This window comes from Nicotiana tomentosiformis, chromosome 3, assembly GCF_000390325.3.
Source record: "Nicotiana tomentosiformis chromosome 3, ASM39032v3, whole genome shotgun sequence".
Lineage (NCBI taxonomy): Eukaryota > Viridiplantae > Streptophyta > Magnoliopsida > Solanales > Solanaceae > Nicotiana > Nicotiana tomentosiformis.
The window spans coordinates 13,153,036-13,225,124 of NC_090814.1; the positions used below are offsets into that span (position 1 = coordinate 13,153,036).

Consider the following 72,089-nt stretch of genomic DNA (forward strand, 5'->3'; position numbering starts at 1 on the left):
GTTGCTCAAAACAAACCAAATACCGGTAATAAACCTCATATCAAATAAAATCTCATCACAAACCTTCGTACACTGCCAACGGTGAATAAAACACCCAAATTCTCTTGACCACTCATCAGATCAACAAGCCATGGAGTTTCTCTCTCTCGTCCGACAAGAACCAACGCCAAATTCTAAGTTGACTTCTGATATTATTCTTAAAAAATATACCGTAATCAAATCTGATCGCACCTATACTAGGTCCAATGACCTAATCTCATCAAACACAGTTATTCCACTAATATGCCACACTGATACAACCTAAAGCCACAAGCCGTGTAATCCGTGCACCAACAAGCAACAATTGAAATGTATCCAACATGGAAAATGACTCAAATGAGAGAACCGTCCCGCAAGCTCAACAAGTACCACCACAACCGCAATGTATAAACCCATCGCACATGATAGAACCAAGACACACGAATCAATCACCAAGGATCATATCCCAACATAGCTCTACTGCAATGTGTGACCCCATCCAGCACTGGTCCTATGAAAAACCTCAAGCCACAATGCTCAAAATTATCAACCACACTCAATTCGATAACAAGTACACAAAGTGCATGACCATAACCATGGAGAAGAATATAACACAATATACCACAGCCCGGAAAGACCATAACCAAAGCGCAATCAACCATTCAACACCGCAATAACCATTTCACTCGAATTCCGCTACAAGGCCCAAATAGAATCGCATCACGTGTGAATATAACCAACAAATCACAACTCGTCGTAGCACAGAAGAGTAACACATAGAATATATCAGAACACACTCAAGCTCAACTCTAATAGAATGACACACCTTCCAACAATAACGGTGTTGAGTCAATAACTCTGACCCGGTGTGGAATACACATCCTCCTCGGGCCTACCAATGGGACCTCAAATCAATTCTGATCATCCCCAAATGGATAAATAGCCCTCCAAAAGTCCACAATTATCTAACCATAACACGTACTACCATCTAACCAACTTTGGCCATATCTTCACAGTACGCAACCCTGAAACAATCTGCTTCTCAGGACTCCCAGTCTCCAAATCCATAAAACACATGAATCACCATAGTCGATCCCAACTCCATCACTCGAAAGACTAACACATCTCTCATACATAATCATCCACACGAGAAATATTTCTATAATTCTTCCATGCCACATAGAAAAATCTGAATATCAACAGTCGATCAACCAGGCGAGTACTGCAATACCAATGAAGCATCTGTAAGTCAAAACACAGTGCGCCTTCTGAAATGCGCACACTCTCAGGCATTACCAAGTAATTATAGCATTCATCGAAACATCAAAAAACCGTCCATGTTGTCTAAGAATTCATGATCTTCCCTCCAAAATTGAATCGTGACCTTGCACATGCAAATTTCAATCCCACACGACGCGCCACTTCTATCATGCCATCATGTGAAAAGCACGAGAATCTCATTAATAACTCTAAGTCACAAGCAGAAAACATACCCGATCAGTTAGAAACCTTCCACTTGATCCCATCCAGGAGAAAATTACAACATGCAACATACCCCGCATACTTGTAGATAATATCCATCTCAAGTTATTGTAGAAATCATCGAGAACACTTCTAAGCCCATTTGCACATAACCAAGCGTTCAGAACTGAACCTCTCTAACTCTACCAAGTCACGCAGGTCACCCGACCCAGGAGTATTGCCATTAAACACATGTAAAGCCTCATCACATCATAAGAACCAAAAGAACCGAGCATACCATTACTATACTGATCCAACCTACTACCAAGTTGTCTTATTTCTTCCGAGTTTCTTCTGAATTGCCTTTAAGTTAACACTTCGCTTTGCTAGCACACTTCAACCCTTAACTCAACGCTCACCACAAGAGATCCTGGCATAAAACCACATCTCTCTAAGGCCCATAAGCCACTGCATTCCCATTTAAACACCTAGAATACCGCATCCGAGATACCCACTCTAAAGAGACCTTATGTGAATCTAAAGTCATTTTCCTAATCTCTATGCTACTAAATATAGAATCCATAATGATATAGAAATACTGCGAGTCTCGACACCATCCGATACAAATCCCAGATCTTAGCCATATACAAATCCGGAAAATTCTCAATTGCTACATATAAATCTTAAATCCATTAGAACTTTCACGAGAGTCACCCACTCTGCTCAAATCTTAACTGCACTACCCAAATGGGCCAAACAGCCTGTGCCCTGTTAGCACAACCACACCCAAAGAACTAACCTCGCCTTAACGCAATCGAGTAAATTCCTACTCCATGCGCACTACATCCGTCACGAATAATAACTCAAATTATTCCATGATTTCCATATATCCATAAAGTGTAATATAACCCGTATACAGAAATTCCCTTACTCGAGTCATCCTTGATCTCAACCTATGCAAGTTAGAACTGATCCGCAAGTATGCCTCAGACCAAAACTAATATTCAACACATAACCATGCAATCAAATCGCCGATAGCAGGCTCCCCCACTTGGCTCAAAGCCAAAGATCAAAACATTCGATAACTCACAATACCCATACTCTATTACTGCCATAATATCGCAGTGAGATTAAACTAAATTCTTCACAAACTCATGCAACACCAATCATAAAATACCTCAAATCATCCCTTAAGCTCTCATTCATCCTCGTGACAGTCAGGTCAACTTTCACCAACCGATCGAAACTCAAATTGCAACACATATAACCCACTCGTAGGAAGAAACTTTCCACACAACATCATAAGGATCACACCTCCGTAGATTAACCCGCAAGTGATAACCCACCTGCTTAGCCTCAAATTGACATCTCCTTATACCCTTTCACAACCACAATTACTACGCAATCACTTAATCTTCCTGGGTCTAAACTTACCCACAATACATGCAAATCTACTTCGTTCCACAAATAAATGACATGAAAGTTCCCTCAACACGATTATGACTCGAGACTGTACAACACATCAAGACAGAATTCAAGCATCCAATAGTCTTTTCCACAACCCAAGCAAACTCTTCCTGTCATATCCAAACCATCTGAACGCATACCGCAGTCACGTCATACTCATCACATAGCCATCCAACCACTCACCGAGCCATAAATTCCAATCATAGTGATACTACCGGACATAAAAGTCCCTAAGCACATGCTCACACAACTGAAACTACCGAGCCTAAGCCGCGGTCTAAACCTGGCCTCAAGTCCTCTAGACTGGCCCATCACCAAAACACAGAAAATGCATCTCGTACCTCATCCATGGAATCGCAAGCCATTGATGCACAGCTGATACCGAGCTCTCACAAGCGCATGCGAGTGAGCGGAAGAAATTCAAAGAGGTAAGCTTCAAGCTGAATCAATGTCGCATGATAAGAAAAGAAATATGGGAAGTTTATCCTAAATGCCCTGTAGCCTCTCGAAGATAGGTATGGACGTCATCATACTGATCCGCAAGACTCTACTAGACACTTGCTCATGACTTGTAGAACCTAAGAACCTAGAGCTTTAATATCAACTTGTCGACCCAAAATCCAACTAGTCGTTATGGGGTGCTAACACAACCTACTAGGTAAGCTAATTAACAATAATCCAATTCCAATGCGATTTACTGAAAAAATAAGTTATGAAATAACTGAACTTTAATACACTTCTCAAGGGCTGGTAGTACAAATCATGAGCTTCTAAGTTTAAGAGTTTACAAAGCCGGTATGAAATAAATACATCATATATTTGAAATATACATGAACAGATTAATAATTCTAAAGCTACTAAGAATAAGAGGCAGCTATGACTGGAACGCAGGTACATCTTCAATGCCAGCTCCCACCATACATAGCAATATCAACATCCAAAATCTGCACGCAAGGTGCAGAAGTGTAGTATGAGTACAACCGACCCCATGTACTCAATAAGTAACAAACGTAACCTTAGGTTGAAAGTAGTAACGAGCTTGGACAATGGTCAAAGTCCAACACCAACAGCCAAGAACAACTCGTAACAATATAAATAAAGCAGTATAAGTAATAAATCAAAGATATGATGCTCAGCTCGTTCACAGTTCCGGAAAATAGGCATGCTTTTTAAGTATAATAGTAAAACCTAAATCTTTCACCGAAATCGCCAAAATATGAGTAAATATGAAAACTGTGATTTTTTCCAAAACTTTCAACAATAGATAAGAAGTTTCGTCAACAGATGGCATGAGGAAGTACATCTCTATGCCTACATGTCAATGTGCATGTGAATTCATGAATGTCACAATGTCGTACAACATGAGGAAATGTGTCTCAATGCTTGCATGCCAATTGTAATGCAACGCAATGATAAAACCATGTGCATACACTCGGAGTATCAATTCACTCAGTCCTCCCAGTAACTCAATCCTCACAATCACTCGACACTCGTACTCGCACTTAGAAGGTACCTGCGCTCACTGCTGGTAAGTCAAATTTTAGAGGGGCGGATCTTGCCCAAGTGCTAGTATAAGCCAATCATAGCATGAATCAATAAAGCTTGTTGTGGCATGCAGCCCGATTCCATAAACATCCTTACAATAAGGCCATTGGCCTCACTTAGTCACTAATCTCTCCAGTCTCTCGACCTCACAAATCTCATGCCAATCAGCCCAAACAATGATAATATGATGTGAGACAAATGATAACAGAGAGTGAGATATGATATGCAATGAATGAGTATGACTGAGTATGTAATTGCAATTTAAGCAGATAACTCAACAACGGGAATGACCTTAGTGGGTCCCACCAGGATAAGCATATAGCATAAACATGGTTTCAAACATGGATCACAGCTCAATTACCCTAGCACGTAGAAATTTCATGGATAGAAACAAGATTAGGTCACTACACAGTACCACAGAATCAATCGAGTCATAATTCACACGATGCATGCCTACACGTCTGTCACCTAGCATATGCGTCACCTCAATAACAAACACATAACAAGTATATTCAGGAGTCCATACCCTCATCACCAAGTTTAGAAGTGTTACTTACCTCGAACAAGTCGAATCCAATACCGATCAAGCCAAACGATACTCCAAAAAATGCCATCCTGCACGTACACACCTCCGAATTGCTCAAAACTAGCCAAAAGAAATTCAAATACATCAAATAATGCCTAACGGAACAAATCTAATCGATAAAGGTCAAATCTTTAATTAAAATCCCAATGTCAATCAAAAAAGTCAAACTCGGGCTCGTACCTCGGAATCCGACAAGACTCACAAAATCCAACAACCCATCAATTGCGAGTCCAACCATACTAGTTTTACTCAAATCCGACTACGAATCGATGCTCAAAACTCAAAAATTATCTTTATGAATTTTTAGACAAAAAACCCAATTTGTCCTTTGAAATCATCAATCAAATGCCAACAACGAAGATAGATTCATGAAATGTAACCAAAACCGAGTATAGAATACTTACCATGATCCTGAAAAGATAATAGTCACTTCTACGGCATCGCTTCTATGACAAGACATCCACTTATGCGAAAACAACACAAAAATCCACTCTCACACATGTGGGCAGAATATTCGCTTCTGCGATATCGCAGGTGCGAGCCATCCTCCGCTCCTGCGCAAGATCGCAGTTGTGCCCCCAACTTTTGTATCTGCGAAGACTCCAAACCCAGCCACTTTTTGCAAGTGCGACCACACACTGCTTCTGCGATAACCACACCTGAACAAAACCAATCACAGGTGCGCAACACCAGAACCAGCATTCCTTCAGCAATGCAACATGAAACAAAATGATCTGAACCACATCCGAAACTCACCCGAGCCACTCGGGACCCCGTCCAAATATATTAACAAGTCTCATAACATGATACAAACTTACTCAAGGCCTTAAATCATGCATAATAATATCAAAACACCAAATCGCACCTCAAATCTAACTTAATAAACTTTGAATCTTTCAACTTCCAAAACTCGTATCGAACCTTATCAAATCAACTCGGAATGAACTCAAATTTTGCACACAAGTCCCAAATGACATAACGAAGCTATTCCAATTCTCAAAACCATAATCCGAACCCGATATCATCAAAGTCAACTCCAAGTCAAACTTATGAACATTCAAACCTTCGAATTTTTAACTTTCGCCAAATAGTGTTGATACCTTCTAGAAATATTCAAATGCAAATCCGGGCATACTCTCAAGTCCAAAATCACCATCCGGATCTAACAGAACCATCAAAACTCTGATATGAGGTTAAGTACTAAAAAGTCAAATTTGGTCAACTCTTCCAACTTCAAGCTTCCTAGTTGAGAATCATTCTTCTAAATCAATTTTGAATAACCTGAAAACCAAAATCGATAATATACACAAGTCATAATACATCATACGAAGCTAATCAAGACTTCAAATAGCTGAACAGAATACACATGCTCAAAATGGCCAGTCGGATTGTTACATTTATAATGCCATTTTAGACTCTATGGTTTCAAAAGATTCAAAATGATAGTAGAAAATGAAGTTCAGGTAGTGATGTAAGCTTAGTTGGGTAAACATTTGAGAGACAGAGGGAAAATTGTTTAGGGATTTACCTGAGAAGAGGGAAGCTAATCGATGAGGTGCGAGAGTCCGCAGGTCAGAACCCAAATACCCAGAGGTCATTGCATTTGACCTCGGGGTGTTAAATATCAATATTGAGGCCAGCTAGTATCCCAGACTCACCTTGATTTGAAAAGATGGAGGAGGTGATCTGGCGAGTTGAAGTTTCACCATTTGGTATGACTTCTTCAAATAGGGCTATTGAGATTGAATGGTGAAAAAGGAAAGAAATGATGAGCTTCATAGTACAAAGGCAGAATGAATGGCCATGCATGCCATGGATTTGAAAACCTCAGATGATTTGAAGTTTCACCTTTGGGTTAGGTTTTATGGATTTGGGGCTTTGAGTTTCAAAGGTAAAATGAGTAAGGATTCAATGAGAATCATGGGTAATGAAGGCAGAAGGAATGTTTTCTAGTCATGATTCACTAATTAGTGCAATACTTTGGGTGATTGATGGGTCTGAGAGTTTGAGAGAGAGAAGAAGGGAAAAAGGTGGTGGCCATGTCTTTCGAGTAAATGATTAGGTTTGGGGAATAGGGGTTGGTCTCGTGGGTTTAAACGGGGAGATAAGATCCGGTACGTTGGATCATTTGATCAACGACCCTGATAATTCAGATGTTAAAAGGTTTGAATGAGGAAAACATGGAGACCACTGGATCCTCATAATCCAACGGTTAAGATAAAATTTGGTGGTGGTTTTAAAATAATAAAAAAATAAAGATTAAACCTGATCCGTTGATGGTGGGGATCGATGGTCGGGATTGTTTGTGTTTGTTTTGTGAGTGATCGAGATGGGTGACGTAGTGCAATTTGATTGGTTCAAATAGGTTAGGGCGGATTGCTAACTTGGAGAGAAGGGGTTGCTTGGACTGGACTACATCCGGAATTAGGCATGATATTTGGTCTGGTTTTAATTTAAGAAATTGGGGGTAATAATATAGCAAAGGAAAAAGTAAGAGGAAAAAGAAAAAAGAAATAGGAGTCAGTTTCTTCATTTATACAAGCAGAAAATCACACAGAGCAATTAATTTGTGCATTAAGGCTAAAGCGTTTCCTAGAATTCGTGGGGGCCTATCATTGCCGGAGGTAGGCCTAGATCGCAGATATTTGACAGACCATTAGACCTGGAACATTTAGATTCGAAACAATTTTGTTTTTATTGATAATTTGGAATGATATAGGTGGGAACAAAGATTACATCACTATTTCATAGAACTGGGTGGGCTTGGACAACTTGCCCTTTTGGAAAGTAAAAAAACTAGGGATAAGGATACAAAGTGGGAAAGAGAGGGAAATCAACCAACTTTAATAACCATCCCCTGAGTCATTTCCCATTTCTTCTTCTTCTTCTTCTTCTTCTTCTTCTTCTTCTTCTTCTTCTTCTTCTTCTTCTTCTGGTTCCTCTTCTGGATCCTCCTCCGGGTCTTCTTCAAACTCCTCCTCATCATCGTTGAACCCTGACTCCTCCTCCAGACCTTCTTCTGGCTTTGTGATAGACTCTATTTAGATTCACTCCACTACCCGGTGATCGTCCTCAACAAGTGATAAAGAAAAGCAGAAAATTGACTAAGAATTCAATTTAATCGAAATCTTCCTAAATATTGTATTGCGTATTAACTTTTTAGTTGTTAGGTGTCGCTAGTAGGTGTATCTTGTTGTGTTTTTGTCTAGTTGGTGGTGGTAGATAAGAACATTAAAGGCCCTATTTAAAGTGTCAATTAAGTCTCTAGGGTTTCAAAGGATTCAAAATGATGGTGAAAAATGACGTTGAGGTAGTGATGTGAGCATAGTCGGGTAAAAATCAAAGAGACAGAGGGAAATCATTTAGGGATTTACCTGAGAAGAGGGAATCTAATCGATGAGGAGAGACTGCTGGTCAGAACCCTAATACCCAGAGGTCATTGCATTTGACCTCTTAGTGTTGAATATCAACATTGAGGCCAGCTAGTGTCCTGGACTCGCCTTGATTTGAAAAGTCGGAGGAAGAGATCTGGTGAGTTGAAGTTTCACCATTTGGGATGACTTCTTAGAATAGGGCTATTGAGATTGAATAGCGAAAAAAGGAAAGAAATGATAAGCTTCTTAGTACAGAAGCAGAATGAATTTCCATGAATGCCATGAATTTGAAAACCTCATATGATTTGAAGTTTCACCTTTGGGTTAGGGTTTTCGGATTTGGGGCTTTTAGTTTCAAAGGAAAAATGAGTAAGGATTCAGCGAGAATCATGGGTAATGAAGGCAAAATGAAAGTTTTTTTGTCATGATTCATGACCTCGCACTAATAAGTGCAAGGTTTTGGGTGATTGACGGGTCTGAGAGTTTGAGAGAGATGAGAGAAGAAGGGCAAAGGTGGCGTCCAAGTCTTTGGAGTGAATGATTAGGGTTTAGGGGAATAGGGGTTGGTCTCGTGGGTTTAAACGGGGAGATGGGATCTTGACCGTTGATCATTTGATCAACGACCCTGATAATTTAGGTGTTAAAAGGTTTGAATGAGGAAAAATGGAGACCGTTGGATCCTCGTAATCCAACGGTTATGATAAAATCTGGTGATGGTTTTAAAATAATAAGTAAAGAATGATTAAGCCTGGTTCGTTGATGGTGGGGATCGACGGTCAAGATTGTTTGTGTTTGCTTTGTGAGTGATAGAGACAGTGATGTGGTGCAATTTTATTGGTTCAAATGGGTTGGGGCGGATTTCCAACTTGGAGAGAAGGGGATGCTTGGACTAGACTACATCCGAATTTGGGCCTGGTATTTGGGCTGATTTTAATTTATAAAATGGCCCTTGTGTGGCCCTTGTGTAATACTGGGTATGTTGTTGTTGTAAATGGCCCTTGTGTAATTAATCAAGGTATTGCAATTGTAGTCATTTAGTCTTTAACCTCTTCAAAATTAATTTAATTAAAATTAATTAATTCCCAGTAAAATTATAATTATATACTACTAATTATTGTAATTAATTATTTATAAAATACATGTTTACTAAATTATGACAATAATTAAAATAGTAGCCTATTTAACTAAAATTGAGAAATAATTTGTTAAATTAATTATAAAGCATATGTGATGTATATAAAAGTTATTTTAATAATCTTAAAATAGTAAGTATATTTGTATTTACATAATACTAATACCAAGTTATTAATTTCAAAACTAAACTTAATTAATTTGTAGAAATAGGTATTTATTGATAGAAAATACTTTCAAAATATTTATTGTAAATTATTAAGTATAAATAAATTAATTTTAAAAGGGAGGGTCAAAATTGGCTATCAACAATGAGTCATCGATACCATTGTCTTTTTTTGTTGCCGAGAAGGTTACACAGTTGATCTCGTTTTCCCCGAAAATCATGTTGATGGTTAGTCGGGGAAGGTCTTCACCTATATTCGAGGGCTCTGTGTTATCCCGGTTACGGCCGTAATTGTTCTTAGCCCGATTACTTAAGAACTCTATAAGATGGATGTTTTTCAACAACGTTGCCACCTCCTCGCACAGATGTCGGCAGTCCCCAGTCCAGTGGTCGTTAGTCCCATGATACTCAAACCATAGATTAGGATCCCTCTGGCTGGTATCTGATCTCATCGGCCTCGGGAATTGTGCTTCCTTGATATTTCTCATTGCCGATACCAGCTTTACTACGCTAACATTGAAACTGTACTCGGATTGCCTGGGATAGGTGGAATCCCAAGAACTTGGTACCTCTTTGTCTTACAATGACCTGTTGTTCCGGCCGCGGTTAGTTCTTCTATCGGGGGTGAACCTATCCGTAGACCGGAACCCTCTGTCGTGTCCTTCGACCCTTTTGGAGGGCAAAAACTACCCCTTAGAAGATCGTCGATCCGCTTCAAAATCATCCTTCGATTTATCCATATTATTTTCTCGATCCCGACCCTTAGTTCATGTCGGGAACCCTAGGTGATCGTCTTTTATTCTTATCTTTAATTCATAGAGGTTATGGACATCCGCCTATGTAGTTTCCTGGAACTCAAGCAGTCTTTCTTTCAGTTTACGGGAGGCGTCGGAGCTCCTCTATTTCAGCCCTTTAGTAAATGCCTCAGTTTCCCATTCATCTGGCACGACCGGTAGCAGCATCCTTTCTTTCTGAAACTTGGTCACGAACTCACGCAGCAACTCAGACTCCCCTTGTGAAATTTTGAATATGTCCGCCTTTTGGGCCTGGACCTTCCTTTGCCCCGGTATGGGCCTTGATGAAAGAGTCTGCGAGCATCTCAAAGGAATCTATTGAGTGTTCGGGTAAGAGTGAGTACCATGTCAGGGCCCCCTTCGTGAGGGTTTCTCCGAATTTCTTCACTAGGACCGACTCAATTTCGTGTGGAGCCAAGTCGTTTCATTTCACTGTCATTGTATAGGTGGTGATGTTCTCTTGAGGGTCCGAAGTCCCATCATATTTTGGTACATCTGGCATTTTGAACTGCTTTGGAATTAACTCTGGTGTTGCGCTCGGTTTGAACATTAATTGGGTGTATTTCTTTGAGTCTGGGCCCTTCAGTACGGGTGGTGCGCCCAAAATTTTATCCATTCGGGGGTTTATTACCCTCACAAATCGCATGAGCTTGATTTTGAAAGGATCGTTATTATTGTTATTACCAGGTCCGCTGTCAACCCCCCCCCATCGAAGCCGACCTCGCCCCTAAGGGTGTTGTTATCAACCCTTTGCGTTGTTTGATTTGCAAGAACATCGGAAGGAACTGGGCCTCCTCCATTTGCATTGTTGGAAGCACTCGACAATGCTTGCCTTAGTTCCGTCATGGCTTGATCTTGCCGTGAGAGATGGACCATGATGGCCTTTTGATATTCTCTCAAGATCCTCACCGTTTTTGCAACGTGCTTGTCTTCGACATCATCAGGAGTCGCCCTCTTGTATGTGTCGGGGAAATCTCCCGCCATGAACCGGCATGGCTACGTCCTCCTCATTGCAGGTGTCGCTAATCGAATCCTCGTGTTGAGGCAGATTTTCTTGTGCCTCAACGTTGTGTGCGTTATTGATATCGTTAGCTGCCATCTTTTACTATTTTTGCTAAGAAACAAGGAATCAAACATATTAGTAATAGATATAAGGATCAACCCAATTATGCAATTGTCTAAGCTTCACGGTGAGCGCCAAACTGTTTACCCGAAAAACGATATAATTGAATTTATAGTGTGGTTTATAGACAAGCGAATCGATTAGATCCCAAAATGATAAATGAATTAAATAAAATAAAAGAATTAGCGTTGAATTCGAGATAAATAGCAAAAAGCTTGATTCCGGGAGCAAGGCCTCCAAAGGTAGCAATAAGAATAATGTTAGACAGAAAATAAAGTATTATTTAGCTTGGGAATAATATATAGCATAAGTTTATCAGAGATTTTCGTGTCCTTACAATGGTCGTTGAAGCCACTATTTATAGCTATACCTAGAGAACAAGAACCTAGGATCAAGCCCCTCTTAAGTGACAATAATGGGAGCCATTGATAAATATGTAACGGCAGGCCATTAATGCCAAAATTCTCTGTAACGGCTGCGTATTTAATACTGAGAAATATTCTTCATTGAATGTCATCTGGTGACAAGTATTTATTTGCTCTCGTTGACAATGTTCCCTTGGGATTTTACCCGATGCCAACCGAAGTTGTTGTCCTCGATCTCAATTTTCACTCGTTTTATCTTCCGTCCCCCCCCCCCCCCCCATTGAATATGTAACGGCAGCCATTGAACAATAATGGGAGCCATTGATAAATATGTAACGGCAGGCCATTAATGCCAAAATTCTCTGTAACGGCTGCGTATTTAATACTGAGAAATATTCTTCATTGAATGTCATCTGGTGACAAGTATTTATTTGCTCTCGTTGACAATGTTCCCTTGGGGTTTTACCCGATGCCAACCGAAGTTGTTGTCCTCGATCTCAATTTTCACTCGTTTTATCTTCCGTCCCCCCCCCCCCCCCCCAATTTCAAGTGTCACTTTATCATTGAAACATTTTATATGAACCAATTTTACCCTATACAGGCATAAAATTACTAAAAAATTTATTGTAACTATAAAGTGATTCAATCCTACTTAAGTATCACATAAAGTAGAGAAAGCGGATTGATGATGACAGTGAACGTAATATTACCTCGATGATGCTTTGGCAAATTTGAGTTATTTTTGTTACAAAATACAGTTAAGTCACTTTCTGTAATAATTAGACAAAATTATAAAAAATAATTTAGTGATTTTGGTATAGTAAAGTAAAAGTTGAGTGATCTTCCCGTGAAATTAACACAAAATTCATCCCCGCGGCCCACCCCAAAAAAACAAAATAATCAAATAGGCCGGCGTCTTTCTGGTAAAGAGGTTTTCAAATTGTCTGTTTTGTCTAGCTTTAATTTCTTCAAATATATCCTGATGGAGAAATGTCAGGTATTTTTTAAAAGAAAAAAAAAATTCTGCCACTCATAAAAACACACAAAATTTCGAAAAGAACCTCATGTAAGTACCACCATTGAAATTGGCTGCATGGTGTCACTTCTACAACCAACCAGTGGTGTTATTAGGCCCTGTAATATTTAGCCCAAAACTTGCATTTTCTGGGATACAGGCTTGATCCATTCGAGAGTCGAAATGTTAATAGAAACAAGGCTAAATTGGAAATGTTACATTTAAATAATTTTAATGGACAAACATAAAATAAAAATTCATCTATTCTCAACTTAGTCTCTCAGAGGCCAGCTCGTTGTAACCCTAAAATACGGCGTTAGCGGGGTTGGGCTCCCCCTGTAGAAATACAACAAACATGGGACAGCCGAGAACGATGACCCTTCTCAAGCCTGAGGCCTAAGTTGGACTTTCTCTTTCTGCTACTTGCCACTCCGAAGTTTAGCATTTAGTTTCGAACCGATGGAATTTTTCGAATGGTAATGAAGCTGCCATTCTGTTTATTTGGCCGATAATAAATGAGCTATATATATACAGCTCCTTTTAACTTGGCAACGGTTGCCAAATTATTTCTGACAAAGAATGTATAACCTTTTGCACATATTGTGTCCCCCCCCCCCCCCCAATAGATCCAATGACTCGATTAATGTGAACTTTAGCCTTTTGCAGTTTGAAAAATTACTAAATATAAGTTGTTAAATAGTTAAACCAAAAAATAAAATGAGTGGAACAGCAAATAGGCATGTCGACCTTGTGTTTTTTGGGGCTTTTGTATCTATACCCGATTTTTGGGGTCACAATTGAGTCTATATCCACTTTGCAAAATAATTTGCAAGTCTACCCACTTTACGATCAACTTCAGACTTATCGAGTCTGAAATTAAAAAAAAAAAATAGTCTGAAGTGAAAAAATTACACTTCAGATGCACTTAAAGTCAAATAGGTCTAAAGTGCAACCAATAGTTTCATGCACTTAAGGCCAATAAGTCTGAAGTGAAAAATTGCACTTTAGATGCACTTAAGGCCAAAAGGTCTGAAGTGCAACAAATGTTTTTCTACAATTAATACCGATAAGTGTGAAGTGAAAAATTGCACTTCAGATACACTTAAGGTCGAATAGGTCTAAAGTGTAACCAATTATTTCATACACTTAAGGCCAATAAGTCTGAAGTAAAAAATTACACTTCAGATTCACTTAAGGCCAAAAGGTCTGAAGTGCAAGAAACGTTTTCCTACACTTAAGGCCAATAAGTCTGAAATGAAAAATTACACTTCAGATGCACTTAAGGCCAAAAGGTCTGAAGTGCAACCAACGTTCATGCACTTAAGGCCAAATAGGCCTGAAGTGTAAATTGCCTAGAAACATAAATTTGTTCTTCGAATTTTAACAATCGAATATACGATTTAATACCTAAATCTACTTCAAATGAGCTCAAATTAGAAATATAACCTCCAAATATCGTCAAGAACAAACCCCAATCATCAATTTGTCAAAACAATAATAAATCTAACGAACCTATTTTGCAATTAAGAAAAAGAAGAAGAAGAAATCCTAAGTAATAATAAAAAATAAAGCACCACAACAGCTCACTACTGTAAATATCATAAACTACCTTAAAATATGATCACAAACACCATATAAAATCACTGTCACCCGAAAAAGAAGAAGAAGGAGGAGGAGAAAATGCCTGAAATTATTTAAAAAGTGGGTACAAGTTAAAAAAATAAAAAATGGGTACAGTTTAAATGGGGGCGACAGAATAGCGCCTTAGTGCAATTTTTACGGTTTTTTCGCTTAAAGGACCACTTGATTGGGCGGCCCATGCACTTCTTTAGTAAAGCCTTATATAGTTTAGACTCTGTTTATTTTGATTGGCTTTGCCTTGCGACCTTCTATTTTTTATTTTTTATTTGTATATTTTTTTTGTTTCTATTTTATTTTCTTATTATTTGTATTATGTACTCCGTTTGACATGAATATAAATGTGTAATATGATTATTAAGGATCCATGTATAATAGATGACAACTTGTTTGAAATGAAAAAGATTGAAAATGAAAACAAAAGACAGAGAATATGAATGTATTTTAAACACAGAACTAGTATTACCAATGAATCTTCTTCTTCTCCCTTCTTTTAAATCTTTTCCATCCGTTGATAATCTTAGTAAAGTGTGTGTCAATTAAGAATTTCAACAACCAAAAGAATAAAACGAGTTGATTTACAAGAATACATAAATTGCATAAGAAATCAAGTGAGAATTGAGTAATATAGAGCTATTATCAAGTTCGATTCTCATCACATATTTCCTTTCCATTTCCCAAACGAATCGTGCTCTTCTTTAATAGTAAAAAAATTAAAACCCTTTTGAACGTTTTGAAAGATTTCTTGTAATTCCTTTTAAGGTTTGAATTGCTAATCAACGTCACCAAATGAAAGATCATTAGAAGAGGATTCACTTTGAAGAAATTATTCTCTAGATACATATTTTATATTATATCGTTACAATAAATACTAGTAATATGCATCAATTCCCAATCAAAGGACTGATTGTCGTACCAATCAGAAGTCAATCGTTATTATTGGACAGCAAAATGGACTAAGTATACACAACCCACCAAAAGGAAAAGCCTATTTCTTTTTCTTTTTTTTAAACATAATTATCCAAGTTAATTGTTCCCTTGACTTTTTAGTCGAGCAACTTAACCCTATTTATGTTGACACTTGACTAGGCGTCGCTCTTATTGGCTGAATAATTGAATTCCTTGTTTATGTCTAAACGAATAAGGTAACATTGCAAACAACCATGATTTCAAATTGCAAAAGAAAAAAAATTTCACAATATTATTAAATGAAAAAAATAAAATGACCAAAATCATTTGCTTAAAATTAAATAGAGTAACAAAGCGTCAAAGCCTCTCCCCACCTCCTAACCTGTAGGTTTTGAAGACTTTCGGATGTGGAAATATAAGAAAAGCTATGGAATGACAAAGCATGCAACATGAAATGCATCGCATAAAGTAGCTTAATTAATTGAAAGGGTCCCCTTTGCTCCTGTGTGTGTGGGGTGGGGTATATATATATATATATATATATATATATATATATATATATATATATATATAAAATTTTCAGCTACCTCTTAATATATACATAATGTAATTTTGATGAATAAAGCCTTGCCCATTCTCCAATTTAGTTCCACAATGTTGGATCCATCTTGTGTTAAACCGATAGATTAATGATCTGCTTAATTATATCTTGGTAGCAAAAAGTTTTATGTCAAGAAGACAAGTAGATGTTTGTATAGAACTAATATGTCCTTTTGTTGAAAATCAGATTTATATTATCATCCCATAGAATGTGAACTCATTTTTCAATTTGTTTCATCATTAATGCCTAGAAGATGTTAGTTCCCTTATAAGCGAAGAGATATACTTGGTCACCATATATCCTTAATCCTTGAGTTACATTTTAGAGAACAAAATAATAATCTAGCTCCTCCTGCTTTAAATCAGTGGAGCGGGTCAGTAAACGGTTATAATTGGTGATTTTTTTATTTTTTAAATGTTTGTCTTAAAAACATATTAGCACCTTAGTGTTGTGAGTGGCCTTTTGTGTGAGATGATAAAAGTCAGAATGATTTTACTATTACAAACTAAAGAAAAATGAACTTCTTGCATAATTTTTTTTAGTTAAGTGATCATCTAAGAGTTAAAAAAAATGACCATATGAGAAATCAATACGCCCAAATTCCATAAAAGACCTGTATTTTTGCTCTCGAAATTTACTTCATATTTGCAACTTGGAACCAATTGAAGCATCAATACCAACAATATAAACAATGACTGCAATGTTACATAAACTATTGAAATAGAATAATCTTGAATACGTTTAATAGAAGCTCCCATAAATTAAACAATAACACCCTTTTCAGTACATGGTAGTACAACCTAGAAATAGTTTTATGGGCAGTTTCAATGAATGGTAATTTTAAAATCACCTTTTTCATCACGATGAAAGAAACAACAAAAATTGTGGGTACAAATTCGATCAATCGGGTTAGTAAATCTTGAAAACCCAAAATTCTCTTTTGGAAGTAGGGCTATACAATGAGTTTTGCTTGAGTACATTGTCATTTTCAGGGGCGGAACTAGCGTATCATATGTGAATTCACGAATCTAATAACTTTTCTTTAAACTCTATATTTTTACTAAAAAATTTATTAAATATATATAAATATTAAATTCAATTACAAATTCAAAACTCACAAATTTAGCCTCCTCTACTTTTTGTCATTTTCATAGTACTAAAGAGGGGCACCAAAAGGTCCAAAACCATCCATGACCGCACACATGGCAACAGTTGGTTGTTTAGGTGGCTTCTATCACTAAAGATCAATTTTACATAAATAAATCCATCCAAAAGTCCATATAAACCCATCCAAAAGTCCATTAGCCAAGTGTTTTTTGGATTTCTGGGGCCCACAATATTTGGAAAAGTACTAGGTGGAATTTTCACCAATTGGGATAATCTCGGCCGTTAGGTTTATGATCGTGCTTGTGTTAACTTCATAACCTAATTTTTTGTTTTCTTTTTTGGAAAACCCCTTATATATGGGATTAGAAATAGGTGATCCCTTGGAGTTTGAAAAAAGACGACTTACACCCCAAACTATGTGTCAATGCTCAAATCAAATGACTAGAAGCCGATAAAGATATTAGACGTTCTAATTTTGAGAAGTAAGAAAACCGATAAAACAAGACATATTTCTGTAAAGTTCCCTAACTTTGCTCTATTTATAATTTGCACACTGCCAAAACACGCAAGCATGCGGCGGACTGTGCGGAATAGAAAGCTTGTCTTCTTTCTATCGATTAACAAGAATATATATACAAGTCAAGTAATAATCCTTAGTCCTAACAAATATAGAAAAGGAAAATTCTCCTAGTCCTAAATATGAAAAACATACACACGCTTTCTTTAACCCCTCCCCCTCCCCCCCCCCCCCAACCGCAAGTTTGCTTATGCGGATTACAAATGCCAAACTTGCACAAGAGAAATGCTTTCGTAAATATATCTGTCAATTGCTCACGTTAAGGCATGATGGTAGGCTAGAAATCCGTATTTTAGCTATAGTTTGCACTCTAATTACTGGATTTTACGTGTGTTTGAGCTTAAATGATAGTGAATTGCACTTATTACGTATTTCATGCCTTGCAGGAAGTGAGTTCGAATTAAAAAAAATTTGGAGTTAAATCGAATAATTTGGAGTTTGAAATCTGAGTAAAAGCTCAAAAAATTAAACCTGAACCTCGTTCGGGGGTGAGAACCAAGTCTGGATGCTAAAAAGTAGAAGAAAAAATTACTCTGAAAAATATACACTACTGCGCCGCATGGGGAGCCGCTAGGCGCGACGTGACAGTGTAAATTGGGGATGACAGACGATTTGACACGGTGTATGATAATTCCCACAAGCGCGCCGCATGGTGCGACGCTAGGCGCATCTAGAGGTGTTCATCGGTCGGTACGGTATAATATTTAGACATTTCGGTTCGGTATTTTCGGTATTCGATTTCTTAAAATGCAATACCAATACCGTACCTAATTAAATTCGATATGGTTCGCTTTTTCTCCTTTAGATTTCGGTTTATTCGGTTTAGTAACTTCGGTTTATTTGATTTGAATACTAACTAGTGCATAAAGTCATAGACTGTAATATTCTAAATTAAAGTACTCAAAAGTACAAAACTAAAAATATTTGTTGATAAAAGTTTTGTCCAAAACTAGCAAGTATCAACCTAGAGAGAGAAAACTGTACATAAAAGAATAAATTTGATCATTAGAAATATTTTGTTACTTGCTTAGAGTTAATTGGTGAACTTAGAGAATAAAAAAAAGTTAAATTTTAGATTTTTATATTTATGTTATAATTAATAATATGTGTATTGTGTAATATAATATATATTTCGGTACGATATCGGTATTTCGGTATTTTATTTTAAAATAAAAAATACCATACCTAATACCAATATTTATTAAAACTTAAACCACATACCATACCGAATACCAACATATCGAATACCAAATACCAAAATTTTCAATTTCGGTACGGTAATTCGGTATTTATCAAATTATGCACAGCAATAAGCGCAGCACGTCTGTGCATTTTTCCCAGAGTATTTTTCTGTTTCAGCTTGGAAATGGTAGTTTCGTCCGGACTCACTTCTACACAGTATAAATATACCAAAAATATATTTTTGAAGGGACTTTTGACCTACGAAAGATTTGAGAAGCAACTAAGACAAGAAGACACATGAATTCATCAAGATTTCAACCAACAATCGGTGCAATACGAGAGTTTGTATCGAATCATTAGCATGATTTTTTTTTTTTTTTTATGTTTTTAACCCTTTTTTAGATGAATTTTTCCATTGCTATGGAGTAATTTCCCTTAGGGTGTTGACAGATATGGTGTATCGATAATTTGATTAGGGATTCGATTTGTGATAATTGTTTGAATTAATTGATGGAGTTTTAAATCGTATTGTGAAGTTATTTATTATTTTGCTTAATCGAAAGAGGAGCTTTATATTGAATTTCTTTACCTCTTATGCTCTAGTTTTAATTCGTGATTCAACTGGGTAATTGAAAGAGCCTCTTGAATTATTAATCGAACTAGAAAATAGGAAAATATTCGTGAAAAGTTACCTTTTAGACTAAAATCGTGAATTTCTTCTTTGCAATTTTCACCGTGTTTCAATTGGATTAATTACTGAAATTAATGTTTAATCGAAAGAGGAACATTAACTACAAGTTTAATCTAATTAGTTGTTGAATTCGTGAGAAACTACAGTATTATAGAGTGAACTAATTCAAGAATTGGATTCCGACTCAATTGTCTTGCATCTGTCTAGTCAATTACCATTATTTCTCTCACTGATATCTCTTTGTTGCTCAAATATTATCTTTCATGATTAATTGATAATTGCTTAATTTTAGTAGTTAATTGTAGTTGATAATCATTCAATCAAGTGTGAATTTTCTTGGATAGTAATTAACTAAAGATTATTCGAATATTATTTATATCCAATCCCTGTGGAGACGATAATTTAACTATACTATCTTTGACTAGCGAGCATAAATTTTGTGTTGTGTTTTGCGCTTGTCAAATTTTGGCGTCGTTGCCGGGGATGAAAAATTAATAGTGTTTAAAATAGTTTTTGGTACTAATTCAAGAACCAATTTTACTTTGTTATATTCACGTTTTCTCACGTGTGTGCATGATAAAGGTCTAACTTATTTGGTGCATGACTCGATCTTCTTCAAAGGAAGTGATACTCTACGAACCGCAGTTCGAGAAACACTTGCGAAAACTGAAAAAAGAAAGAGGATTCATTGAAAATTTCTTGGGGCAACCTTCAACCCAAGAACACATGGCAAAGAACGGTGATGATGGAGTGGACTTAGCTGCAAGAGAGGCAACGTAACATAGAGAACAAGTTGCACGGTTAGCAGCATCACCAGCCCTTAGAGCTGCTGATGAGACTGTTGAAGAGGATAGAGGTCGAAGATTCAATCTAAACCGACCCCTGGTTGAAGACTAGTTTGAAAATGTGGCGCCCAGGCTTAGGAAATCATTAGCTGACTATGCTAGACCTGTCTACAATCAGGGGTTGTCAGTGTCAGACCTCCACCCATAGCAGAAAATAGTTTTTAGTAGAAGCAAGGCTTGCTTCAGACCATTCAGCACAACTGTGTTTAGAGGGAAGGTGAATGAAGATTTGAACACTCACTTGGTAGACTTTGAGGAAATTACGAACACCTTTCAGTACAATGGAGTATCAAAAGATGCAGTCTACTTAAGGGAATTTCCCTTTTTAATAAAGGATGAAGCGAAGCACTGGCTTCGAAGCTTACCAACTGGATCGATCAGGACATGGGAAGATATGACGAAAATATTTCTTGACAAGTACTTCTCAGCTGCAAAAACAGGGAAATTCAGAAGGGAAATCTACAATTTCTGCCAGAAGGATACTGAAATGGTCTATGAATCTTAGGAAAGATTCAAGGAGATAATGAGAAGGTGTCAGCATAATGAAGTCGAATTGTAGATGCAACTCCAGGACTTTCGGGATGGACTGACACCCTCCTTACGACGAACTCTGAGTACTACATGTGGAGATCTATTAATGAAGAAAACTTCGGAGGAGGTTGTCTCAATCCTTGATGAATTGTCTGAGGATGCTAACCAGTTGCCTGCTGAGAGTAATGATAGAAGAAAATCCGTTGGGGTTCACCAGGTGGACTCTAACATATCAGTGCAAGCCGCAAATAACATGTGACTTTAGCCAAGGTACAAAGTGAGCCGCAAACAGCATGTGACTTTTATTGAATGAGATACCGTACACATAAGTGTCAAGCTTCAGCTGAGGAAGTTAACGTTGTGGGGAACTATAATATAGGAAACTACCAAGGTGGGAACAACTATAATACTATCGTACAAAGATATCCAGGTTTTTCTTGGAGTTCACCTAATGGGAGTTTGAACTCGTGGCAGCAAAATAATCCTGAACCCCAGGGTCAAAGACCACCAGGTTTTCAGAACCAGTTGAGGCAGCAGTACCAGCACTACCAGCCACAATAGTCAAATCAATCTAGTATGGAAGATCTCATGATTGCGTTTATTAGCAAATCATATGAGAAATTTGAGACTCGGGAGGCAGCCATCCGAAATTTAAAAAGACATATGGGACATATTGCAAACTTGTAATCTGAGAGGGCTCTTAGGACTCTACCCTATGACACAGAAAGGAACCCAAAGAAAATAATCAAAGTTGTATCTCTGAGAAGTAGCAAAACATTAGCTGACCCAGCTATAAAAACTAGACCCGAGATGGTGAACAAGCAGATTGAGACACTGGAAGAGCAAAAGAATGAAGAACAGAAAATCTGGGGTAGTGGGGTGCAAAAGAAGATTGAAGAATGTAGATACATGCCAGCTATGTCATTCCCTCAAAAGATAAAGCGGGAAAAATTAGATAAGTGCTTTGGGTGGTTCTTGGAAATGCTCAAGCAATTTTTTGTGAACATTCCCTTCACAGAGGTGCTCACTCATATGCCTGATTATGCTCTGTTCTTGAAGGAAATCTTGTCCAGCAAGAGAAAATTAGAGGAGACAACAGTGGTCAAGCTGAATGTCCACTGCAGTGCTATATTGCAAAATAAAATTCATTAAAAGTGTGGGGACCCAGGAAGATTTACCATACCTTATTCGTTGGGGAGTGAGAAATTCAACAAGGCTCTTTGTGATTCTGGAGCTTTTATAAATCTAGTGCCTTTGTCTGTGTTCAGGAAACTTAAAGGTGAGCTTGGAGTGATCAAATCCATACTAGTGTCCCTACAACTGGTTGACCAGACCACCATTCTTCCTGAAGGAATTATCGAGGATATTCTAGTAGGGGTGGACGAGTTTGTGTTTCCCGTGGACTTTATTGTATTGGACATAGAGGTGAACAGGGAGGTGCCTCTAATTCTAGGGAGGCCTTTTCTATATACAAATAGAGCAATTCTTGTTATCTATGAGGGACAACTTATGCTCGGAGTAGGTAACGAGAAAGTGGTGTTCCAGATGAAGAGAATGATAAAATACCCTAGGGAGGAGGAATATGTATAATCGTGTTTCAAGCTTGATATTGTCGGCAAGTTAGCTGAAAAATATAAGTTTGACAAGCTTGTGGGGGATACTCTAAAGAGGTGTATTACTCAGTCTAGCATAGTGGAGGATGAAGATACTGACATAAAGAAAGAGGCTGAAGCTCTTGAGACTGAAGATCAAGTGGTTGACGAGGAAGAACTAAAAAATGAGGCTTCTAAGCCTAGTGTGGAATTGAAAATCCTCTCTACTCACTTGAAATATGATTTCCTTGAAACTATCAATTTTCTTGTGATTATTTATGCTTACTTGACAGGTACACAAGAATAAAAGCTGGTGGAGTTGCTGAGAAAGTACAAGAAGGCCATTGGCTGGACCATAGCTGATATTCAAGGAATCAGTCCAGCCATTTGCATGCACAAGATTTTGCTGGAAGAAAATAGTAAGCCAGTGGTGCAGCCCCAACGCAAGCTGGATAAAAATCTGGAGGAGGTAGTGCACAATGAGATCATCAAATCGCTAGATGCGAGAGTGATTTTCCACATCTCTGATAGCCAACGGATCAGTCCAGTGCAAGTTGTACCTAAGAAGGGGGCATCCCGGTGGTAAAGAATGCAGATAATGAATTAATCCCAACAAGGACAATCACTGGGTGGCGGATGTGCATTGATTATAGAATGATGAATGATGCAACAAGGAAAGACTACTTCCCACTTCCATTTATTGATCAGATGCTCGAGAAAGTGGCTAGACATGGTTGTTACTGTTTCTTGGATGGGTACTCAGGCTACAATCAAATACCCATTTCCTCATAAGATGTTGAGAAGACTACACTCACTTGCATGTCAAGTATTTTGCTTATATGAGGATGCCATCTAGGTTGTGTAATGCACAGACCACTTTTCAAAGGTGCATGATTTCTATATTCTCTTATCTAAACAGAAAGTGTCGAGAGGTATTCATGGATGATTTTACTCTGTTTGGTGATGATTTTGATGATTGTTTGAAAATTTTGGAGCTTGTGCTTGAACATTGCGAAGCCACTCACCTGGTTTTTAACTGGTAGAAGTGCCACTTCATGGTGAAAGAGAGAATTGTTCTGGGCCATAAAGTGATTGCATATGGCATTGAATAGAGCAAAGGTTGATGTAATTGCTAGACTTTCTCCACCAACTTTTGTGAAGAGCATAAGGAGTTTCTTGGGATATGCTTGGTTCTATAGAAGGTTCATCAAAACCTTTTCCAACATTATCAAGCCACAAACTGCATTGCTAGCGAAGGATGTCAAGTTTGTGTTCACTATGGAGTGCTTAAGAGCATTCAAATTGATAAAGGAAATACTTGTGAGTGCTCCTATTATGGTGACACCTGATTGGTAATAATGTATGATGCTAGTGATGTAGTTGTGGGGGCAGTTCTGGGCAAAGAAAAGATAAGATGTTTAGGCACATCTACTGTGCAAGCAGGATGTTGAATGATGCTCAAGTCAACTATGCCACTATTGAGAAAGAGTTCTTTGCTGTGGTTTTTGCTTTTGACAAGTTTAGATCATATCTTGAGGGGAGTAAAGTTATTGTGTATACTAATCACTCAGCCTTGAAATATTTGCTGAGTAAGAAGGAGTCCAAGCCGTATCTGATGCGGTGGGTGTTGTTGGTCCAGGAGTTTGACTTAGAGATCAAAGATATAAAGGGCACAGAAAATCAAGTCATAGATCATCTATCTCGACATGAGAGACCTCTGGTTGAGATAGTGAAAATAAGGAAAGAGTTCCCTAATGAGCAGATTTTCTCCAGTGCTGCGGTCTCTGAAAGACCGCCTTGGTATGCTGATGTAGCCAACTTTTTGGATAGTGTATGGTTTTCACATGACCTCTCTCGTGATCAAAGAAGGAAGCTTCAAGGTGAGGTAAAAAGTTATTTTTGGAATGACCCTTTCTTGTTTAAACAGTGTGCAGATGGTGCGATTCGAAGATGTGTACCTGAAGGAGAGATTCCAAGCATTATGTCTCATTGTCATGATGAAGCAACTGGAGAACACTATGGTGGAAACCGCACTGTATCAAAGGTTATAAAGTTGTTTTCTATTGGCCTGCTTTGTGTAAAGACGCACGGGTGTATGTAGCTGCATGTAACAAGGGTCAAAGGTCAGGTAACATTAGCAAGAGGGATGAAATACCTCTAAACTCCATTCTGGTATGTGAAAATTTTGATGTGTGGGGCATTAACTTAATGGGCATGTTCCTGTCGTCTCATTCTTATGAGTATATCCTAGTAGCTGTTGAATACGTCTCTAAATGGGTTGAAGCAATCCCTACTAGGACCAATAATGCTCGGGTGGTGTGTGAGTTCTTACGGAAGAACATCTTTACCTGCTTTGGGACACCTCGAGTGATTATCAGTGATAATGGGTCACACTTTGTGAATAAGCAGTTTGCTGCATGGCTGTTCAAGTATGGGGTCATACATAAACCATGAACCCCGTACCATGCCCAAACTAGCGGGCAAGTTGAAGTGGCTAATCGTGAGCTTAAGAGAATTCTTGAAAAGATGTTTAGTGCTTCTCGTAAAGTTTGGTCTGTAAATTGGATGAAGCTCTATGGGCGTACAAAACTGCGTTCAAAACAACTATAAAGACTTTACCATTCTAATTAGTGTATTAAAAATCGTGTCACCTACCTGTTGTGATAGAACATAAAGCTTATTAGGAAATTAAGTTACTTAATCTTAAATTGCAGGTGAACACAGGTTAGAGTAGAGGAATGAATTGGAGGAGTTTAGACTGGATGCGTATGAAAGTGCGTAATTTTTTAAAGAGAAGACAAAGAGGTGGGATGATCGGCTGATTAAGCTAAATGAGTTTCATAAAGGGACAATGTATTTCTATACAATAGTAGACTTAAGTTGTTCCCTGAAAAATTCAAGTCAAGATGGACAGGTCTGTATGTGGTGAAACATGTCTCACCGTGTGGCGCAATTGAGATCCAAGACGAAGAAGGGAATGAAAGCTTTAAAGTGAATGGGCACAAGTTGAAACCATACCTTATTGGAGGATTTGATAAGCAACCCTCTAGCATTGTGATCAAATGAGCCTAAGTGACTGAGTCAAGCTAACGACTATAACTCAGAACTACTTCTAACTATGTTTCTTGCTTTGTAGCGTAGTGTAATTTTAGTGTGGAGTAGGACTACTAATGTTTAGGAGTTTTGATATTTATTTGGACAGGTATGAGCATGAATTAGATACAAAGTAAGTACATAATAGAGGAGGGGTGCAACCCGTGAGTTAAAAAAAGCAAAAAAGAGTCGAACTCTGAGAAAAACACACTAGCACGCCGCATGGAGCGCCGTGAGGCACAACAAGTACTGATGCATAAACCTGACAAAAATCAGGCTCTCTGATAAACCTCACTACCACGCCGCGTGGGGCTCCGTACCCTGCGACACGGTAGTGCAAATTTTTGGCCAGAATAATTTTAAAAACAATAAAAAAGAAATGCCCAGTTTTTCTGCTTAACCCGACCCCGTCCCTCTTTTCCCCTATTCCCTTCTTTTTTTTCTCTCATTCCTCTCTCACCCATTCCCTAATTCCTCACTTCTCTTTCAAATTCTTCTCCACTCAAATCCTACCATCTTCCTCAAGCATTTAAGGTAAGTTCTTATCTCTCTTTTCCACCACATTTTGTGTATTTATTTGTAGTATTTAGATAGTTTTATTTTAATTTAACCTAACCCTAGGTTTTTGTTTTGGCAATCCACTAGGCAAATGCCTAGGGATAGTTTATATATATATATATATATATATATATATATATATATATATATATATATATATATATATATATATATATATATCCAAAATATGGAGTTATAAAAACTAGCCTTGCTAAGTCACTACAATTAAGGTCCAAATGCAATCTTCTTTTGTTGGAAATCTGTCCATCTTTACTTTGCTGTAAAAAATACGAACATAGTGCATGTAAAAACTCTACTGCCTTGTCATTTCTTTGGTGTCTCTTTTATATGTCATGTACGTTGTTCCATTTCCCAATCCGATCACATCCCATTGCTCCTTCCTCTTGATGTCTAGCAACTATAGTTGTACCTGCCTTTTCATAGAGCCACATAAAATCAGTCGCATCCTCAACCAAGTTTGTTGAGTAGCATTGTTTGCTCCAAATTTCGTGTTTGTTCCAGCTATTAGTCACTGAATTTGCTTCATGGGGCCAATACTGGTAGTTGAGTTAGTGTAATGCATGTGGTTTTGTTTCCACAATGCATCCTTTGTACCTAACTTTTGGCTCTCAAAGTCAGTACCTCGTGAAATATTCCAGTTCAAAAATATGGACAGCCAATTCCTCCGTTTGTTTGTCACTTGTACTACTGTTGCTGGGCATTTAGTTTGTGCCATGATCAACAAAATATAATGAACCTCCAGCATTCCATTCTTGTATGTGCAGTCCAAGATAAGGCTGTCCATTTCCAGTTCCTTCTTATGCAATGTTGATTCCAAGCTTGTTTCCATGCTTGTGCCTATCATTGACACTCCCTCAAGGGAATGAGCACTTAGTGCTAATACCACCCATTGAGTTTGTATCAAATGATAGGGCATGAATACAGTAACATCTCCTGCAAAAAAGAATACTAGGTTAGCATAAAGAAAGACCCCCATGCTCTCCTCCAAAAGGATTCGAACATGGTAGTCAAAAATGTGAGCTCCAGCGAGCTCCTTCCCCTTTGCTGACCTCTCCTTTCCCCCTTCTAGTTTCTTACAACTCCTACTCGTAGATATGGACATTGCATCTTATCATTATTGACCAATATTCTTCCTTGAACATCCAGATCTCCACAGCAATGGCATTTTATAGGGCCAATGTCTAATGCGTAGTTCGCAAGGTGATCTGCTAGGCTATTACCCTCTCTAAGGGTGTGTGCTACTGTCACATTACACGTTGATCAATCGATGACAATCGAAACGTACTGAGTTTAGCCTCATGTTTGCGGCATTACTTGCACGAGGCCTCACCATTCTATTGCCAAAAGCCATCAGCTCCTTGATCTCCTCCACATAAATAGTAATCGCCCATGGAGAATTTCATTCTCTAGTTATTACTTTTTTAAGCATCATTGAATCCGTGTGAAGATCGATCAGCATATAGTCATGCTCAATACAATACCTTAAAGCTTCCAACATTGCTTTTACTTCAGCTTTAGAGTTTTTCCCCTCCTGTATCTCTTTACCACATACAAATATTACATCCCCATCTTCATTTCTCAATACAAACCTAATAGATCTTCTATCTGGATTACCCCTGCAAGCTCCATCTGTATTTATCTTAGCCCATCTTGGGCTTGGACACTCCCACATCACCTTAGTGACTCTCAATTTAGGCGTATGCTTCTCCATCATATCAATGAGTTCAGGCCATTTATGAGGTACATGATGAAGCCCAAGTTTTTTGTATCTGACAAGAGACTGAAGCGTAGAAGAAACTTGATAAATGACCCTGCTCACCGTCACAGTATCCCCATATTTATAATTGTTCCTTTGCTTCCAAAGTTCCCAGATTATGATAGCTGGCAATGCTTGCATTATAGGCTACAATCGAGGAATGACATTGGCAGTCCAACACTTCATAATAGCCTGATGGAATGTGATCCCATTTAATGATATACCTGCATGAGATAGAAAATATGACCACACTCTATTAGTAGCATAGGAGGTGAAGAATAGATGTTACCTTGTCTCCTCTATTGGGTTAGCACAACACTAGTATCTAGAGGCCATTAGATACCCCAATCTTCTCATAAACTCATCAAGAGGCAGTTTGTTTCTCCACACCTTCCACATAAAAAAGGATATCTTAAAGGGCAACCCCTTTATCCACATTTTCTTATATGAATTCATTGGTTCTTTTCTTCTCCTAACATACTCCCAAGCAGATCTCACGCTAAACTCACCCTTAGTTTTCAGCATCCAGTAAGGCTTGTCAATCTCACCTTGGACTCCTGGAGGTTTAACATTGTTAAGGATATGCACAGCAATATACTCGGGTAGTATCTCCAGCAACTTCTCAACATCCCATGCACCATCCTCAACCACATCATACACATTATGAATTGGTTCATCACAGACAAAATGAGGTAGGGTAATGAAGTATAGATCTCCCAATCCCATCCAATTCTCAAACCAAAATAAAGCAGATCCCATTGTTGTATGCCAAAGAATCTGATGTTCAATTCTGTCTCTACATTCTAATTTTTTCCTCCATATATGAGAGCCATATCTCCAAGGAACTATTATTGGGTTTAGCTTTTTGCACTACTTCTGGCTCGTGAAGGAACTCCATAGTTTAGGCTTTGTTCGAAAATTCCACCACACTTACAAAATAATTCCTTCGACACATCATGCAAAGATCTAAATTCTACCCCTCCTTCTTCATATGGCATACACAAATTGTCCCAAGATGCCCAGTGCCTGATTGTACCACCTATAGAGCTGCTCCAAAAAATTTGTGCAAACATCTTATGAAGACTGTTTATGACACAAGCTGGGGGTTAACTACCGAGAGAAGATGTATGGGCATGCTCTGGAGAACATTGGAAATCAATACAGCCCTTCCCCCCTATTAAAAGCATCCTACATTTCCACGACTGTAATTTATCCATTACCTTGTTCAAAAGACCTTGATAATAATCCTTCCTTCTTCTAGCATAGAAGATAGGACAACTAAGATATGTGAATGGGAACTCTTGTTTACCAATCTCAGTAATCCTTTGAACTTTTGCAGCCACCTCTATGGTTGTAGAGTGATGTATATACACAATAGATTTAGCCTTATTAATCAGTTACCCTGATGCAGCTTCATATGTACTAAGTACTTCCATCACCACCTGTAAAGATGTAGCATCAGATGATGAGAATATTATAGTGTCATCTGCATAAGCTAGATGATTGATTTTAGGACTCCACATTAGGTAATCCAAAATCACAGAAATAGAGATTCATATGCAGATCACTTAGGCACCTCGACAAAGCCTCAGCAGCAAGAATAAATAACGTAGGTGAAAATGTATCACCTTGCTTAACACCCCTAGATGATTTGAAAAAATAATATGGTTGGCCATTAATGAGCACAAAATACCAGTTATTTGAAACAATTCCAAACACCAGTCCAATGAGTCTTTCGCAGAATCCCATTTTCCTCAAAACCTTAGCCAAAAATAACCATGAAAGTCTAACGTAGGCTTTAGTCATATCTAGCTTGATCACTACATTAGGACCAGCTTTAGTTCTAAGCCTTATATCAGTGATGATTTCTTAAGTTAATAGGATATTTTCAACAATACTCCTTCCTTTCACGAAACCTGCTTGTTCATCTGATATAAGACTAGGTAACAATCCTACCAATCTCTCATGTATCACCCTAAAAAACACCTTGTTGATGAAGTTACTAAGGCTTATAGGCCTCATATTAGAAAATGTGTTCACTTCTTTCTTCTTGGGCAGTAGAACTAGATTTGTATGGGTCACACACTTTGTTAAATCATGTCCATTAAAGAAGGCCTTTACCATGTCAAAAATATCATCTCCAATTATATGCCATCCTGAGTGAAAGAAGGCACCCATAAAGCCATCTGGACCACCTGCACTCTCACCATTTAAGCCAAAGATAACCTGTTTAACCTCCTCCTTCGTAGGCTGCCTCACTAGATCATCGTTTTGTTCTGTACCTATCATAGTAGGAACATGATCAATAATACCAAATGAATCTGGCACCTTGTCTTCATGAAACTGTGCTCTAAAAAGGTTGTCTACCTCTTTAGCTATTGCTTTATTGTCTTTAACCCAATTACCAACATTGTTTTGAATCCTTTTTAGTTGTAATCTCTTTCTTCTTCCATTAACTTGAACATGAAAAAATTTAGTATTCATGTCTCCATCATTATACCATAGCATACCTGATTTTTGTTTCCAAAATTCCTCTTCCAAAGCTAGGTATCATATCAATTCTGCAATCTTTCTCTATTCTGCTGGGTAAGATTTATTTCAAACTAAGCTTCATGTACCATAACCACTTCCTCTAAACTTGCTATCTTCTAAAAGATATCACCATAAGTTTCCTTGCTCCAAGACGACAATGCCTTTTCAACTTATTTAGCTTGCAGTTGAAGAGAATAAATGAATTAGCACTGAAATCAGCATGCTAATTCTCCCTCACCACATTCTTAAATGTTTCTGCTCAACCGAAAAATTAAGAAACCTAAAAGATTTCTTCACTGGGGCAGATTTAATATCACACTTCAATAGCATAGGACTATGGTCTGAGCCAATCTTGGATAGATGTGTGACTTCCAATCCTGGAAAAGTTTGCTAAAATTCCATATTAGCTAGACAACGATCCAACCTTTTGAAAATATAGTAATCCTCTGCCCTTCCATTCCACCAAGTGAAAATACTCCCCTTAATGGCCAAGATCAGATAAGTTGTAAGTATTGATGCAATGCCTAAAATCATCTACCTCATATGAGACTGGCAGTCCTCCAAACCTTTTTTCCTCATCCCCACCAACAAGCCATGGGATAGTTATATCTCTAGCCATAGCATACAAAGAATCTCACAATTTTATTCTTTCAACGGCATCACATTTAGCATACACCAATATGAGAATGAGTTCAACATGTGTTTCCGTGTGAAATAGATTCAATGTCAGTTGTTGTACCATGTCATACAGAATAGTAACCTCAAAAACTTCATCAATGAATGCCCAGATCTTATTTGAAACATTTACCATTGCTTGTGCAAAACCAATCCTCCTTATATACCTCTCCAATTTTTTAGCATGTTGCATTAGTTCCATAATTCCAGTGAATTGAAAGTGATGTTGTCTATGCATTGTGATAAGTCTTTCAAAAGCTTTTTTCATATTCACTGACCTAACATTCTAAATAATTACATCCATTATAAATTATTGGATTTAGTTAGAGTCCTTCTCGTTTGTACTCCAGCTGTTGGAACACTGAGTTGTCCTTGATTTGTTTCTTCTTTCCTTTAGCACCTAACCTGGCCTTGTCAATATGCCTTGGAGAAAGATCCCCTTGTCTATCCACCTTAAGAAAATTCTGGGCAGTCGATTCTTCATCTAGATCTTTGCTTTATCGTTCAGTAGGATCTTCAATATCCTTATCACCTATTGTAGCTATTACATTAGACTTGCGAGGCTTAGGTATCATAGCATGCTCCTCAATTTTCTTCTGTTGCTTCAACTGACTGATTTCCAATGGAACAGTGTTTCCAGTCCCAACAGATAGTTGAGCAGTGAACATGTGTTTGTTCCCAGACTTTGCACTCTTCCCTTTGTTGATATTGACATTCTCATTCAGTGTAGCAATATTTCCAGTTCCTCCTGGATCAATATCATTCGCATAAGCCTTTTTAGGGATCACTGACACTGAATTAGGAATTTCTTGTAACTCCCTAGCTCTCCTTGATATTTTCCTTTTCTTTGGGTTCGACATCTACATTGTTTAAATTCTCCTCTTAATTGATCTTTGCACCAATTGCATCTCCATTTACACTTTGTTCCTCCTCTTCTATATCATCATCAGCAGATTCCTCCTCACCTTGCATTCTATCCGGTATTTCTCCTTCTTCAGAATCCTCTTCAATTTGATCAGCCCACAGCCTTCGTCCACTCTACTGAATCTTCTCATTGTCTTTAAACATCTCACTTCCAGTATTAGTAGCCACCACATTACCAGTTAACCCTAGGTAGTTGTAATTTTGACAAATTTTGTTAGTTATTTCACTTAATATGGCCGAAATTATGCTTGGATTTGTTGGGAGTTTCGTTGTTATTATGCTTGTGGATAAGTTTTGGTGTGTTTTGATGGTGTTGGAATTATTTTGTGATGAAGCTTGGTGGGGGTGCCTATATGGCCGAATTTTGGTGAGTTTTGTGTAATTCTTGTGCACGTGGTGCTATTATGGAGATGTGGCGGTGTTGTGGTTGTGTTGAGTGGTGTAATAGATTGATATGTGTGGTGATTTTCACCTATTGCGAATTGAAGTGATGAGTTGAAACTAGTGTCTAACATGTGCTTGATAAAATACTCCAATGACATAAAGTGTATATTTTGTTGCAAATATGGAGGATAATTGCTTTGTAATGAGGAGATGACAAATGATGAGTGTGGGGTGGGCGGTTATGTGCTAAATTTGTGAAATTGTAATGAGTTAGCCTCGAGTGCTACTCGATTGACCACCCTATGCTATTCTATTACTAGTTGCTAATTGGAATGGCCGATCCATGCTTAGCATTGGTGTAGTATGGTAGTATAAATTCTTTTTTTTCTTTTCTTAGTTACTAGTTTAGTTTCTTGGTTTTGTGCTTTATAATAGTGTAGTGTAACCGTTGGTTGTATTGTTGTAATGTTATGTTGGTGGTTGGGCGGTTTGTTGATTACTTATGGCGTGCTTTTAATGGGGTAGTCTAAGTCCCCAATATACATTGTACTTGTAAACATGCCAATGACATAAGTATAGGGTGGTACCCCGTTTGGCTTGCTTGTTGTTCTATATATTGTGGCTAATTCTGTTCATCTTGTGCAGGTACAATGTCTCTCCATACCAGTAAATGTGCTAGCACTGGTGCCTCTGGGTTGCATCTACTAGTCGGAGAGGAGGTAGGCGGGCGCCACCCCCAGTAGAGGAGGAGATGGAGCGTATTGACCCGGATGCTGATAAGGTCCTAGAGTGCATGTTTGGTATTAGGGCTATCCTAGCCCACGCTAGACATTGGTTCAAGACGTTGCTGTGAACCCAGAGCCTGAGGTTGCTATAGATGATGGAAAGTTGTCCAGGAAATACAATGCGATCTACAACAACATTCAAGCATTGGGCTTTGAGAGTTTGTTCTGTTCCGATGATGCGGTGAACGTGAACTTAGTGAAAGCATTTTATGCTAACTGGAAACATAAAGATAGTTTGGATGATGTGTACGAGGTGCAGATACGAGGTAAAGTGATCCCCTTCTCCTCCCAAGTGATCAATCAGATTATGGGTTTCACATAGCACTCCCACAAGCTATTTCAGAGGTTTCTTCGTCGGCCAGACTATCCTGATATCTGGAGAAAGCTATGTGGAGCTGACTCTTCTATCGCATGGACGCGGGATGCCAATGAGTACCACAAGAACATGAAGAAGAGCACATTTCAGCATCCAGCCAGGGTTCTTCTACGGCTGATTAATGCCAAGATTATGCCTACCTAGAGCGATATTGATGTCTCAAGGGTGATGGTGTGTCTGATCTACGCCTTCTTGACTAGGATGAGATTCGATCTTGGAAAAATCATGCTGGAGCAAATAGCGAGAGTGCGACCATTTGGGGCCCACCGCGTATATTATCCGATTATTATCACTCGGTTGTTGTGGGCGCACCATGTGGAGGAGGAATTTCATTATGGCTGGACGATCCCGATGTCGCAACCTATTAAGGCCTTTGATGTCATGGCGGTGATAGACCATCATGCTGTAGTGTTACTACGAACCAGAGGCTGCTCCGTGTCGAGGAGACACTACAGCTGATGTTTGCTGATATACGCCTTTGCTGATAGGGGGGAGACGGACTTGGCTAAGCTATAGCAGGATCATCCCTTCTCTGGTATTACTCAGTTGTGGTTGGGTCTGGCTAAGGGAGGATAGCTACCACCTGATGAGGACGTGAACTCTGTCCCTTTGGGTGATAAGGAGTACTTGCCACCTTTTAGGGTGCTGATGATATTAGGCCAATGGCCTCAAGGAGTCACATTTTCATTCTTGTTTTTACAGTTTTGCATTGGGGACAAAGAAATATCTTAAGTGTGGGGGTGAGGTGCTCCTATTTGCTTATATTTGTTTCTTTTCTATTTGCCATTTGACTTTGTTTGATTTGTTTCTTGCTTTATTAGATAATGTGGCATGTAATTATAACTCTGAATTCTATTCAGCATGTAATAGTTAGTAATTATAATTGTTTAGTTTTGACTCTTCCCGACGATAGATTTCGTCGACTGGCTTCTTGAGGGATTTGAAGTCGAACGAGGAAAATACAAACAAAAAAAAAATATGTCTTTATTTCTATTTTAGTTCTTAGATAGTATAATAATTCTCCCTTAGTTATTTTTTGTACTGCGGTTCTTTTTCAAGGGTTTTACTTGAATCGAGTGTAGTTAGTTTTTTCTTTTTATAGGAATAAAAATAAAACTTGTGGGTCATTGTGCTAGTTGGGAGCAGTTTTCCTTGACTGTGTATGCCTTGAGAGTGATGAGTGCCTTAGTTGTTACACCTAGGCTCAGTTCTTGACTCATGGATAAGTACCTTAATTTGTTTGATCTCGACTATGCTTAACTGCTTTGACTAGAGAGTTGGGATAGATCCGATCCTAAGTGAATTATGTGCCATGGTGTGAGTGAGATTTTTATTGATGTTCTGTGCATTTCAGTTGATGTCTAGAACTTGTCTCGTGTGTTTACAAAGCGAAATGACAGTCGTGTTCAATCTAGGAAGTGATATAGGCATTTGTTTTTGAGCCAATTATATGACTGTGACCCGCCTAATTGTTGTGTATCCCAGTTAGCACCTCTGAGCCTGTAATCCTTTTTTTTTTTTTGGCAATCACACTACAAGCCTGACCCCTTTAATTTGAATTGACTATTTGTTTGAACTTTGTACCTCTCTTGAGCACTTGAAGTTGTTATGAGATTATTAAAATCTAAGTTGAGGTATGGTCGGGATTTTTGAGTGGAACTAAGAACGATAAGAGAAAGGTGCACTGCTTTGAAAAAAAGTGAGAGCCACTTGAAGGGAATTGAAAAGAAAAAAAGAGAGAATGAATTGCTCGAAGGAAAAGAAAAAATCAGAGGAAAAAAAATAGTATTTGTATGTATTTTATGAAAAATATATTCCTTGCTAGTGATAGCTCTTGATATATTTGTGCTTAAAGAAATTGGGAGCTGATGTTATTATGATGTGAAGGTTGGGGTTTGATTCAACATAAGTATGGGGTTTAGAATATGAATTTGTATGTATGAAAGTGCTCAAGGAGGTATAATCACTATTATCCAAATGTATTCTACCCATCCCGTAACCTACATTACAAACAACATAAAGTCCTACTTGATCTTTGATTGAATGAGCTCAATTAGTAGAGTATTACACTATGGACAAGCCTATGGTGCATTTTCTGTGGCATATGAATTTTAATTTTGAGAGTAAGTGAATTCTTTCTATCTTGAATTCCAATTTGTTCTTGAATTATATTGTGTGTGGAACTACTCTCTATTTTTGATGTGAGGGCGCATGACTTGCATAGAAAAGATAATGACTTTGGCCTTTGTGTTAGAGTAAGTGAGCAGGTTGTGAAAAATGCGTGGTGCTTTTGAGTCGAGTTTTGAGGCTAGGATGTTATGATAGGGTGCTTAGTCTGCTTTAGATATTCTTGGCATGATGCGTTACGTAAATTGTTTGATAAAAAGGTCGTCTTCATGTGAAGTGTTAGAGCGATGCAATCTTCTGTTTTGTGTCCACATTCTTGGTGGAACTCGCAGAACACAACAGATTTCCTAGTGCTTGGGTCGAACCTCATCTTTGGTGGCCATTTTACCTTCATTCCGAGCTTCTCAAGATCGTAGACCACCTTTGTAGGTGACACACAAAAGTTGTGAGTAAAGAGTAAGAGGGAATACCTCGATCATTCATGTGAGTGCCTGATCTCGGCCTGTATGGGATGTCTTCATAATGAAAGGAGGGGATAGGTGTCCTGACATAGGGTTGATGTTATTCCCTGCCTGGCCGCGATACTGGGTGGTCTCTCCTTGTGTTGTCCCTGCGTTCTTTCTTGGGCTCAGATTGTACCGAGGTGAGTCATCGAGTTGGTCCATTGAGGTCGTCGTCGTCTGCTCTTACCTCGGTACGGTAGGAATTATGGATTTCATCCTAAGTGGCTGGAGGGTACTTCGGTAATCGACTCAGTAGCTTTCTGGTTGCCCTCGAATCCTCTCTGCTCATCCCATTCTAAAAGGCTGCCACGACCATCCCTTCAGAGACATTTGGCAAGGTCATCCTTCTCTGTTGAATTGGGCGAGCAAGTCCCTCAGTCCCTCTTCTGGGAATTGTTTGATGGCGAAGATGTTGTTCACCCTTATTTCATATTTCTTGGCCCTGACATGCGCCGTACGAACTTATCGGCCATCTCTTCGAATGTTTCTATAGAATAAGCTGGCAGTTGTGAATACCACATCAATGCCCCTCCAGTGAGAGTCTCACCAAACATTTTCAGCAAGATGGAGGACACTTGCTCTTTGGTGAGGTCGTTGCCTTTCATGGCACTGCGTAGTGGGTTACATGATCTATAGGATCAGTAATCCCGTCATAAATTCTGAGATATGGGGGCATATTGAAGGTCTTTGTTATGGCATGTGGAGCCGCTTCTTCCCTATATGGCTGTTCCACAAACCTGTCAGTGTCTCTTTTTGGTAATAATTTGGGAGCATCTGGTATTTTGTCAACCCGTTCCTGGTGCTCTTTCACTTGATCCCTGAGCGCCTTATTCTCGCTTTCCATTTCTTCCATTCTTTTCATCATGGCAGCGAGGACGCTGTCACTTACACTGTCAGTAACCGTGTGAGTATTACCTGAGGTCGGAAGGTTTGGTTGGTCGTCTTGTTCGTTCCTGCGTTGTGATGTATGGACTTTCGTGGTTTCTATGGTCGTGCATGTTGTTTACTGAGCATGCTGACTAGAGGGCATCGCCCCCTCTCCCGTGGACGTGGAGATCCCTTTCCTGTTTGGTTTTGTTATATTGCAGAAAGGTGCAGGCGACCTCTCTTTTCTGGGAGAGGCCGTAGGCGTCACCTCGTCATCTTGGGTGTCATAGCCTTCATTGATGGCGCTCATAAGGTTGAGGGGAACATAATATGTTGCCTTTGTTCCGCTTCCTTGGTTATCTTCCATGGAGAGTTTTTTTGTGTGTACACATAGAGAAGAAAGATAATCTTTGTGGTTTGTTAGATTAACAAGTCACGTGAGTTATAGATCTAATGGAAACTAAAAAATTGGCTGAGAAATCCCTACAAATGGAGTTGTATGACCCAAAATTTAGGTCTAGGTTTATACAATCAAATTTATAATAATATAGGGTTAATCTTAGCCAATATTAATATCCAAAGGATAGACCAAATATTTTTATTGTAAGATTCCACGTATGTTGTTGAATGTCAATGAATGACAACAATAGTATAGTAAATGATTAAGAATATGTAAGATAGCAATAAAGAACAATAAACAGTATTTAAGTAAATAAATAGATGGAGGTCACCCGATAGAGGTGAGATTCCCCAATAATTCTTTTGACAAGGATAGATAATGATAAGCCTTTGAATATTCGGATCCTCCTTGGGTCGGGGAGAAAGGATAGATAGAGATATAGGAAAAATGTGAACTTTGTAAATATATGATAAAAGGGAGAATTTTCCGAGAATGTTAATGTATTGTTCTTTATAATAAGTATCTAATCGTCTCTATCACTACATATCTTTCTATTTATAAGGATACATGGGCCACAAAATCCTAAATAGTATAACTAGGAGGAATATTCTCTGAGGAAGAGTAATCATAGAACTAGCCGTTACTACTTTAATAAAAAGAGTGCTCGTCTTCGTCCTCTGTTGAGCCACTTCGACATCGTCGATGACGCGTTGCCTTCTTGTGACATTGACCTTTTGAAGCCAAGTCATTATACCCTATTGACGACACGTGGCAGCCTTCAAAGGCTTCCTTGATGTCGACTTGGTCCACATATAATCATAGTAAGTTTTGCCCATATACAAATCAACGGATATTATTAACCCCTCTATAAATCTGAACGAATTATAACATTATATTAATGAGTTGCAGCCTATATTTTCAATCTTACTGCTCTCACAAAATGCAAATAAATAAATAAATAAATAAATAAATAAAGAGAGAAAAGGAAGAGTTGAATGCTTTTCCAGCGAAGTAAATTAGGGTAAAACTTAGTCTGTGTGGCCAAACTTGCCAAACTTATGAAATTAATTTATCTGAAAAAGTATTTCTTCCTAGAGTGCTTTTCAAGAAGATAGTTTTGATGATAAGCAATTTATGTTTGACTATTTAATTTAAAAAATATTTTTGAATAGCAATTATTGTTCGGTCAAACTTTTAAAAAGTGCTTATATGTGTATTTGTTCTCAAAAGTACTTTTAAAAAAAAAAAATTGGAAAAAAACTATTTTTTTTGTTTCTCAAAAATTGATTCTAGTTCTAGTCAAAAGCACTTTTTCCTTATAAAAACTTGGCCAACACCTAAGCTCTGAACCATTTTTTGCCAAAAACAAAAACACTTTGACCAAAAAGAAACTTAGCCAAACAGGCTAACCAAACATTAGAATTATCGACAAGTAAATTGGAGGGTTCGTCGTTTGCGTAACATGATAATAAAATCTTACTCGTATTTGATATTTATATCAAATTAAATAATTTGGTTTTAATTATTAAAAATTAAAATAAGAATATATATATGATTAGTGATAAATGTATACATAAAATATAATTTATTTGTATTCAACATTTAATATAAATATTGGGTGCAAATAAATTTTACTAGTAAAAACACGGTTAGTATTGTAGATAAGGACAACTCAGCTTAGAGATGTAGCTGAAAAGCTTTTACCATAGAAAGTAAACATGGGACGTTACGCTATTCGGACAGACTCCAAGTAAATACATGTTGTACTTAAATAAAACAACCAATAGAGAAATAAAAAAAAAACATTTCATGATTGCATTGCTACAAAACAAAATTTATTATATATATAATCCTTTCCTAATTTTATTGCTACAAAACAAATTGTCGAAATAATTTATGTGAAGTTAAGGTCTAATTGTGAGTTCTAATTAATAATTGCCATGATTGCAGCTGAAGGAGTGGAGTTATTTTATTTATATATAAATGATAATGCAACATGATTAAATGCATTTAACTTGTGAAGGTACTTTAGCATGAGGGAATTTCTTAATGCCATTATTAAAAAGGTGGGATACTAAATTATAGTAATTATGTTCCCCTCATAAAAAGATCATTCAAAATATTGGTGAACATTCGTAATATAGGTGAAATATCAAATTTTAATATAAAAGGAATTTATGAAGTTAATCAATTTTACTACTATAAAAATCACGCCCAAATAAAAAATATTGTTAAATTCTTTTTTTTAAGGGAATTCATTTGCTTTTCGCCAAAAGCTAAGGCAATAGTTAAGAAAGAACTATAGTACAATACAGTCAATACTAGTACTTTTTTATGCCAAATATTTATTGCTTCCAATAAATGGTAAGTACTTCAAACAAATAAATTTTAATGTGACTTTCCTATATATCGCAATAATACATTATGACAAAGAATCAATGCGAATATAGTGAAGGTGTGAATTCAACAAGCACTATAAATGTTTGGAGAGAGAAAAGGAGAATGGACAAAAATAAGAATTATTAAAGATACTGATAAACAGATAATTTCTATGATAAATTTGCTTTGTTTCTAGTTGTCCACAAGTATGAATTAGTTTATTCCTATTGAAATAAACTCAAAAAGACTACTATAGCTTAGTCTTTTTCTTTTTTGTTTTCCGCATGTGTCCAATGCTCGTATTGGAGCTCGATTAAATTTGGATTTGCGCAAGAAAATCTTATATTGAGCGATAAAGCGCTGCCTAAAATAAACTACTACATAACTCAAACCCGAAATCTCTAATTAAAAATGAACTAGTACTTAACACCCACCACAATTTAAGCTTGGTATTTCATTAAATTTTCCTCTACTTTTCAAACTTCAGTAGTATGGATTCGAGAAGAAATAAAAATGTTTTTTTTTTTTTTTACAATTAAGCCTCAAAACAAAGGATGTATGCTAATTTCTTTGAAAAAGTTTCCCAAGAAATATAATCCAAAGTGTATATTTCGATTATTTTTTCGACAAGTTTCCTTTATTAGATAGTGTTAATCTTAATTGTTTTCCAATTCTATTAACGAATGAAAATATCAATTACCTTACAGGAAACAAGATACCGACTTTTATAAAATCAAATTTTATACAATTTTTATGCTTAATTCATGAAATATTAACTTTTATGTTTTTTACGTTGAATGAAAAGCTACATAATTTTATCGAATTATACTACAAGATCTTCGAGAACAAATCTATGTCCTTGATTTCCTTCTCTTCCCCTAAGTTTGCTTCTCTTTTCATTTTTAATATAATGAATCAATCTTATAATAATATTCTTAAATTCAAGAACAGTAAAACTTTAATTTAGTTATTCGTTTGACAAAAAACTTTAACCCTCTAAAGGAAGAATTTTTTTTTGATTCTCCCGCGAAAATTTATCCTTCTTTAAACGGAAAAGGGCCATATATGCCAGTGAACTATGCGAATTAGGACATATATGCCCGTCATTAATAGTTTGGCACAAATATACTCAATCAGTCCAATACTTGCTCATTAATGCCCTTAGTTTAACGGAACCATTATTTTGTCTTTCTTAAATAATTAATAATCGGACCCAACCAAAATCTACTCACCTGATTCATTAGGACCCGACCCACCCTTATTTCAAAGATATTTTTTGATATATTATTTTTGTTTGATTGAGAAATTGTGTGATAATCATATTTATTTATTTGAGTAATTTGATAATCGATTTTTTTTTGTTATACATCATTTCGGGAAGTAATCCTACTAAAAGTAGTAATTGATATTTATTTATTATTTTAATAATATAATATTCGAATTAGTTTGTGCTTTCTTCAATCATTTTACCATCTATTTTTATTTTTTTCACAATCTATTTGTATTTTTCACCAATACAAATACAAATAACTCCATGTTCACTATAACTTAACCTGATGGATCCGTTTTTTTTTTGTTTAGATAAGTGATCTTTATATGATTGATTATAAGTTTATTGGATTATTTTCTGCATTACAAATTTGTTATGAAATAAGTAATAAATTGTTAAAATAGTGGTGCTTCTTTTCCACTTTTATTAATTAATTATTTCATAACAAGCACCATTGTTAAATCAGTGGTGCTTCTTTTTTATTTTTATTAAATAACTATTTCATAACAAGCACCATTGAGAAAAATAAAAATAGATGGTAAAATGATTGAAGAAAGCACAAACTAATTCAAATATTATATTATTAAAATAATAAATAAATATCAATTACTACTTTTTAGTAGGATTACTTTCCGAAATGATGTATAACAAAAAATAAATCGATTATCAAATTACTCAAATAAATAAATATGATTATCACACAATTTCTCAATCAAACAAAAATAATATATCAAAAAATATCTTTGAAATAAGGGTGAGTCGGGTCCTAATGGATCGGGTCAGCAGATTCTGTTTGGGCCCGATTATTAATTATTTAAGAAAGATAAAATAATGATTCTGTTAAAATAAGGGCATGAATGAACAAGTATTTGACGGATTGGGCATATCTATGCCAAACTATTAATGACGGGCATATATGTCCTAATTCGCATAGTTCACTGGCATATTCGACCTTTTTCCGTTCTTTAAATAGGTGGCATCATGCCAAAGAAACAAAAAGGAATGATACTAAATTAAGGAAAAAACAAATCAAAGAACTTCGTAGGCATTTGGACATAAAAATTATAATTTTTAAAAAAATATATTATTTGGAGTTAATTGAAAAATGATATTAGCAATTTGAAATTATATTTGAATATGCAAACACTTGGAAAAATATTGTATTTTTGTGTTTGGCAAAAAAAGTTATTTTGATTTTTTTAAAAAAGTGATTAAAATTACTTTTTGATTTTAAAAAAACTCATTTTCAAAAAATCTCTAAAAACTTATAAAATTTTATAAACAGACATATTTTTGAAAAAAGAATTCAGGAAAAAAAGAGAAACATACGTGGACAAACGGGTCCCTAATTTAAAGTCAAAGTTGCCGCTTACTTTTCTGAAAGTTTTCATAATGAAAAATTGATAGCTTAATATTTTAAATAAAAACATCGTAAATGATAAATTTGCCCCCACACCGTTTTTGAAAAATTGAGAAAAGAATTGATAGCTAAGTTGCCCGACACGGCATTTTAGGTGTCGCACTCGTATCGTCACGACACTAGTATGGGTGTGGGTATGAGATCTGTATCGGATCTGGTCAAATAATTTTGGGTACTTTGACCACGACGAGAAGAAATATTCGAGACAAGATACAATTTGATTTCCAAAATTAAAACAAAAACTAGGGTGAAATTTGAAGAAAATGGCATATCTTATCTAGTAAATCAATCTTTTACTATCTAAAACTTGAGAAAAAAAAAATCCACACTTTACAAGCTATACGTAATTATTCGATAAAATTTCTCTTAATTTAGAAATATTTTTATATTTTTGAATTATTTGTAGCTGGATCTGGATCTGTGCACTCGTATCCGTACTAGGATCCGTATCCCCGAATTTCAGAATTTACATCTCGAAGAATCCGACTTCTAGATCCGCACTCGTGTCGGACACATACGGGCGTTCGAGCGACTTAGATTGATAGCACAATATTTTATTCTCTATGAGCAATGTGTGTGCTTACTTTACATATATATATATATATATATATATATTGACTACTAATACTAGGACTTCAATTCAACCAAAATTTTAGAAAAGGAGAAAGAGAGGAGGGAGGATTACTAGTAGTACTTTATAGTTTACATAGTACTAGACTATATTATTATTATTGTTTTAATTATTATTATAATATAATAATAGTGACAGTATTGAGCAGTTGAAGAAAAAGAAAGAGAGAGAGAGAGAGAAAGAGCATAGGAAATGGAGAAGAGAAAATGAAGAAGAAGCTATCTCCCTCTCTCCTTGTGTTATCATAACTTTCTTGTTTTTTCGCTCTCTTTTCTCTCTCTAGACCTGTAAAAATCAAGTCTTTTTCCTATTTTCAATCTCTCTCTCTTGCTAAGACAAAAGCTTGCTTGTTGATGTTGCTGTTGTTGGTGGGGACTTATACAAAGACAAAAGCTTCATTCTTTGTTATTATTAGCTGAAAATTTTGGTGAGAAATGCTTTACTTTAATATCAGTGTTATGTATTTTACTTGGAGTATCTGTTACTTTGGATGGTTATTTTTTTATATTTTTTTTTCGCTTTGTTATTTTTCTGTTCTTTTTATCTTCCTTGTTTTTTCATATTGAATATGAGAAAAATGGGTTTTATGTATGTATAGTTGAAGATTGAGTTTGTTTTGGATTTTGGAAAATGATTTTTGGTGTAGACCATTAATCCCCTTTTGACCTTTTGTTTAATCTGTTAGTGGGAAAAGTTTTTTTTTCCGATTCTCTTCTTGACTTTATTTCTTTGCTTCTTGCTGAAGAATTCCTTGTTGGTAATTAATGTCTTTTTATTTTTTTGTTATTGAAGTACTTAATTGTTTGCTTTTAAAAGGAGTTGGTTTTGTTTTAAGCATCTTGTTTTGAAGAGTTCTCTTGGGTTCTTCAGTAATGATCAAAAAGAAAAAGAAAAAGAAAAGGAAAATATTGATTCTTGAATAGATTTTCTCCTTTTCTTTGTCAGAGAATGAAATTTGCAATTGAGAGAAGTAGCATGTGGATTTTACAGTAGGTTGCCTAAGTCATAGTCTTTCTCCTTCCTTTTTCTATTTTTCCATTTTGGTACAAAAACAATATAGGCAGCCTAATCCCGCAAGTAGGGTCTTGGAGGATATCAGAGAGGGTGCTTCCAATAAACCTTCAGTTCAAAGAAAGCATGGTCACAGCAGAATATTATTTTTCCATTTTGGTAAAGAATAGTATTATTTATTGGTTGCCATTAGTCTCTGTGATATGTGGCTTTTCTTTATTGTTTTGAGAGTCAGAAAATAGGATGAACCCTTTTTAATTTAGTGTTTCCTCACCTAGCAAAAGAGGCATCTTTCCTTTTCCCTTCTGTTTACAATTGATGGGAAATGTATTGTTGTTTATGAATTTCTAGCATTTTTGTTTTTGGTTAGAGCTTAGTGATTAGTTTCTTTGTCTTGGCTGTAGCATTGTCTGTTGACCAAATATGGTGTAATTTATATAGTGCTTTTTCAAAATCTGTCAAAAAATGCAATAAGCTGAAATCTGCGAATCTGCCACTAGAGTTGACTTTCTATCTTGACAGAGAGATTGTTGTTGATTCTTATTTTGTTTGCCTATTGAATTGCATTAGCAGAAGGCTAGCTTTTTCTCTCATTAGCTTTGGATTGATCATACGAGACTGTGCTTGGTACATTATGTTTTGATTCTAATGCTTCGTTTCATTTTTTGTTTACAGTGGATCCCGAGATGAAAGTATGTGTTCTCGACTGCAGCTGTTGAAAAGCATTTTTTATTCAACTGTAGCATCAGCTTTTGTATTAGTTGGATCACTACCATGAACATGAATCATCTGACTGTTGAAACTGAAGATTCTTTTGTTAGCTTGCTTGAACTAGCGGCCAACAATGACATAGTAGCATTTAAGAGATTGATGGAGCATGATCTATCCGGTATTCATGAGGTTGGACTGTGGTATGGGCGCCAAAAGGGCTCAAGGCAAATGGTTTTGGAGCATAGAACTCCTTTGCTGGTCGCTGCTACATATGGCAGTATCGATGTTCTGAAACTGATTCTGTCTTTACCTGAAGTTGATGTGAATCAATCATGTGGCCGAGATAAAAGCACTGCTCTTCACTGTGCTGCGTCTGGTGGGTCTCGGAATGCTGTTGATGCTGTCAAAATGCTGTTAGAAGCTGGTGCTGATCCAAACTCTGAAGATGCCAATGGCCATCGCCCTCAGGATGTCATTGTTGTATCTCCAAAGTTTCACTCAACAGAAACATCCCTGGAGAGCCTTCTTAAAAGTGATACAACGGGAAAGTGTAGCCTAAGGTTGTCAACAGCCACTTCGAACTCAAATTCTCCACCACTTTCGCCTTCCCCTGGAAATAGATCACCTTCTTCTACTTCAGACTCGACTTCTTCCCCAAAGAGTGCAAAGTCTGATGACCTCCCTGTGTCTTCTGCATCTGAGAAGAAAGAGTACCCCATTGACCCCTCCTTGCCTGACATTAAAAACAGCATCTACTCTACAGATGAATTCAGAATGTTCTCGTTTAAGATCAGACCTTGTTCTCGTGCATATTCTCATGATTGGACTGAATGCCCATTTGTCCATCCTGGTGAAAATGCTCGAAGAAGGGATCCAAGAAAATATCACTACAGCTGTGTACCTTGCCCTGAGTTCCGTAAGGGAGCTTGCCAACGAGGGGACATGTGCGAATATGCTCACGGGGTATTTGAGTGTTGGCTGCATCCTGCTCAGTATCGAACCCGACTTTGCAAAGATGGTACAAAGTGCAATAGAAGAGTTTGCTTCTTTGCCCACACACAGGAGGAACTCAGACCCCTGTATGTCTCTACTGGTTCCGCTGTTCCCTCGCCTCGCTCGAACACCTCTGCTGCCAATGCCATGGATTTTGCAGCAGCTATGGGCCTTATTCCAGGTTCTCCTTCGTCGGTCCGTGTCATGTCCCCATTACCTTTCACTCCTCCGATGTCTCCCTCTGCTAACGGCGTCTCAAACATGAGTTGGCCTCAACCAAATGTTCCAGCATTGCATCTTCCTTGCAGCAATTTCCAGTCCAGTCGCTTGAGGTCATCACTACATGCAAGAGACATCCGTGCTGAAGACTTAAACTTTGATATGCAACAACAACAGCAGTTTATAAATGAATTCCCCTGCCTATCACAGTCCAGTGTGAATGCTAATTCTTTGAACCGTTTAGCTCATCCTAAGACCCTAACTCCTTCAAATCTTGAGGATTTATTTTCTGCAGAATCTCCTAGATATTCTGATCAGGCATTAGCTCAAGCAGTTTTCTCCCCTACCCACAAGTCTGCAGTTCTCAATCAATTCCAGCAGCCGCAGCAGAGCATGTTATCTCCCATTAATACAAAATTTTCACCAAAAAATGTTGATAATCCTCTATTGCAGGCTTCTTTCGGGGTTCAAACACCGGGAAGGATGTCACCCCGAGGAATGGAGCCAATATCACCTATGAGTTCCCGTGTGTCTACGCTTTCTCAACGTGAGAAGCAGCAGCAATTTAGGAGTCTTAGCTCTCGTGATCTTGGCTCCATAGCTTCTGCTGTTGTTGGCTCTCCAGTAGATACTTGGTCGAAGTGGGGTTCCTCTACCGGAAATGCAGATTGGGCTGTCACTACTGAGGAGTTTGGTAGGTTAAAGAGATCATCGTCATTTGAGCTTGCTAACAATGGAGAAGAGCCTGATATCTCGTGGGTTCAATCTCTTGTCAAAGAATCACCACAGGAGTTGAAAGACAAAGCTGCATCTCGTGTCTTAGGTCTCGCAGGCTCTACTGCAGATCTCGCTGAAGATTCGACTTCGAATTCCCAGATTGAACAATTTGATCAATTGAATGCATGGATGGAGCAAATGAAGCTTGATAAGCTAATGGCTCAGTAAAAATATCCTTATTTTCATTTTGCCGGGCCTTGGCGTTTTCATAACATAAGATTTTGGTAAAGAGTAACCTTTTTACATTGAAGGGGAGCCTTGGAGCAACGGTAAAGTTGTCTCCGTGTGATCTATAGGTTACGGGTTCGAGCCGTGGAAGTAGCCACTAATGCTTGCATTAGAGTAGACTGTCTACATCACACCCTCTTGGAGTGCGGCCTTTCCCCGGACCCTGTGTGAACGCGGATGCCGTTTTAGTAATCTGTCTACATTCTTATGGTTTCTTCATGCTGGCTTCTGAGCAGGTCAACTGTAAGCAGAGAAGAAGCCAGCAAAGGAGCTCCAAAATTCTGAAAAATATTATTTTTCTTTATTATTTAAATTAATTATTTATATCAGGTAGTAGAAGAATGGGTTATTGAGAAATGAGACCCGGTGCAGGTGATGTTTCTTCAATATTATTGTGTAGTCTCTTAGTCAAAAAAGTTTTTACCTTGATTTAAGTAGACTGATATTTCATTGTACTGAAAAAGGGATTATCAGCATTTGTGACAATTCAGCATTGATATGAAGTTATTTCATTTTCAAGATTGTTAATATTTTCTGAGTTTTGGTACTATGCTTATTTTAAAAGAGAAGAAACACAGATATAAAGGTAAGCGACGATATCTTTCTGCTACAAAAAAAAGGTTTTTCTTACTACTGATTCTATGGAGTCTTGGAATAATGTTAGTGCTAGAAAATGGTATGTAAATGTACATGTGAATAATCATCTGATGTAACACGAAGTTCAAAGTAATTGGAATTGGAATCCATATCCCTTCATCTGATTTTATTCTATCTTTAAAATACACTTTGTCATTCTTTGTGTTTCCTACAACATGATATAAATATATACCAATTGTCTTGGATTGCGCTCTTAGGGTCTAGTAGTCGATGAATTGAGTACAATTTTAAAGATTAGGGTTCAAATTTCAATAAAGATAATAGTATGTAATTTTTTCTCATCTACCTAAACTTTAATGGGCATTATCTGTATTGGTGAGATTAACAAATATTTATGATATAGTGGGCGTTTGGACATAAAGAATTGTAAAATTAAAAAAAAAAAGGAAAATTTTTTTCAAGTGAAAATATTATTTAAAAATTAGAGTTGTGTTTGGACATGAATATAATTTTGGGTTGTTTTTTAAATTTTGTGAGTAATCTGAGTGAAAGTTTTGAAAAACAGTTTTTTGAAGTTTTTTAAAATTTCAAAAAATTCCAAAATGCATCTTCAAGTGAAAATTAAAAATTTTATGAATAAACGCTGATTTCGAAAAAAAATAAAAATATTTTTTTTAAAAAAAAAATTTCTTATGTCCAAACGGCTCATAGTTGAGGTGGTGCAAGTTGATCTGAACAATTATCTACTAATTGTCTTGGATAGTGGTGAATTCATATTTACAAGGCATGGGGATCCTTAGTTTGGGGAGGATTTCAAATCCCAAAAGTTGGCTTTGGGGTTTGTGGAGGATGTGGGCATGAAGAAGGGGATAGGGAGAATGGCTTTTATTGATTTGGAATTCTACTAATCCTTCTTGGGATTGGATGCTTTTGGTGGTTTTCTTTTTAATGCTTTGGGAATAATGAATCCTTGAATTGTAAGAGATAATGATGATAGTGGATCTTCTGGTAATAAATACTGATGTTTCATTAGATGCTGTGAAACTTTTTATTTGCATTTGGACTTTTAATATAAAGAAGTTGTGAAGTCATTGATAAGCTTTAAGCTCTCTGAAACTAGGAAATTTGTGAAAAATATACTTTCTTTTTTCTAAAAATAGATTTAATCTTGGAGACAAATTTAACTTGTCAAATAATATTTGGAAAGGAATACAAGTAAAGCTATTCTGATCCACAGGTTTCCCAAGAAAATAACTGGAAAAATGTATATGCCCAAGAAGTGAACCAAAAAAAGAGAAGAAGAAAAGAATAAAAAAAAGAAGGCACATTGAAGGATTATATTAATATATTCCATGGGAGGTTATCTTTTTTCCTTATAGAGGGTAATCCCCCCTTATATTCTCCTTAACCAAGTGGTACCACACATCTGCGAATTATGTAACATGATGTGGGCAAAAGTCCATTTAAGAAAGTTAATTTAATATATCGAATGAGAACTTGTTTGATTAGAAAAGTTGTTCCATATAACCTTAAACTTAAATCTCCATACTTTTCTAAAAACTTTTTATCCTGGAAAAAGGTGATAAGCCTTATCTTTCTTTTTCCCTCCTAACTATTTAATGCAATTTTTCAATAAGTAATAACTATAATCGAAAACATATACTACCAATTAATGTGGTGTGGTTCTTGTGAGTTGTGACGAGAGCAGACCAATGAGAACGAACGGGTCAAGCAGGACTAACAGATTTTTATACCGGCAAGCTTCCGAAGAAAGGATGCCCATGTTACCTAAGAGAAAACCAACACTAGAATGTGAGAGGAAAATAAAGAGTTTTATAAGGCATAACATAAGTTCACATGGTATGTACACTTTTGGACTCAATGATAGCGCAACCCAATGAAAAAATTAGTGAGGTTTGTTGGGCCAAAACGAACAATAAGTACCATGGCATGGGTTGTGATAAATATGTTAACAGAGCCTCATGCTCCCTCAGTATGGTGGTGGGGCAAACTTGAGCGAAGATGCTGAGTCCCTAGGGGTAGATGAGGGGTGATTGTGACAATATGGTGGTGGGGCAAACTTGAACGAGAATGCTGAGTCCCTAGGGGTAGATGAGGGGTGATTGTGACGTCCATCGTAAAGGGTGGATAATAAGTGTTATGAACTTGAGCTATGACATATGAATTATTACAGTTTCTTCACCCTTAACCATATGTCTACGAGCGTTAGAAAGTGGGATCCTTTTGGTAGGGGAAGTTCCCCGGGCCTTAGTGGGTCTCTTTGGTGCTCAAATACCGGATTGTTAAATTGGAAAAAGATATTAAAAAGAACATATAACCTCAATTTACATGTCTCATTCTATTTTGAAACATCTTTAATAATTGACAAAGTTATACTAATTATACGATGTTATATAATTTTATATAACTATTCAAATACAAAATAGTGCAATATATTTCACTCTCACAAAAAGTAAAACGAAATGATCTTGTGTTGTTAGTTGAAAATTTCTTGGAGAATGTTGTTTTAATCAAACTAACTTTTGTGAACTATACTAATGTGTGTGTATATTTGGTTTTCTATTTTTATTTTCCTTTAAAATTTAAAATTATCGGTATTCATACTTTATGTCATCACAAGTGAAAGGGAATACAAATAGTAAAAACAAGGAAAATATAAGATTTGACATTAGATTATTCTCCACTTTCTTCTTGCAAAAAGAAAATGGAATTAAATCAAGGGTCAATATAGATTACAAATTGGAGCTTCTTCTACACTGGTTGGATGTAGAGAGGCTTTAATTTTTGTTTGTCGTCCACACACTGGACAAAAATTAAAGAGAAATCTTATCACTAGGAAATCCTTATAAATGAAATGAAACTTCAAATTTGTGGGGGGGGGGGGGGGGGGGGGGGGGAGGGGAATTAGAGCATAACTTTTTGAAATTTGTTAAAGGAAATATAGTAGATAAGACACTTCTTTAAATTTGACGAGTTCATAATATCTTTCATAAGTTTCTGATTGATTTGGTTCCAAAGGTTTGTAGATATTATTCTATATTTCTTTAATTTCTTCTTAATACCCTTAAATCTTTTGGGTCAATTACGTATAAGATTCTTCACAATTAGTCGTGTTGGTAGGAGGTAACATCCTAATCGATACTTGATGGAATTATCAAGGTACGAGCTACTCAAATAATATCGTTAAAGCAAAATAACATTAATTTTACGCATAATAGATATTTTCACTTGTACTGTTTTGATATCACGATCCCTTTACTTTACGTTTTTTAAGTGGACAATTCTACTTGAAAGAACTCACTCTTTTAAGCGTGTAGACAATAAATTGCATCGAGAAAATAAAATCAGGCCGAAAAATATTACAACAATCGTAGTATTTGATTTCAAATAATATGAGTGTATAATATCTATGAATCCTCTCATTCTTCTTTTCAATAGTAAATAAATTCAAGGGCCTTTGAGCTTGATCTTGAATCTATATTTGTTGTCACGAACGATGATCTTGAATTCACTTGCACGAACTTTGATTTGAACTCGTACTCCTCGAATCTTGATTTGTTCTTCGTTCTTGAGCTTAAACTTGATTTCTTGAACTTGAACTTGATTGCTTGAAGCTTGAAACTTGCAGAGAAATTTGCGGCGTTTGATCCACGAGCTCTTTCTTGCTTCTTGTTATAACTTTTGGTCCTTTTTCTGAGTTATGAAGACCCCTATTTATAGTTGTGGGAGGGAAGAGTTATGATAAGAACATACTCTTTCCGATCAATCAAATTAAAGTGTGACCAGACCGTATTTGATTGACCAGAATATGTCACTAGCACACGTGGTGCGGTTTGATTGGCCTTTTAGTTTGACTTGGCATGCCTTATCATTTTGACACTTGACATGATCCTATCGGCTCTTCCATTTGACTTGGCATGCCATGCCATTTGACACGTGGCACCAAGTTGGTCCTCTAGAAAGATAACATCTTGGGCTTGATGAAGTGGGTTCATCATTTGTGGCCCAATTAAATGGATTAGCCCAATGCATTTGGACCTTATATATTGGACTTATATAAGTAATCTAATTAAATTAGCCTAAAATATTTATTTGGACAAATATATTTTATATATAGTCCAAATTATTTTATTGAATTTAATTCCGATAAAATTTATATGCCTACAAATGCCCCTACTTCAAGACTTGCCAATATTTTTAAACCTTTTGAAGACTAGGCTCGAAGTAATGGTAAGAAAACACTTCTTCCTTTTTTCGGAACTTAAGGATTAGTTCCCACAGCCATGAAAATATTTGTCATTGGCTTATTAAATAACGATCTTCATGGATTGGAGTATTGAATGCTACATATGATTCACCTAAGATAGTGATGACATGTATGCCTTTTTGCCTTGTTACTACACGTTAAAGTGTAAGATAATATTATAGTTGTACAGGAAAAAATACGACATGACACGTGACCACTTAAAGGAAGGGCACGTGGAACACAAGATAGGGATGGCCATCGAACATAGCTGTTTCGCTTGTCATCGGAAGGAATAATAATCATAAATGGAGTATTAAATACTTTGCGCCCGGTAATATTTAATACAGAATATTTTGCAGCATTAAGGATGATGGTCCATTACAAGGAATTTAGCATTTATGTCCAACGTTACATCTTCATCAACGACCCTCATAATTGACATTAAAAAAGGGCATGATCCTAGGACTTCCTTTCCCTATACATAGTTATAAATAGGGAGCTCAGTTATCATTGTAAGAGAGGAAAATTTCCTGGCTCACTTACACTACATTCTATACAGTATTTTAATACAATTTATTCTCTCGCTTTTGATCTTATCATTGTTGTGGCCGGAAACCTTTTCCCGGACTCATTAGCTTTGTTATTTCATCTGCATTCTAAGGCTAAGTATTTTATATTTCATCAGTTATTTTATTACTTTTTGGATCAAATTAATTCACTTATCTAGAAACCACGAATAAATTTAACTGTATTATTTTACGGGTAAATAATTTGGTGCCCACCGTAGGGCCTAGACAGCCGTGCGATTAAATTGATCCTTGCCTTTTTTACTAATGTGTTTTGGTTACTTTGTCTTACCAAAAGAATCACAAAAAATGGCAGATAACACTGTTAACGGCATACGCAACCCTGGAATTCAAGGGGAACAACCTCATTTCGAGGATTCAATCAGTGACACTCGCAATGAGGGGAACGACGCCACACCGGTACATGACAGGCGGTACCCTCGACAGGTTCGGGAGGCAACTCCTGATGATGCTGATGAGGAGCATGTAGCGGATGCAGTAAGGGTCCTGCAAGAGCAACAAGCAGTCATTCTAGGTCATCTCACGCTGCAGGATCAGGTTATGACAGAACTGAATCTGGCACTATCAGGTGTCTCAAATAATGCAAACAGACGAGGTCCAGTTCCTCCTAATGTTCCTGCGAATCAGACAACGCAGAGAGTTGATAATAACACTCCCAGGGATGAAGTTGGCTCCGACGGGGCCGGGGAAGTAGATCCGGCCTCAACAACGGTAACAATCCGTTCAAGGATGAAATTTTGTGGTTCATGAAGGAAGTAAACGCCCGCATGGATCAAATCTCGGGCGCACCACCAGTATTAAAATTCCCAAACTCGAAGAAGTATATTCAATTACCATACAAGTCGATTGCGGCCCCGGAATTAATCCCGAAGCGATTCAAAGTGCCCGAAGTGCCAAAGTATGACGGAACTTCAGATCCACTGGAGCACATTACCACCTACACAACAGCAGTGAAAGGAAATAATTTGGCTCCTCACAAAATTGAATCCGTGTTGCTAAGGAAATTTGGTGAGGCTCTCGTGAGAGGAGCTTTAACGGGGTATTCATTATTGCTAGAGCATTCCATAGATTCCTTTGAGATGCTCGTGGATTCCTTCATCAAGGTTCATGCCGGTTCCAGAAAGGTACAAGCCCGAAAGGCCGACATATTCAGGATCGCACAGGGAGAATCCGAGTTATTACGAGAGTTCGTTACACGGTTCCAGAAGGAAAGGATGTTACTACCGGTAGTCTCGGGTAAATGGGCAGCTGAAGCATTCACCAAAGGTTTAAATCCGAGAAGTTCGGATGCTTCCCGAAAGTTGAAGGAAAGTCTGCTCGAGTTTCAAGCGACGACTTGAGCGGATGTCCACAATGGTACGAGTTGAAAATAAGGATCAAATACGATCAGGTTGGCTTTCCATCGTCGACCAAAGGACGGGAAAAGAACAGAGAAAAAATGAAAGCTGATATTGACATGGATAGACGGACTTCGAGGGGGCAGTTTTTGCACTACGAGCGGACAGAAGGTCGTGGTAAGAACTTCCGGACATCAGACAGGTTCACCGTTGATAGAAGGACCAAACGTGGCCGGAACAATAGATCACTGCAGGATAGAGAAATCTCAGGGTCGCGAGATTCACCTTACCCAAAGTTATCAGAATATAACTTCAATTTCAGTGTCGTAGAGTTGGTGTCGGCCATGAGGAATATCAAAGAGGCACGATTCCCAAGACATATGAAATCCAATCCCAGCCAGAGGGATCCCAATTTATGGTGTAAATACCATGGCACTAACGGCCACCGGATTGGGGACTGCCGACACCTCTGGGAAGAAGTAGCAATGCTGTTAAAGAATGGTCACCTTAGAGAATTCTTGAGTTATCGAGCTAAAAACAACTATGGTCGGAACAGGGGTGACGCGGAAACCTCAAAAGCAGGAGAAGAACCTCCACGCCAAATGATCAACATGATCTTCGGAGGGAATGAAATTAACGGGGTCACTTTTTCAGCAGTGAGGAAGACAAAAGTGTCGATAACTCATAGTAAGAGGCTCCGGGAAGACGATATCACATTCATGGACGAAGATGCGGACGGATTACTACTGCCGCACAATGACACACTGGTAATTTCTTTAAATGTGTTAGATTTTAAAATTAACCGTGTTTTAGTGGATCCAGGAAGTTTAGCTAATATCATACAATGGAGAGTACTGGAGCAAGCTAAACTCACCTTAAGCATTATCCCGGCAACGAAACTCCTCGTCGGATTCAACCTCGCAAGCGTGACAATCCGGGGAGAAATTTTACTGCTCACGAATGCTGAGGGAGTAACGAACACAACACTCTTCGAAGTGGTAGATGGAAACATTGGGTATAACATTATCTTTGGAAGACCATGGTTGCACGAGATGAAAGTCGTGCCTTCAACATATCAACAATTGTTAAAATTTCTGACACCCGAAGGGATCAAACAGATGAGGGGTGATCAACCGGCATCAAGGTAGATGAATGCAATTTCGGTTTTCAGTAGTAAAGGAAAGGAACGTGCGGCATAACAATTACTAGAACCGACACCTACCTCCGAACCAGAGGAAGATAACTTGGGGACAGAAGAGTCGGAACAATATCAGGTACCAAGGTATTTTCAAGTACCGGAAGAGGCGGACGTGACAAAATTCACGGCAGAAGAACTGGAGTAGGTTACGTTGTTCGAAGAATTCCTAGAAAGGAAATTCAATTTGGGAACATGACTGCACCCGGAACACATGTCTGCTTTTATTTAATTCCTTAAAATTAACGCCGATTGTTTTGCATGGTCGCACGAGGATATGACAGGAATCCCAACAGAGATATCCATACACAAGTTAAGCTTGGATCCCAACATACCTCCGATAAATTTTGCATCCTATTGCTGAAGCAAGAAATAAATTCGTCAAAGAAGAGGTAATTCGTTTACTTAAGATTGGTTCAATCCGAGAGGTAAGGTATCTGGACTAGCTAGCCAATGTAGTAGTAGTACCTAAGAAAAATAATAAATTTTGCATGTGCGTAGATTATAAGGATCTTAATAAGGCATGCCCGAAAGACTCATTCCCATTGCCAAATATCGATCAGATGATTGATGATACGGCCTGGCAGGAGTTAATTAGTTTTCTTTATGCTTATTCTGGGTACAATCAAATCAAGATGAACCCAGAAGATTAGGAAAAGACTTTGTTTATAACAAATTTTGGTATATATTATTACAATGTGATGCCCTACAGGCTAAAAAACGCCGAATCCACTTATCAACGGCTCGTGAATTAGATGTTCGAAAAATAAATAGGAAAGACTATGGAAGTATATATAGACAATATGCTCGTTAAGTCTTTGAATGCAGGTGACCACTTGAGCAATTGCAAGAAATATTCGACATCCTGAGGGAGCACAATATGAAACTTAACCCCGAGAAGTATGCGTTCGGGGTCGGTTCGGGTAAGTTTCTAGGATTCTTGGTCTCACAAAGGGGAATTGAGGTAAATTCTGACAAAATCAAGGCCATAGAGGACATCCCAGATCAATTGACTAACGTAAAAGAAGTCCAGAATCTCACAGGGAGATTGGCAGATTTGAGCAGGTTCATTTCCCGATTGTTAGAAAAATGTCATCGCTTCTTCGTACTACTCAAAAAGAAAAAGAATTTTAAATGGACATAGGAGTGTCAGCAAGCCTTGAAAGAGTTGAAGAAATATTTGTCAAGCCCTTCGTTGCTCTCAAAACCAAAAGAAGGTGAAACGTTGCTAGTCTACCTCGCGGTTTCAGAAGTTGCGGTAAGTGCAGTTTTAGTCCGAGAGGACGAAGGTACGCAATCTCCCATTTTTTATGTTAGAAAAATTTTAACGGGTGCAGAAATTCGCCGTTGGCCTTATCTCCCACATCTGGAAAAGCTGGCCTTAGCTCTCATAGTTGCCGCTCGGAAGCTGAGGCCCTATTTTCAATGCCACGTGATAGTTGTGGTTACTACATTCCCTCTGAGGAATATCCTCCATAAACTCAATCTCTCGGGTAGGTTGGCCAAATGGGCCGTCAAAATGAGTGAATTCGACATAGAGTATAAACCGAGGACTGCAATTAAGTCGCAAGTCTTAGCTGACTTCATGGCCAACTTCAGTTCGGGACTATTGCCTCTGGCAGCTAAGGAGGCAATAATGGTGTCAGAATCGACATCGAGAGTTTGGACCTTATTTATGAATGGAGCTTCAAACGTAAAAGGGCTCGGGCTCGGAATAATCTTAATCAGGCCTTCGGGGGAAACCTTAAGGCAAGCCATCACAACGATTTCTTTAACTAAACATGAAGGAGAGTACGAAGCTTTGATTGCAGGGCTCGAATTGGCCCGGGGGCTTGACTACGAAGTCATCGAAATCAAATGTGATTCACAGTTGGTGGTAAATCAGGTCTACGAAATTTTTGACACCAAAGAGGAACGTATGCAACAATACGTGGTAAAGGGTCAGGCTCTATTAGCACGATTTTGGGAGTGGTCAATAACACATATCCCGAGGGAAGATAACGCGGAAACAGATGCATTGGAAAATTTGGGATCATCAACAAAAATCCAAGGATCTGAATTAGGGACGGTAGTACAACTGATGAACTCAGCCTTGGACACAGATGGTGACTATGAGGTGAATTAGACTAGTTTGGTATGGTACTGGAGAAACGAAATAATAGATTATCTCGAGCATGGAAAGTTGCCCGAAGACCCCAAAGCATCAAGAGCGTTATACGCCAAAGCTGCACGTTATAGCTTCAAGAAAGGCCAATTATACATAAAATCCTTTCAAGTCCCGTTGGCCCGGTGCTTAGGAGCATCAGAAACTAACTATGTCATGAGAGAAGTACACGAAGGGATATGCGGCAACCACTTAGTTGCAGATTCTTTGGTGCTGAAATTAGTTCGGGCAGGGTATTACTGGCCCCGTATGGAACAAGATGCTAAAATCTTCGTACGAAAATGTGATAAGTGCCAACTCTACGCATCACTGGTCCATCAACCGGTAGAACCCTTGCATTCGATTCTGTCCCCATGGTCGTTCATGAAATGGGGGATGGACATCGTCGGACCACTGCCACCGGCTCCTGGAAAGGTAAGGTTTCTTTTAATTTTGACTAATTATTTTTCTAAATGGGTGGAAACAGGTCCTTATCAGAAGATCGGAGAACGCGAATTGGTTGACTTCCTTTGGAAAAATATAATCTGCAGGTTTGGAATACCAAAAGAGATTGCATGCGACAATGGGCCGCAGTTTATCGACGCAAAAGTTACAAAGTTCCTTGAAGACTTGAAGATAAATAGGATTATCTCTTCACCTTATCATCCAATCACAAATGGTCAAGCGGAGTCAACAAACAAATTGATTATTCAAAACCTCAAGAAAAGGTTGGAAGCAGCAAAAGGCAGCTGGCCCGAAGAATTACCTGGGGTCCTATGGGCCTACCGAACAACGGCCAAGTCAAGCACGGGATAGACCCCTTTTCCCCTTGTATACAGTGCAGAAGCTTTGATACCGGTGGAAGTGGGGGAACCAAACTTAAGGTATTTCCAGGCAAACGAAGAATCAAACAACGAAACAATGCTAATCAACTTGGAGCTGCTCGAGGAACGCAGGGACTTAGCGCATGTCAGAATGACGGCTCAAAAGAAGAGAATGGAGCGATATTATAATCGAAGAGCCAACCTCCGTTATTTCAAAGTAGGAGACTTGGTCTTGAGAAAGGTAACTCAAAACACCCGGGAACTCAACGCGGGCAAGTTAGGCACAACATGGGAATGCCCTTACTGGGTTTTAGCTATCACTAGGAAAGGATCATACGAGTTAGACAACCAAAACGGAGTTAAGTTGCCCAACAAATGGAACATAACTCACCTCAAAAGATATTACTACTGACGAACAACAGTCAAACGGAAAGTATGTGCTACACTCTTTTTTCCTTCATTCAGTTTTTGTCCCAATTGGGTTTTTCTAGCAAGGTTTTTAACGAGGCAGCGACGGAAAGCATACTACGAAGACAACAATGATAAGACCATTGATAACAAGGCAAACAAGAAAATTTCCACTCGGGTATGATTACATAATCTTTGCTTCGACAGCAAATTCCCACCGGGAAATTAAGTTTGCTACCAAAAAGAGGTTACCTGATCGTTCACGAGCACAAACCACTAGAGGATTGTTAGGTATTCTTTCGCTCGATAGCATGGGTTCCTAATGGGAAACAAGATATGTTGCCGAGTGAAGGATTACCTAACAATTCATTGGTGGGATCTTCGAAGATACAAGAGTTCTAGTGTTCCAATTCGCGTTCTTCGCATTCGAACACTTGGGGGAGGGGGGGGATGATATGAGGTTACGACAACACTGAATTCCACATCAACCGGGGAACTAAAATCCGTAACAAAATACATCATCGGGACCGGGGCCTGTGCAACCAGCTCCATAGAAAAAAGTTGTACAAGATAGCCACAAGTCATGGCAATCTCTTTTCTGCATAGAAAAATGCTTATGTACTTTTGAAAATATAAGGAATTAAATGAAATAAAATCCTTTTATTTTTATATTGTTTCTTGTCAGAACGATGAGTTAATTTTACCATTTGAAAGCTAAACAAGTACTTCAAATTATTGTACCGTAATGAACATGAGACGTCCTCTTCAAGAGAACCGTAAACATAAGAGGGCCCTCTCTTATAAAAACCCTCACGTTAAAGGGTTGATTCCGGAAGAATCAGTGCCCGGAATCCATGATGCCATCGGAGAAAAATACACCCGAAGCTGCATACAAAAAAGACGAAAAAGGCAAATTTGCGCAAATAGTTATTGAAACCCTCATGTAAAAGGGATAATTCTCGGAACCAAAATGTTTCGAAGAAAAAACATCCGAGATTACACATAATAAAGCGCAAACAGAACAACATGCACAGAATACTTAAGCAAGTACGAAAGTTAAAGACTTGCATGAATATTCAAAACGCAAATAAGACTCAAACGATACTTAAGCAAAAAATATGTTTTTATTTACAAGGGCGCGTCAAAGTGATAAAGGTACAAAATAGAAAAAGAAAGAAAAAGCTAAGCTGCAACGTCTACAGAATCAGGAGGAAGAAAAGTATTCGCATCCCCGGGAGTTGGTTCCACCAATGGCTCAACATTTTCCCCACCTTGGTCTTCGGCATCATCACCTTCTAATCCCTCTTCAGTTTTCGAAAACTCTAAACTAGAATTAGAAGAACCTGGAGCGTCAGACTACGCTGGGAGTCCATTTTTTGCGGTAACTCAAGCTCTCGGGCCTTAGCAATTTTGGCATAAATATCAATGATACCGGTCTTGGCCTCTTCCAAGATTTTTCTCCTCATGCTATACATGGAATACGTTTTTTCAACAATGAGGGAAGCCGCTCAGTGCTTGAGTTTTTCTTTGAGTTAAGTGATTTCAGCAGAAAGGTTTTCTCGGGCGGACCTAGCAGATTTGAGACTGACATCGAGCTCACGGATAGTTGAACTATACAACCTATTATGCTTGATAGTTTTCCTGTACTTCTCTTCCAACTGGGCTTGTTTCGCTACCACAATAACAAGTTCTTCATTTTTGGAGTTTAAGGCTACCTCCAAATTAATCACTCTTTCAGCGGAGGCAGCCTCGCGCTCGGTTGCAGCAAGAATGGCGTCCTCGACTTCAGCCCATTTAGCCTTCGCTTCATCAAATCTAACCTTAGCGGGACAACTTCTTGGCTAAGGGTTATCACTTCTTGCTCGCTTTGCTGCAAACGAGCTTCCAAAATATCAACCTTGGTGTCTCTGGTTTCCAGTTCTGAGAGGCGGAGAATAGTCTGGTCCCGTTCCGCCAAAAGATGATCTCATTCAGAAGTAAGTTCTTCCTTCTCATGAATCAGCCTTTGAAGGCCCTCAAAAGCAAGAACATTGGTATGCAAAACAAAAAGAGGTAAAACTCAAAATAGATCCATTCAAAAGTAGGGGAAATAATAGAGGAAGAAAGAAGTGTACCGCTTTGGCGTTATTCATAGCATTGTTCAACAAACACTCCCTCGAGAGTGTCTGAATCTTCTCCCAGTCATTTTCTAAAGCCAAAGACTTCAGATAGTTAGCAAGCTCTACCGGCCTCGAAAGCAAGTTGCACCCGGTGGAGACCGAAAGGGTAACACTCCTCCTCCTTTGTGGATCTTCAGAAGGGGTAGCATAATTTTACCCCAAATTCCCATGAACCGGGGACTATGAAGGAAGGTCACCTTCTTCGTGGTCAGGCACGACCGATGGAGATGGTGTAGCAACCGCTGTTTGCAGAGTGGACAAAGATGGAAATGATATAGCAGTTGCTGGTGATGGTGTAGGTGGAGTTGAAGATGATGGAGTAGAAGAGTGAGAAGCAGCTGCATGAAATGCAGTGCTGGTTGTTTGATGCTCGCCAACCAAAGACATCATGGACCTAGTACTTAGCCTCCCAGTACCAGTTACAATAATTGGGTCTCGAGAGCGGGATTTGGCATTGTCTACCAAATCAAATTCTCCCCAAAGTGCTGAGACGTCATCTTCAGCTATTGCAATTATCTCAACAGGTTGAGCATCCTATTGATATGATGGGGATCGTATCCTTCTATGTAAATAAACTCCATCATCACTAACTTTTTCATCATCGTCGATCATCACAGTGTGTATGACCAGCCTGGAAGGAGGACCAGTCACCATCGCCACCAGAGATGATTCGGGGGCATCAACCTTTGCCCTCTTATTCTTTTCCCAGGCCATAGAGGAATGTCATCTTTTTGGTTGCTTGTTCTCTAGACGGGGACTCCGTGAAGAAACGTTTGCACCCGAAGCAGGCCCGGAGACTCCTGTTCAAGTAAGTGCCTCCTGAAGCAGCCTCACTGTATCAGTAGGGTCAGCCAAAACATCTTCCTCGGGGACATCAACTGAGCCCGCAGGTAGACCTAATTTCGTGAACATGTCAGAAGGGTTCAACCAAGTTCTTCATATACAAAAGGTGGAAACAAGGTAAATTAAAGTTACCATGATTTTTAGCCTTTCACCCATATTTAATGGACAACTCTTTCCACAAATGGGTTTTGGGCGTTGTGATGTCCAAGATCTTCTGAAACCACCGGTCCAATCCCTCTACCACCGGTAGGATCCATCAAGTCACTGAAACAAATGAATATTGAAGGATCAATACAAGTATGAAAGGATATCTAGTAAGAAAAGGTGTATAAAAGAAAACTTACGAGAGTGGTTCCAAGTAACCGAAAAGGATGAAGCCGTGGTTAGAATAATTTCACTGGTGGCAACTACAACAAACCATTCCATCCACTCTCAGTCGTTGTTGTTGTCCATGCTAGACAGCAAAACATGGTGGCCACGCTTACAAAGGTTTATCATTCCCCCGCGGCATATTTTGGGGGAATAAAGATTCATCATATGAGTTAGGGTTAGCTCCTCTCCAGTTTCTAGGAATAAACGCCGAAGGCAGGCGACCGTCCTCCACACTGAAGGACTTGCCTATGCCAAACACACTTGGTAGCGAAGGCAAAACTCCACAATCATGGAATCCAGCTCTCCGCTCAAAGGAAACGCACCCAAAGTAAAGGGATACGTGAAATGAATATGTAAACCCTTTCCATTGGAAGGGTCACTCACTCCGATAGGTTAGGAGCAATGATGTCCAACTCATGAAAGTGGAAGTCCTCATTCACAACAGTAATACTGGAAGGACGAATAGAAGAAGGGTACCTACTAACAACCTATGTGCGAGGGTTAGCAACAGGAAATTTCTCTTCAAAATCCTTCGAAGTACTAAGCCTTCTTGGGATGATGGAACCCACTGTTGGAGGAACGGAATCCTCGATTTTGTTCTTGCCCTTTGAAGAACTAGCACGTTTTGAAGAGGAAGCCATTGGAATAGAAGGAAGGAAAATTTCTGGTTCGAAGAAGATTAGAGAAAAGTTGGAAACTAAAGATGCAAATTAGAAGTTTGAGAGATTATGAAGTATATAAGAGAAGGATGGTGTGTATAAGTAAAATTTTGGCGGCTAAATTCATGGCCATGGTTACCTCGATAATCGGCAAATATTGTACTGAATCATAGGATGACACGTGTTCGGGGCATTAAATACAGAGAGACCTGCGTCTAATCAACTGTCAGAGAACTTCAAAGGGAGTTATATTAATTCCCGCCAAAAAGGTGCTTTCTACCAATTTCCCGGTAACTCAAGATTATGTCACCGGAAAGTAGGGGGACTATATGTATAAGAAAAAATACGACATGACACGTGGCCGCTTAAAGGAAGGACATGTGGAACACAAGATGGAGATGGCCATCGAACATAGTTGTTCCGCTTGTCACCGGAAGGAATAACGATCATAAATGGAGTATTAAATGCTTTGCGCCCGATAATATTTAATACAAAATATTTTGCAGCATTAAGGATGATGGTCTGTTACAATGAATTTAGCATTTATGTCCAATGTTATATCTTCATCAACGACCCTCATAATTGACATTAAAAAAGAGCATGATCCTAGGTCTTCCTTTCCCTATACATAGCTATAAATAGGGAGCTCAGTTATCATTGTAAGAGAGGAAAATTTTTTAGCTAACTTACACTACATTCTATACAATATTTTAATATAATTATATTCTCTCGCTTTTGATCTTATCATTGTTGTGCCGGGAAACCTTGTTCCCGGACTCATTAGTTCTGTTGTTTTATCTGAATTCTAAGGCTAAGTATTTTATATTTCATCAATTATTTTATTACTTTTTAGATCAAATTAATTCACTTGTCTAGAAATTATGAAAAAATTCAACTGTACAGTTTTACGAGTAAACAATAGTAATTTTCAAAAAGGCAAATCTCCCTAGAGTTGTTACTGAAGTCAAAGCTCTCAATTTCTTTATCATAGTACACGTAGAAATTGAATATATTCCCTTACGTTTGTTGTTCCCTATTAAATTGGATTGCGTGTTTTTCGTACAGATTTGGAGCTAATCGTTCCTATTTGAATCCCTTTTGAAGTGTGACAGTCATACAAGTTCATGTTGTAGTCAAATTGTTGTCGCCGCCTAGAACTTGTTCTCACATCAAGAAACAAGCTTCTCAATTTTCTCTTTTGCCATCTATATAATCCCCCGAGTCTCCTGTTAATCAATATCGACCAGCAACTCGGGCTTTGACGACTCGAAAGCTTTAACGCGAAGGTGATCTTTCCCTCTTTCAATTCTGAGTCGCTTTTTTTTCCTTTCCTTTTTCCTCGTTTTTTGTAGGTCAAACGAGGAGGAGTAAATTCCTACATGCATAAAGAAGATAATCTTATGCATGGAGTAGATAATCTTAGGGTGTGAAAATAATCGAAGATCGGAGAGATTACTCTCAAGGTATAAAGAGATGGATACTCATTCCCGTCCGAATATCGGAGAGAATACTCTCAAGGTGGCCCGAATATCAGAGAAATTACTCTCATGGTGTGAAGGGATGGATATTCACCCACTTCAGAATATCGGAGAGAAGGTGGCCCGAATATCGGAGAGATTATTCTCATGGTGTGAAGGGATGGATATTCATCCCCGCCCGAAAACGGGAGGCATAACGCAGGGCGCAAGTTCATACGGAATATCGAAGTACAGGTCCATGGCAACAAATAGATGGACAAATACTCAACATCATAAGGGAGGACAAATCCATGGCAGTATATAGAAGGTCAAATCCGTAAAAAAGAAATTTAAGGTGCAAAGGACTTAAACGTCCACCTTAATATTGAAAAATTATAGTTCCTTTTAAGGACAAACCCACGAAGAGGCCAACTTAAGGTGCAAAGGGACTTAAATGTCTACTTTAAGATTGGAAAGATATACTTCCTTTTAAGGACAAATTCACGAAGAGGCTAATTAAGGTGTAAAGGGACTTAAATGTCCACCTTAAGATTGAAAAACTATAAAGCATCAACTCGAAGACTTGGTGGACTTGACGACATCGACATGAGCACTTGGAAATCTTTGAAGATTTGGCGGACTTTGCAAACTTCAACTTGAAGAGTGGTGAACTTTTAAACTTCAACTTGAAAAGTTAGCAAACTTGAATACTTTAACTTGAAAATTTGGAGGGCCTAAATAATTCAACTTGAAGACCGGCTAATTTGAGGATTTCAACTTGAAGACTGACGGAGTTGAAGACTTCAACTTGGAGACTTGGAGGGCCTGAATATTTCAACTTGACGACCATCGGACTTAAAGATTTGGCGAACACGAAGACATAGTGAATCTCTGAGCTTCAATGCAAATACTTTGTGGCCTCCTAAAAGACTATAATCATTTCATTGAAGATACCAATTTACTATAGAGGCTTGCCCCCTTTAAATCAAATGGTATCCAAAGTTCAATAGAAGAATAGTATCTCAACTCGATTTTTAAGTGCTGATTGAATGGATTACATTCCATCATACTTCATTCGAACAATGATTGGGCACTATATATCTTTTGAACTTATGATTGAATTTAGAATGAAACTCTAAGCTGCCTACGTACTTCGGTGAAGAGGATCAAGTCATACCGTAGTTCATAATGGGTGATTTTCTTTATGTCCTAACTTTTACCTCTGCCGTCTCTTTTGAGGTTTTTAACCTAGCGGGCTTTTTTGGGCCGTACACAATTTATACTCTTGCGGTCCAGGAGTATAGGAACATGCAGTTTAGGCTCATGCGTCAAGGAGCCTAGCGACTTACAATTTAAGCTCGTGTTTTGAGGAGCTTTGCAACTTGAAGATTTTGCTCGAATTTGAAGAGCTTCATGACCTGCAGTTTAGCTCAAAGTTGAATATTTTGCAACTTGAACACTTTGCTCGAATTTGAAAAGCTTTACAACTTGAAGACTTTGCCGAATTTGAAGTCCTTGCTCGACTTTGAAGAGCTTTCGACTTGAGTCTTTGCTCGTATTTGAAGAGCTTTGCGACTTGAACACTTTGCCCAAATTTGATGAGATTTACAACTTGAAGACTTTTCTAGAATTTGAAGAGCTTTACACCTTAAAGATTCAATTTAAAATTGGGGAGTTTCGTGACATACAATATATACTCATGTATCAAGAAGCATTATAACTTGCAATTTAGGCTCGTGCGTTAAGGAGCATTGCAATATGCAGTTTAAGCTCGTGCATTAAGGAGCATTATAACTTACAGTTTAGGATCATGCGTTAAGGAGCATTACAACTTAAAATTTAGGCTCATGCGTCAAGGAGCATTGCAACATGCATGGACTCTTCAATTCCATCTTCGGATGAATACTTGCCCCCATTCTCAGCATCCACTGCTTCTATTTCATAATGAGGCTCAAAGCCAGAAAACTTTTGATATCCACTTATATCCATACTCAATTCCATATCATGTGCATGAGTTGCTAGTTCTTCCAATATTTTGGGCTTTATGCCTTGTAATATATAGTGAAGACTCCAGTGCATCCCTTGAATGTACATTTCGATGCTAGAAGTTTCGCTAAGGCGATATTTGCAGTTGAGGCTTAAGCTCCTCCAGCGGTTGATGAAGTCAATAACTGGCTCATCCTTTCCTTGATGAGTTTTTATATGTTCGATCATGCTTACGATGCATCTTATGCTATAGAAATGATTGAGAAACTCTTGCTCCAACTGCTCCCAATTATCGATAGAATCAGGTTCAAGATATGTGTACCAATCGAATGCATTACCTTTGAGAGAACGAATAAACTGTTTGATAAGATAATCACCGTACGTTCCGGCATTGTTGCAAGTTTCAACAAAGTATGCTACATGTTGTTTTGGATTTCCCTTGTCGTTGAATTGTTGTAATTTAGGGTTGATAACCAACATGCATCTTCAAGTTATCAATTCTTTGCATATACGGCTTTGCATATGTGATAGATAATTTGGACGACAACTCAGACTTATCTTTGATAGCCTCCGTGATGAAGTCATTTAATTTCTCAAGGGGAATCAGACCTTCGACGGAGACTTGGATCTCCTTGGATGTCGTTGCTTGCTTTTCTGAAGAATCTCCTCTTTCTTGTGACCTTTGAAAATTTAAAGGTATTTGTGTGTATTCTCCTTCTACCATGCTATCCTATTTGTTTGTTAACTTGGAAAGTTTAGCATCTTGATCATGCATGCGCTTTGATAAGCCTTCAACTGCTTTCGTCAAATTTGTAAGTTGTTCTTCTATGGTAGAAGCTTCAATAACCATTGCTTGCTTGATCGACGCAGAGGATGAAGAATGATATAGGTCATTATTGGGATAGAGCTCAGAGGTCGCATTAATGGAGGCTATAGTAGATCCAGCGCTTAAGTCATACTCATCGTCTTGCATGAAGGGTTTCTTGGACTCAGATAAACTAAGTTGGGCAAGAACCTTTTCAATCACTTCGGCGACGTCGTTCCCTTTTTAGGTCGTGCTTACAGAAGATCTCACTCCTTTTGAGGATGAAGATCCCAAAATAGGGGTTGATATGGACGACACTTGGAGTGCTTGTTTTCTTGAAGAGCTTGCTTTGCTCCTTGTAATTGGCTCAAAGCTTTCAAAGGTAACATCAAGTATACTTTCGACATTAGCATAGAACTTGAAATTAGCAACCTTAATAGAAGTTTATGTGGCGTTGATTTTCTGTGAAGCCATTTCGATATTCTTGAACTTTGGTTATTGAAAAGTTGAGATGAGAGGTAGAGATTTTTCTACTGGGCATGCCAGAATTTGTAGACAATAAATTGCGTCGAGAAAATAAAATCAGGCCGAAAAATATTGCAACAATCGTAGTATTTGATTCAAGTAATATGAGTGTACAATCTCTTTGAATCCTCTTATTCTTCTTTTCAAAAATAAATAAATTCAAGGGCCTTTGAGCTTGATCTTGAATCTATATTTGTTGTCACGAACGATGATCTTGAATTCACTTGCACGAACTTTGATTTGAACTCGTACTCCTCGAATCTTGATTTGTTCTTCGTTCTTAAGCTTGAACTTGATTTCTTGAACTTGAACTTGATTGCTTGATGCTTGAAACTTGTAGAGAAATTTGCGGCGTTTGATCCACAAGCTCTTTCTTGCTTCTTGTTATAACTTTTGGTCCCTTTTTTGAGTTATAAAGACCCCTATTTATAGTTGTGAGAGGGAACAATTATAATATAAACAAACTCTTTCCAACCAATCAAATTAAAGTGTGACAAGGCCGTATTTGATTGGCCAGAATATGTCACTGGCACATGTGGCGCGATTTGATTGGCCTTTTAATTTGACTTGGCATGCCTTGTCACTTTGATACGTGACATAATCCTATCGGCTCTTCCGTTTTGACTTGGCATGCCACACCATTTGACACGTGGCACCAAGTTGGGCCTCTGAGAAGATGGCATCTTGGGCTTGATGAAGTGGGCTCATCATTTGTGGCCCAATTAAATGGATTAGCCCAATGTATTTGGACCTTATATATTGAACTTATATAAGTAATCTAATTAAAGTAGCCTGTAATATTTATTTGGACAAATATATTTAATATATAATCTAAATTATTTTATTGGATTTAATTTCAATAAAATTTATATACCTATAAAGCGCATCTGACCATTGCCTGAGATTATGTGACATTATATTTCTGATTTGGACAAAATATGTGATATACACGCATATAAGAAGAGTAAATGGATGAATTTTGATTTAAAATGACTAAAAGAATAAATAAAAAGTAAAATAAAAGAGGCAAAAAATAAAAGGAATAGAGGAACATTCACTCTCTCTCCATCATCCTCCTCTTTCAAAACTCTTTCCTTGACCCCTTTTAAAGAAAAATGGCAAGATCGAATACACCGCCATCAGGAAAAATATAAGGAAGAAATATGCGATCGATATCGTATTTTTTATTATCCACTTTGATTTCTTTAAAGCTTAGAAAACATTTCCACCTTTTGCAATTATTTCAAATCTATTTTTGTAACGAACCTTGAGAGAGAGCTGGCAGAGCCATGACGCAGTACCAGAATAGTGCAGTCACCCAAACACTTGGATGATTACGTGGTCCCAAAAAGGTCATCTATGCCGAAAGCGTTAGTGGCAAGCGAGCACCGGGCTATCCTAGATGCAAGGGATATTGTTATATAAACATAGAGAGACACTATATTAGAATAGGCTATGAGTTTAGTCTTTATTTTGCCTTAGTTTTTCTTGCTCTAAAACCTCATTCTCCCTTTTGTTTTTCCCCCAATGATATTTAAGTGTTGCTGCACTTTCTTGTTTAATCCAAGGCTGTAATCAGTGGTCTGGCTATTTTCCATTAGAATCAATACAAGTTCATACCAATTTGGTGCTCTCGTTGACCTCCCCTACAAATGGGTGAAGGTGAAATCTCTAATACTCGCCTGCAGCGGCGTATCTAAGTCTTAGGGTATGGGTTCACGTTAACCCATGCTCCTCTCTCTAAATCAAGTATAATAATATTATATTTCTTAAAAAATACTTAATTATATGTGCGTGAACCCATGCTCAAAGACTCATATGGTGCAATAATCATTGGGTGTACCTCTACGTGTGAAATTGGTGGTTCAAATACCACTCTGGACGGTCTTGTTTTCGGCACGGAGTATAGATATATATGTAAAAATTATTAAAATTTTAAAATGAATATAATTTTGAACCTAATTTCAAAAGAGTAGTGAGTACATGGTAGATACTAAAGTTAAACTCGTCAAATATAAGTTCTAAATTCGCATCTTCACAATAGTGCACACATCCTCTTGAAACCTTGAAACCGGCTCTGCTCGCGCGAGAACATTGGATGTTGATATGAAATAGGCCCGACAACAAATCGTTGCTCATGACTTGAAGCTTGACACCATCTCCGCCACTGTGCATGATATTCTAACTCAACTGAGCCTGCAATCCCAAAATAATCACACTTCTTCTCCTAACCCAACAAAAACCCCTGCTTCCACTACACCTCCTAGTTTTCCGGCCACAACCTCCACCGATTTCTAGACTACAGCTTCCGCCGATTTTCCCCATGCATCGCAACTAATTTCCAACCCCAAAACATACCACAACACCATTTGTTCACTTCTTACCGTCAAAACTCACCACCACAACAACCTCTCTTCACAACTACTGCCAAAACTCATCTCCACATCACCTCTTTAATTCTCAGCCTATGTTATACCAGTAAAACACTGGGACTTACAATCCTTTGGGCTAGTTCCATTGTGATAAACCGGCCCCTATAGATCTGCCATGCTTAGATGGCTCCTTTGCTGAGAGCTAGGTGTTTCAAGCCAACCAGTTCTTTAATAATTATGGCATTTATGAAGAATACCGCCTCTTTTTTTCGCCCATATATTTTGAAGGTGAAGCCCGTGAATAGTATGGATGCACAAAAACCTACAAATCATGAGTTGGAGTGAATTTACAACGACGTTAATTGTTCGATTTGGACAGAGATCGTTGGAAATGCCGGAGAGCCTACTAGCTAAACTTCAGATGACCTCTACCGTAAAGGATTATCTGTCTCGTTTTGAGCAGCTACTCAACCGTACCTCTGATATATATATCCTCACTGGCTCATACATTGTTTTTACTTCTGGGTTGCGTCCAAACATTATAAGTGAAGTGTTATCATTTAGGCCCAATGACTTGAATGATATAACTGGGCTTGCCATCTTGCAAGAACAAAAACTACAAGCCCAAGTTACTATCAATCGGCCTACGCCACTCCCCAGGTCGCATTACTCGCACACTCCACTTCCATCAAACCACTTTCAAAAGTCTAGCCCGGCTACCATTATTCACTCTCAACAATCTGTCTCGATACCTCCATCGCCGACATTATCGGGACTCGGTCATCTACCCTACAAGAAACTTACACAGCGGAGCTGTAGCGCAAACATGAGCTTAACTTGTGCTTTAATTGTGATGAAAAGTAAACTAAATGTTATCGTTGCTTCACTGAACCTCAGCTCCTTCTTTTATGGATCGACGATGACCCTTCAACTACATCTCTCGTGGACACTACTGAGCTTCCATCCGATACTACATCACCATTGGTCGATCCATATGTCCCAGCGATTTTACCAACAGCCGTCCATTTTACCGGCACGGTTAATGACATTTCCTTTCATGTACTCATGGATAACGGTAGTACGCACAACTTCATACATCCCCGTGTTGCCAAATTCCTTAAAGTAACAATTAAGGACTCATTAAAATTATCGGTTATGGTAGGCAACAACACTCTTTTGAAATGTTTGGGGGTGGTTCGGCAACTATCTCTCACAATTCAGAACCATACTCTTGTCGCCAATTTATTTGTCCTTGAATTTGAGGGCTCCGATGTCCTACTAGGCGTTGTTTGGATGGCCACCATAGGCCCAACTGTGACAAGACTATGCTGAGAGAAAATTTCAATTCCAGGCCCAAGACAAACAAGTCAGTTGGTTCGGCCATTCTGGCCCACTCGTTGAGCAAGCCCAACTACAATCCTTGAGGCTCCTTCAATCCACTGATGCCATAGCATACATGTTCCACTTAAAATTAATGTTGCCATCTTCTCCTGTAAACGACCCATGACGAGCTTAAAACACACACTAAAATATGCTCGCTAGTCGAATATAGTATAATATAATATCGTATCCATAGAGATTGAAGTTAAACAATATTATCGTAATTTGTAGCTAGATTTCTATCCAAGATAATCAACAGTTTAAAATTATGTGATTAAAAATTAAAATTAACTAAGAATCTAAAGTTAATTGACGAATGACAATCGAAACAAAAGTAAGCAAAGAAGATATCAATGGGAGAAAATAGGGATTGATTGGATAGGTGCAAGATAAATGTATGGGATTTAACTCTAGTTAATTCACTTCAAATGTTCAAGTGAGTCTCCCGAATTTACTGAATTATTAGTTCAAACGTTTAGTAGAAATTCCTCTCTCGATTAAGTCTCAATCTCACAATATGAACCAATGAAAGCTCGGTGAAGATATGCACGACCTCGTAGTGGTTGGATCTTTAGTAGAACCTCTCTCGATTATCCTCCTAACTAGGTCTAAATAATAATTCAACTAGCCTCTTTCGATTACTAAGAATAATTAATGAATTCAACCAACAAGATAATGTAAATATATCACAAGTATGCCTCTCTCGATTACATGAACATGTGAATATAGATACAACAATTAAAACACCCAAAATGATTTAATGCGTAAAAACTAGAGTTAATATCCATAAACAAATATCAATACACCAAATCCAT

At 37.9% G+C, this 72,089-nt stretch overlaps 3 protein-coding genes and 1 non-coding gene across 5 annotated transcripts; 2 read left to right on the forward strand and 2 right to left on the reverse strand.

Moving 5' to 3' along the window:
- Nucleotides 1–21,037: 21,037 nt before the first annotated feature.
- LOC117280122 (small nucleolar RNA R71) lies at nt 21,038–21,144 on the reverse strand. Its single transcript, XR_004510577.1, has one exon. It is a non-coding gene; the product is annotated as a small nucleolar RNA R71 (small nucleolar RNA).
- Nucleotides 21,145–21,936: 792 nt separating this feature from the next.
- Nucleotides 21,937–25,784, forward strand: LOC138907379 (uncharacterized). Its single transcript, XM_070197977.1, has 9 exons — nt 21,937–22,259; nt 22,395–22,563; nt 22,747–23,011; nt 23,638–23,650; nt 23,831–24,070; nt 24,162–24,603; nt 24,646–24,762; nt 25,433–25,442; nt 25,633–25,784. The coding sequence occupies exons 1-9, from the start codon at nt 21,937–21,939 to the stop codon at nt 25,782–25,784; spliced, it is 1,731 nt and encodes a 576-aa protein (XP_070054078.1).
- Nucleotides 25,785–28,464: 2,680 nt separating this feature from the next.
- Nucleotides 28,465–28,905, reverse strand: LOC138907380 (uncharacterized). Its single transcript, XM_070197978.1, has one exon. It carries the CDS (start codon nt 28,903–28,905, stop codon nt 28,465–28,467), a length of 441 nt encoding a protein of 146 aa, XP_070054079.1.
- Nucleotides 28,906–43,451: 14,546 nt separating this feature from the next.
- On the forward strand, nt 43,452–47,886 carry LOC104110482 (zinc finger CCCH domain-containing protein 30). Of its 2 annotated transcripts, none has more exons than XM_009619990.4 (2): nt 43,452–43,846; nt 45,106–47,886. In XM_009619990.4, the coding sequence occupies exon 2, from the start codon at nt 45,205–45,207 to the stop codon at nt 47,296–47,298; it is 2,094 nt and encodes a 697-aa protein (XP_009618285.1). In that variant the 5' UTR covers nt 43,452–43,846; nt 45,106–45,204; the 3' UTR covers nt 47,299–47,886. The 2 variants fall into 2 exon arrangements, with proteins under 2 accessions (XP_009618285.1, XP_009618286.1); XM_009619991.4 differs by lacking the exon at nt 43,452–43,846 and adding an exon at nt 43,947–44,589.
- Nucleotides 47,887–72,089: the final 24,203 nt, after the last annotated feature.

Bases quoted from the DNA above. Each gene is read 5' to 3' on its own strand.
- LOC138907379 (XM_070197977.1), top strand. From the start codon at position 21,937: ATGGTGAACAAGCAGATTGAGACACTGGAAGAGCAAAAGAATGAAGAA. The intron at 22,260-22,394 runs GCAAAATAAAAT...GTCTGTGTTCAG, and splicing joins GTCCACTGCAGTGCTATATT to GAAACTTAAAGGTGAGCTTG. The intron at 24,604-24,645 runs GTAAAAAGTTAT...TTGTTTAAACAG, and splicing joins GAAGGAAGCTTCAAGGTGAG to TGTGCAGATGGTGCGATTCG.
- LOC138907380 (XM_070197978.1), bottom strand. From the start codon at position 28,905: ATGGGATCTGCTTTATTTTGGTTTGAGAATTGGATGGGATTGGGAGAT.
- LOC104110482 (XM_009619990.4), top strand. From the start codon at position 45,205: ATGAACATGAATCATCTGACTGTTGAAACTGAAGATTCTTTTGTTAGC.